Source organism: Centroberyx affinis, unplaced genomic scaffold (assembly GCF_046629955.1).
Source record: "Centroberyx affinis isolate AG114_WGS23_722 - 3 ecotype Tasmania unplaced genomic scaffold, CSIRO-AGI_Caff_v1 ptg009114l_1, whole genome shotgun sequence".
Taxonomy (NCBI): Eukaryota; Metazoa; Chordata; class Actinopteri; order Beryciformes; family Berycidae; genus Centroberyx; species Centroberyx affinis.
Window position 1 is genome coordinate 1 of NW_027284430.1, and position 53,466 is coordinate 53,466.

The 53,466-nt window shown below is 41.2% G+C and overlaps 3 protein-coding genes across 3 annotated transcripts; 2 read left to right on the plus strand and 1 right to left on the minus strand.

Annotated features, from left to right (window-relative positions):
* The first annotated feature begins 729 nt into the window (after positions 1 to 729).
* Positions 730 to 7,381, plus strand: LOC139640334 (E3 ubiquitin-protein ligase TRIM39-like). The gene is made up of 9 exons (XM_071514523.1): positions 730 to 783; positions 1,428 to 1,490; positions 1,797 to 1,880; positions 2,447 to 2,563; positions 3,561 to 3,692; positions 4,343 to 4,427; positions 4,990 to 5,076; positions 6,221 to 6,247; positions 6,834 to 7,381. The coding sequence occupies exons 1-9, from the start codon at positions 730 to 732 to the stop codon at positions 7,379 to 7,381; spliced, it is 1,197 nt and encodes a 398-aa protein (XP_071370624.1).
* Positions 7,382 to 9,658: 2,277 nt separating this feature from the next.
* mpdu1b (mannose-P-dolichol utilization defect 1b) lies at positions 9,659 to 22,934 on the plus strand. Its single transcript, XM_071514522.1, has 7 exons — positions 9,659 to 9,787; positions 11,644 to 11,709; positions 12,215 to 12,347; positions 14,120 to 14,205; positions 16,596 to 16,714; positions 18,672 to 18,782; positions 19,735 to 22,934. Exons 1-7 carry the CDS (start codon positions 9,661 to 9,663, stop codon positions 19,855 to 19,857), a joined length of 765 nt encoding a protein of 254 aa, XP_071370623.1. The 5' UTR covers positions 9,659 to 9,660; the 3' UTR covers positions 19,858 to 22,934.
* A 20,066-nt stretch (positions 22,935 to 43,000) lies between these two features.
* On the minus strand, positions 43,001 to 50,217 carry LOC139640331 (transcription factor Sox-19a-like). The gene is made up of 2 exons (XM_071514521.1): positions 49,170 to 50,217; positions 43,001 to 45,727 (listed from the first exon to the last, which is right to left on the minus strand). The coding sequence occupies exons 1-2, from the start codon at positions 49,829 to 49,831 to the stop codon at positions 45,466 to 45,468; spliced, it is 924 nt and encodes a 307-aa protein (XP_071370622.1). The 5' UTR covers positions 49,832 to 50,217; the 3' UTR covers positions 43,001 to 45,465.
* Positions 50,218 to 53,466: the final 3,249 nt, after the last annotated feature.

A 53,466-nucleotide genomic window follows, 5' to 3' on the forward strand; every position in this document is an offset into this window, starting at 1 on the left:
TACACATATATGTATATGTATATATACACTGTATATATTTATATTTATATGATGTGTATTCTATATACATACTGTATACATACACATATACAAATGCATGCACATACATAGATCATACCATATATACACAAAATATTCTACATAGAAACATACATACATACACACAAATCGCCCTTTAATACATTACATAAAAAACGTGTGTGTATCATATACATGTGTTTACACACACATCCCAATAATAATAATAATAATAATAATAATAATAATAACCTTTATTTGTATAGCACCTTTCATACACAACATGCAGCTCAAAGTGCTTTACATCAATAAAAGGCAGATGAAAGACATATAAAAAGATAAAATTCATATAAAAGAAGAAGCAAAATGCATTGCATTAAAATAATCAAATCAAGTAAAATAGAAAGATAAAAGAACACAACAAATACTCCCACTTTTAGATGCACGTTGTGAGTGAATCCATGTTTTTCTGTAATTTTCTTTTCCCCTGTCCTTCCTGATTCTACTCTTGATCTGATATTTATGTCAGATCTCACTGCCTAATGCAGACGAGAATCATAGATTCTCCTCTTGGTCAAAAACCTCACCATCCACAGATAGATGAGAATCATACAGGGTAAGAAAATAAGAAAATATTCTTACTGACCTTTGACCTGAACTGTGTTGCGTCCAGTTTCCACCATCCATGTCTCAGGAGACGTTGGATCCAGAATGGCGTCTAAGAAACCAGCTTCCTCAGAGACCATGGCTAGAACCAGGAAACAGGTATTCCTACTCTGTCCTTATTGTTACTTATAATTTCCTTATTATGAAGTTGTCTCATCACGTATTTTACTCTTCCACTTAGATGTTGTTCCTTGCTGGTCTAATACTTCTACTTGAGGTGTTTTTCTTCATGTTATACATCTATTTTGGGACGTCACGCCATAGAGGGCTCTGACCTGCAGAGGCCATTTTTCTGTTTGTTCCACCTTTCTCTAGGGGAATTGTGGAGGGAGGGAATTGTGATTCTGTATTCAGATATATATGTAAGATAAGATGGACACAAATAACAATAAGAAACACAAATATTTTTGCCCATCCAGAGCCAAAAGCCCATTAATTTTATTCAGAGATTGCATCAGGCTACCATCTCCCTCTCTAGCCTCTGTCCCTTCCCTTGCCCTTCTCCTTTTTTTGTGTAATTAATAAAATCTTGTATTCCTTCAAATATACAAAGGATAGAGCCTTAGAGAAGAGAAGAATGTGCAGCTCGGTACCATGGAATAAACCATCACTCAATGAAGTCCAGGTGAATTTGGATCTATTTGCAGCAAATGGGCAAACATGATGATCGGTCAGTGTATGAAATTACACAAGTTAGAACATTTCAGTTTTTGTTTAAATGTCGTTTGTTTCTGTTCTTACAGATAAGGGATTTGCAGAGAGCGACAAACAGTTGTATGGCTCTGGGCAAACCCTCCATCGGCAAGGTAAACAAGTGGTTACAAGGTCTAAAAAAAAGAAGGTAGAAGAAGGAAGGAAAGAGTGGACGAAGGAAGGGACGAAGTATGGAAGGAGTTGAGGAAGGAAGGCAGGAAAGAGTAGAGGGAAGAAAGATGGAAGGAGGGAAGGAGGATAGAAGGAGTGGAGGAAGGAAGGACTTTTTGACTTTTGATGTAACACCAAGAAAGAAAGAAAGAAAGAAAGGGAAGAAGGAGGAAGATACTGAAAGACTACCTGATTACATAAATTCTTTCTTTCTTTCTTTCTTTCTTTCTTTCTTTCTTTCTTTCCAGCCTGATCTGAAAGAGATGCAGACGTTGACAGAGTGTCTTGAGTTCCTTAAAAACCTGGCAAAGGAGGTGAAGGACATCAGCCAGGTACACCACACAGGATCCACTTATACTACACTTATGAAGTTATAACCCCCTTGACTTGTTGCACATTTATTTATGCCACAAAATTAGTCAAAAACAATACATTTATCTGTGCTTTTTGGTCTAAAATCTACAAAAAGTACTCTTAGGGTTCTATAATCGTAGTCAAGGGGTAGTCAAGTGCATGGCAGCAGTACGGAAGAGGATTAGGGCCACATGTGAAAAATGTATTTGAGTTCTGAGTTTAAAGTCAGAGTTCACTTTATTGAATCTCAGAATTCTGACTTTAAATTTAAATGTATTACTAGAGGTGATAAGTAAGATGGTGCAAGTCCGTGTAATGAGCATTGTTAGATCTGCTCTTAGAGGTAGGATATAATGGGACCACATGCATTTCAGCAGTAGGCCTTCCTATTTTTGCCCTTTTTGGAACTCTAAAGATCCAGCTCCCAGTTTGGAGAAGGAGCTGCGCTAGCTAACTCGCTGTGTGTTAGGTGGACATACAAACTTCACCTGTGTTTCAGCTGACGTGAGGGTGAGTAATTAACTGTTCCTTTAATTCCTTACAGCTGAAGCAGGACAGTGAGAGATCTGCACCAGAGGGGGACACTGCAAAGCCAAGAAGCCTGGAGAGCAGCAGCAGTCTGATCCTCCGCTGGGCCAAGGAGCTGGACCAGATCAACATGGTCATTAACCTTACATTTTATTCAGTGATTTAACTGTTAAAGTGGTAATCCACAGCATCCTTATTTTGTTTTTTTATTTTTTCTCTCCATCTTTGGTGCTAAGCGCTCATTGCTGTGGTGTTTCTGCATTGCACTTTGCAGAGATCACCTGTCAATCAAAAGGTGTGTCCAGCACTGATGTCTTTTCCTTGGATTTTCTGTTGATGCAGTTTGGGTTTCTGTACAGTGGCTGTGAACCAGTTGTGAACAGCTAATTGCATATAGATAGATAAAATAGATTTCTTTTTTATTTACATGTCACTCATTAAGAGTTATGAGGCACAGCTAAAAATAATACACATAGAGAAAAAAAAAAGTACTAGAATATATATATATATATATATACACACACAAATATACACACACATAAGTACATACATTCGTACAGATACATTGATACACATATACATACATACACACACACACACACACACACACAAAATAGAGGTCATATTACACACACACAAACACAAAGAACATAAAACAATCTTAGTATTGCATTATAAAATACTCATGAATGAATGTCTTCTGTTAAGGATAAGGTGGCGAGCTTTGGCACATTCGTTGATACAATATTTACCAGCTAAAACTACACACAATGTATTTAAATCATCGTACTCATTACAAATTGCATTTCCAAACGTACGACTTGAATTTAATAGACATGGTTCATTTCTGTGCTGTTTTTGACTGGGGACAGAATAATTTAATCTCTGATACATCTGATTGAATGGATCTACAGCCACACCACAACAAGTTTTTCATCTTATTAATGATTAATGGGGCTTTGAATAAACAATAATAACTACAAGACAACGCAAAGACTTTTAGTATCAAGGCCGCTTTCCCTGTGTTTCGCCTGGCTATCAGCCATTATTGTACAGCATATGGGGATTCATTATGGGAATATCAAAGAGTTGTTTTTCTGACATGCTCTGGTTCTCCATTTTGTTGCTAGTTGAAAAAGGAAACCAAGGCAACAGATAAGAAGATGATAAGAAGGAAGGATCCAGGAGGGACGGAGAAAAATCTGGAAAAACAGAATGAACGGCTTCAACAGTGGGCAATAGAGCTGAGGAACATCAAAGAGGTGTGTGTGTGTGTGTGTGTATGTGTGTGTGTGTGTGTGTGTGCGTGTATGTGTATGTGTGTGTGAGAGAGACCAAGAGACAGGAGAGAGAGGATGTGAGGAGGGGGAAAAAACATAAATTCTGTCTATTATTTCTGTTTATTCATGTTTAAGCCCAAGACTAAAAGTGTGTGTGTGTGTGTGTGTGTGTGTGTGTGTGTGTGTGTGTGTGTGTGTGTGTTAACAAGGCTAATGGTCTATCCGATGAGGAGCTGAAGAACCTGCTGTGTCCCAAAGGAAGGAAGGGGTCGAGGTTGACTGCGTTTCTCCCACTGCTGGAGTTTGTGGCTTGGTCGCTGCTCTCACAGGACACTGAGGTGTGCGTGTGTGTGTGTGTGTGTGTGTGTGTGTGTGTGAACACATGCATGAATGTGCACAAACACACTGAAACAGCACTGGTAATATTTTTGGGTTGAAGCTGCAGATAGATTATATTTTGTGCTGATACTCAATATCTTCAAATTTGACCATTTTCTTGCTAAAAAAATTGCCCAGATTTGTATTTTTGTGGGGGTGGAAAAGCTTCTGAAACATTCTTTAAGTGTTAAGACAGGTTATGTCTTCTTTTACGACAGCAGCGGATAATAATGTTTTATGAATGTGAACTACAGGAGGCTATATCCATGCTGTGGCTGCCAACCAAACAGAAGGCCTGGAGGACTGGGACCGGAAGCCCCAAATACATCCCCAATTCAGGTGAGTCAGCTGCTGCTTTTGCTTTTCAAAGTCATTGAAACCGATTTTTCAAACCTCTGAAATACCTTTCCAGGACAAAAATGGGACTCATTTGGGTAAGTTAATGCTTTCTGTGTGGCTAGGTGCACAGGAACACCATATGAACACCAATCTGACGCAAGAATGGAGTTGGAGTTGAGAGATGACGTCTCATATGCAGATATCTGTTTATAGAGATTAGCCGAAATGTCGTCTGGACCTAAAACACCTACAAAAAGTATCGATGTTTGTGTTTTGTGTGGAGAAACGTTTGACTCTCGCGTCTCAAGTTGCTAATCAGACTGTAAACAATGACCGGCGCACGGAAGAGGAAGTCTTGGCCCGGATGTCCGCTGGCTACACCGGAAACCCCAAAACATTGGCCGTTGCCCCCAGAGTCTAATCCTCGTCAGACCGATAGACGATGGGTTCCGAGATTGTATGAACACAGACGTGTCATCAGCGTATCGTGGCATTGGTGTCTCTCGCACTCCTCATGATGGCTGCAACCTGAAAACTCCAGTACTTTAAAGACAAAATTCAGCTCTCCGCATCCCCAGCAAGAAGAAAAACCTCACCAGAATCGACCGGCAGTTCCCCTTCGTCTTCTTTCAACCAATCCTGGACAGAGGTGCGATGAGGTAACGGTGTTGCTGTCCGCATTGTTTCAGATATCATAGCTGATTCATGCCTCACATAGAAGGAAACACGACAGAGTGCGCGCAGTCAAAATGATGTAATAAAATTTGACACAATGTGGACGTTGTCGCAGTTACAGTACATTAACGTGCCTCCGTCCAGGATTGGCTGGACCAGCAGGAACTTGAACCACTGGCTGATTCTGTTGGGGTTTTTTTGTTGGGGATGTGGAGAGCTGAATGAGATGAAACTTAAAGGATAAGGCTGGTGTTTTTTAATGCATTGCTTACCGTCAACAAATCCTATGAAAATAACAAAATCAACAATGCGTTTGCTCTACTCCCGTTACTTCCTCACTTCCCACGTACCGTTTTCAGCCGTCAACCCGGAAGTCATTGACTCCAATTGTAAGCTAAAAACCTTGAAATCCAGCTCACAAAGACATAGTTTCAATTTAAAAAATCGCTAACTGTTACCATGAAAAGTCAGGCTGTTGTAGTTATTACCAAATCAAATTCAAATGGGAACAAATTCTTCATTACGCCGGGGACAATTTTCCTGAGATCGCAAATGTGTTATTAAGTTGTTTGAGGAAAAAGTCGGCCGGCCCGGTGCATCACGATGATGAAATATGCTGCAGAGCAGCAGCATGGCTCTGTGACGGGTTTTTAATAGTTTTTTTAATACAATGGAGTTCTATGGCTGCTGGGACATGGCTGCATTGGGCACCAGCTACATGGACGAGATTTGTTGGCAAAACAAATTCATTGCTGATTTTGTTATTTTCATAGGATTTGTTGACGGTAAGCAATGCATTAAAAACACCAGCCTTATCCTTTAAATGATCCCTGTGAGGAAACTGGTGTTGCAGTAGTAGATAATAGGATACAGCAAAAATAGAATAGAAATAAGAATAGAGCAAATGGAGGGTATTAATCATAACATCACTGATAATTTCAACATATCAAGAACATATTAAGTAGAATGCAATGAATGAATGAAAAGTATAAAAAAAAAACATGAATGACAATGTTGTGAGGATGTGTGCAAAATAATAAGAGTAGAACATACTGGGACAAAGAAAATGTTTGATATAAATAAATGATAATATGATTTAAAATGCTATTGCCTTTCAGTATGGCAGTGGATTCACAGTGCCTCAGGTAAGTTTCTTTTTCATAATTTCATCTTTCAGAACTTATTTCGAAATGACTACTGCTACTATTGCTGCTCCCACTGCTACTGCTACTACTGCTACTACTACTACTACTACTACTACTACTACTATTGCTACTTCTAGTACTACTGCTACTACTACTACTACTACTACTACTGCTACTGCTACCACTACTACTCCTACTACTATTGCTACTGCTAGTACTACTGCTACTGCTACTAGCCTACTACTGCTACTACTACTGCTACTACTACTACTACTACTACTACTACTACTATTGCGACTGCTACTACTACTGCTACTGCTACTACTACTGCTAATACTACTATTGCTACTGCTAGTACTATTGCTACTGCTACTACTACTGCTGCTACTGCTACTACTACTGCTACTGCTAGGCTACTACTACTACTACTACTATTGCTACTACTACTACCACTATTGCTACTCCTACTACTACTGCTACTGCTAGTACTACTGCTACTGCTACTGCTACTAGTACTACTATTACTACTGCTAGTACTACTACTTCTGCTACTACTACTAGTACTAATATTCTACTTGAACCCCAGTCTCTGTGCAGTTGGATCCCAGTACCAGTCATCCCTGGCTGGTCGTCTCTGCTAACCGGCTGCAGGTCCAGGAGGCAGCCGGGCTCCAGCACACCAGCACTATCAGAAGCACCGCCCGGCGTTTCGACGGGTGGCCCTGCGTTCTGGGTGACACCGCCATCACCGGAGGGAGACACTACTGGGAGGTGGAGGTGTCCCGGAATGGTTGCTGGAGGATGGGCGTCATGTCACTATCTGCTCCCAGGAAACAAAAGCCCCCCATGTCGCCCAGCACAGGATACTGGGTGCTGTGGCAGGGCTCCAGCCTGTGGGCCTGCACCGATAAACCCACCGAGCTGCCGGGGGCGGCCGTGCCTCGGCTGGTCGGGGTGTATGTGGACGTCGGCGAGGGTCAAGTGTCCTTTTATGATGTTGACAACAGGGTTCACATTTATACTTTCTCTGACACCTTCCAAGACAGTCTGGTTCCAGTGTTTGGCTGCCTTGATGGAGACACCGTGCTTAAAATCATACCACCAGAGATGTCGGTCACTGCTGCTGATGCATGAATGTGTGAATGTGGCCCTGTAGCTCAGTGGGTAGAAATGGCACTGACATAGTCGGGAGTTAGGGGTTCGATTTTCACTGGGAGCACCCATGCTGAAAAAATGGATGCACTCCTACTATACTACAAGGCTCCTTTGGATGAAAGTGTCCACCATGTAGCATATGAGTAGAGTTAAGATGTGTTGAATTTGAATTACCTCACTCACTTCATCAAACTGATCATTAAATATAATCAGTGGTGGAAAGTAACTAAATATATTTACTCATGTACTGTACTTAAGTACAATTTTGAGGTACTTTACTTCAGTATTTCCATTTTATGCTACTACACTACGTTCTAGAGGGAAATATTGTACTTTTTACTCCATTACATTTATTTCACAGCTATAGTTACTAGTTACTTTTCAGATCAATATTTTATATTTAAAACATTTGATCATCTTTATAAAATAACTATAAAATAGCATTGTTATAGATTAGACTACCCAAAAGTATAGCTAAATTGTTAAGATTAGCTTCACGTTGACAACTTTAAAATGCTGCTTACATGTACATGTATGTCAATAAATCAGTATTAATATTCCAATAATTTATGAAAAATATAACTCTCTAAATGGGGACAGTTTGCATAATGAGCATGTTTACTTTGATACTCTAAGTACATTTTGCTGCCAATTCTTATGTACTTTTACTTAAGTAAGATTTTAAATGCAGGACTTTTACTTGTAATGGAGTATCTTTACATTGTTGTATTGCTACTTTTACTTAAGTAAAAGATCTCAGTACTTCTTCCACCACTGAATATAATGGATCCACCTTCATTTTGGCCATCAATTTGGAGGGCCTCTTGCATTATTGTATCACTCTGTTCTTCCATTATTGCACTTGTTATTTTCTGCACTATTTAATTTTACATTAAATAAACACTTTTCAAACAGTATTTAGGCTATTTTATTTTTCCTTTTTTATCCAGGGAAAATTGACAGCGCTCCATGCTCTTTTCCAGCAACACCCTGCTTCACATTCATACAGTTCCAGACATTCACAATGAGCTGGAGCAGTGGGGGGTTCAGTTATGTAGGGAGGGTGTTACTCCTTCACTTTCCCCAGCCATACAGGGGGTTTGAACCAGCAACCTTTCAGTCACAAGCCTCTACTGATGGCTCTTAATAACTAATGAAATTGTGTACAGATGAATTAGCTGGCTAGTCACGTGGTACCGTTGTTCAACAATTGGTTTTCCCATGTCACCTGTCCAACTTCATCCTATTGTTGATTACAGCCAATCTCTATGAAGCTTATTATATTCTACAGGATGAAGCAAGACTCCTTTATGAGATTCCTATCATCAATGATTGTGAATGCCTCTGTCTTGCAAAATATTTTTTTTTACAAAATGTGATCGATTGAATGAGTGGAACCATATGGAACCCAGATATGTTTTAAATCTGGGTACTACAATAACAATTTCTTATGTACTTAGTTTATTTTCCTTTTCTTTTTTTATATATCCGTTTTTCAAACATTCCTTTTTTTAGTTTTGTGCAGTTTTTTCCATCTTTAAATTTAGGCATTGATGCTTGATTTACATTTGAAGCTCATGACTAGTTTATCTTATTAGGCTACTTTAAAAAAAAAAAAAAAAAAAAGAAGAAGAAGATGATATTATGGTCAATCAGCCTGACATAATAATGATGTACAGGCATAAATCAAATGTGACAATAAATAAAAAGTATCAATAAAAAAAACAACAACAACAACAATAGAACGTGATACAGGATCCCTTGGTAAAGGGTACTACAAATTAATAGCCAAAACACTATCTCAGTGGTTCTCAACGTGGGGTCCTGGGACCATCAGGGGTCCTTGAGTGGGTTCCAGGGGGTCCCCAGCAAATTGATGAATTGTTAAAATTCACCATTATTTCATTTACAAGAAGTTAACACAATTAGAGAATGTAGGAGAATGGCTGTTTTGATCATAGTTTCTCTGTTATCCCTCTACCTACAATACAGATAGTCACGGGATTCTGGACAAAATCATATCTAACAATAAACATAGTCTCAGATTTGGATCAGAGAGACAAAATCTCATCACATGGGGGGTCCGTGGCCCTAATGTGGACTACATTTGGGGTCCTTGATATGAAAAAGGCTGAGAATCACTGCTCTAGCTGCTCTAGCCTATCGTGACGTCCGGACCCTTTGTCGTAACAAGCGGGTCGGTGGGAACGTTTTATTTGTTACACACTTGAAACTCAACGTCACAGCCCATCTCCACAATGGCGGCTGAAACAGTTTTGGAAAAAGGCTCCTCTTTTATGGATCCACTTAAAGGGCTTTTACTGGCTTATTTCATGCCAGAATCGTGTTACGACGAATTCTTTCTCAATTTCAACTTCCTGGATGGTAAGCGACCCACTTTTTATTCGCGTTAAAGAGTCAGCTCGCTGGCTGGAGCTGGACGGACAGTGACTTTAACGTCAGAGCTCTTGTCTGAGTATATACCGCAGATAAAACCTTATGTAAATAAATCTTACGCAGAATTCAAAAAGCCCGATACGAGCCGTTATCTCTTGTGCTGGAGTGTTCACGCCAAACTCCATGCAAAATGTGGCGGTTTTATTTTACCTTTGCTTATCGGCAAACGTGCATAGCTGGAAGAATATAGCCTAGCTTGAGACCTTTTACGAACTGTTAGGAGCCACTTTTCATATGCATAGATTCATTACACACAACGCCGCTTACGTTATTTACGTAAAAATTTCAACTAAACTACAGCTTGTTTGTTATTCAAACAGTCTTCTTCTACGCAAATAACCCCGTGGTGGGTGTGGGGGGAATGGATAACTTTAGAGCTGCTCAAAGTGTAACGTTATGCAAATAAGCAGACTTAAAAGTAGAGAAGTGTGAGTGGACTGGCTGTGCTTGACTCTTGGTCTCTATTAACGAACGCCAGAGGGCTGAGGTTGAAATGTACTAACTGTTAGTTGTCATAACTGTCGGCTAACAGATTAGCTAGCTTTAGCTTTATCTGCAAAAGGGAAACTGGAGGTTAAGAGTGAGCAGTCGTAGTAAATGTATAATGGCAGTTAACAGGCACGCGCACACAATTCATTCATGTCCACCATTAGTTGTATGTGGTAGATAAGCTGTAGCTGTTCTCCATACAACTGAATATAGAAGACTGTTTTGAATGAATGACGGTTGTTGTGACAGCCGTGGAGGGCGGGGCTAGACACAGGGCACTATCTGATTGGCTAACCCATTCATTGACTAGAATGCATTGAATAGTCAAAGGTTCCAATAATAAGATGAAATGATGCCTCTCCACTTTAAGAATGGTAAAATAAGTAGCATTAGAGACGATGTTGACCTTTTTTATTCAATTAGGGCTGCAACTAACAATTATCATCATTGTCGATTAATCTGTGGATTATTTTCTCGATTAATCGATTAGTTGTTTGGTCTATAAAATGTCAGAAAATGGTGAAAAATGTGGATCAGTGTTTCCCAAAGCCCAAGATGACGTCCTCAAATGTCTTGTTTTGTCCACAACCCAAAGATATTCAGTTTACTGTCACAGAGGAGTAAAGAAACCAGAAAATATTCACATTTAAGAAGCTGAATTTTTCTTAAAAAATGAACCTAACTAATCTAAAACTAACCCTAACTCAAACCGATTAATCGATTATCAAAATAGTTGGCAATTAATTTAATAGTTGACAACTAATCGATTAATCGTTGCAGCTCTATATTCAATATAAAATATGTTCTTCGTTCCCCTCTGATATGATGGAGGTCCCTCCCTGACCAGATAACATAAGAGGAACTTTGTTGTCCCAAGGGGAAATTTGTCTGGGACATTAAGTGCGGCTGCTGAGGACAAACAAACACATCACATGAAAACACTTAAATAGTGGAAAAGCTACAGTAGGTTAGAAAAAGAAATAAAATAATACCAATAATAAAAAACATTGTTAGCCTGCCTTAAAGAGCTGCTAACCCTAAAATAATTTAATTAGTTTGGGTTTCATTGGAGAGTGTTAGTGTTCCATTTTAGTGTCTAAATGCTGAATACAATTCTTCGGGAAGCACTGAAAACAAAAATCTCTAATCCTACTGAAATTGGAAAAATGTAAACATAATGAATATCGGCACAAAATAACAGCTATCCGTTTCAACATAAAATATTCTAACTTTGTATAGCCCTGATATAATCCATGACATCTGATTAATTAATGATTGCTTGCATCTGCCCGCAGTGCCATGTCTGAAGATCGTGCTGAGCAAAGGCCTGGGGATCGGCATCATCCTGGGATCTGTGATGGGTAAATACCTCCCCTCCTCTTCTGTCTTTATCTATCTGCTGTGACTGATGCCATTAGACTAGGGCTGCAACTAACGATTATTTTCATTGTCGATTATTTTCTCGATTAATCGATTAGTTGTTTGGTCTATAAAATGTCAGAAAATGGTGAAAAATGTGGATCAGTGTTTCCCAAAGCCCAAGATGACGTCCTCAAATGTCTTGTTTTGTCCACAACCCAAAGATATTCAGTTTACTGTCATAGAGGAGTAAAGAAACCAGAAAATATTCACATTTAAGAAGCTGGAATCAGAGAATTTTCACTTATTTTTCTTAAAAAATTACTCAAACCGATTAATCGATTTTCAAAATAGTTGGCGATTAATTTAATAGTTGACAACTAATCGATTAATCGTTGCAGCTCTACATTAGACAGCTGAATTGGAATTATGTGCCCAGAATTTGTGTGTGATTATTGAAATTGGATCTGTATTGAATTGTATCTGTACTTCATTGTTCTTTGACAGTGAAGCTACCTCAGATCTTGAAGCTGATGGGAGCTAAGAATGCCGTGGGGCTGAGCTTCAACTCTGTGCTGCTGGAGCTGTTGGCCATTACAGGAACTATGGCCTACAGTATAGCCAACAACTTCCCCTTCAGGTTGGGACATACACTTCTCGCTCAGATACAGAGGATGTAAAAAGTATTCAACCCCTTTTAATTTTTGCAGACTTCCTTGCGCTACAAAATTGGTTCAAAATACATTTATTTTTGGATTTTTGATTGTAAACGGTACTTTGCATAGATTTTAGACCAAAGTGGATTGGAAATTAGGGCTGAACAATTTTGCGATATGATTTGTGATATTAGAGGGAATGATCATTTTTACATCATTATTCTCATTTTCATTGAAAAACGTATTAAAATTACTATGGTGTGATTTTTGCGGGGATCTGTACCAAACAAAGATGTTTTCTAAAGTCTGTAGAATATGATGTGTAGGCCAGGACATCTCTGCAGCACCACAATATTTACTTTAAAATGGTATTTTGACACATTTCACCTTTAACAAATATTGTGCCTCCTGCGATTTGAAAATTGCAGTAGGCCATATTGCGATTTCGATAAAATTTCGATTCATTGTTCAGCCCTATTGGAAATCCAAGAAACTAAAATGTGAAAGTACAAAGTTTCAGTAATAATCCAATAAAAGTCGCTTGCAAACGTATTCCATTTTTTCCAAATCAGAGAAGAGAAAGTGGACTTTGCGTATTGTATCTTCTATAATTTTACTATCCAAGTAAGTGCAGAAACTGCACCGAAAACAATTTAGAAAAATCTGCCCTCTGTTTTATAATTTTGAAAAGGCAATGAATTCAAAATATTCACCCACATATATTATTCATTCTTCATCTTTAGGTAGTAATAAGACTGCTAATATATTGATTTGTAGAACACTTTATCGCCAAATTATAAAGACTACCAGATGCCATTGAATTCATGGTGAGAAATATCCCAGAACACGAGCTTCAGATAATGTAAACAGTACTACTTCTTCTGTTATTACTTCCGTATTAAGAAAGCACGTTACTGCCGCCTGGTGTTTGGGTGGAGTACTGCACCATCACCGACGCAGAACCGTAAATGCTTGGACCGCCGGAGGCACCTGTGCCGTTGCTCCGGAGGCAGTTCAAGGGAGAAGTCTGCTTCAGGCTTTATCCCAGGGATCTTTTTTTTTTTTATTCAAATTTTCAACACCATGAAATACAGCCTTTTACATTCATATAATATAAAATACAACATAAAATTGCTGCATTAACACAAAACAAAACAAACAAGAATGCTCCTCCTGTTTTAAGTAATCTAAACAAAATGGAGTATATTAATTGCAATAGATACAAAATATAACAAGTATTTAGAAGAAGAAAAAAAAAAAATAAAATAAAATTCTACAAGCTCAGAAACTGCATTATCCACAAAAATTAGTCATTCTCTTGGTCGTCTGTTAAATCTAAGTCCTTAACATAATTAATGAAGGGCATCCATATATTCTCAAATATACACTGTTTAGCCTTTAATATGTAAGTTATCCTTTCTAATGGAAGGCTTTATCCCAGGGATTTAATGGGATTTTAGGGTGTAGGGTGGAATAGCAGCGTCACTTATGGAGTTAATGCATTTGATTCCAGTTCCCTCTTCTCTCTTCCATCACTATATATAAAAGTACAGTGTGAACTTTCTCGTCTCTAATTTTATGATTGAAGTCAATGGAAAAAATTGGATACGATACGATAGAACGTTGTCAGATTTCTCTGAAATTTGTTATGCATCATAGCAGTCGTACTTTTAATAAAAAGGACAGGATAGAATGGGGACAGGATGGAATTATTGCCGTGTCAAAATGTTTACTAACGGTGTGTGTTCTGCCTCAGTGCGTGGGGCGAGGCTTTGTTCCTCATGTTGCAGACGGTGACCATCGGCTTCCTCATCCAGCACTACGGAGGGAGAACTGGCCGAGGTAAGCCTTTGTTCACACTCAGCCCAGTAACATCAGTAAAATGGTGTTCATCTGTCCACTGACCCGTGAACAGCCTATCGCATTATATTTTACTGCTTGGGACAAATGTGATATCCTACCATCTCAGAGGATAAGCTCATCTTTTTTTATTCACTTATCAATTTCGCGTCAGTATCCAGGGCCCTCGTTTATCAACAGTGAGTACGTACAAATGTGTGTGTAAGCCATGCATACGACTGTTTCCAAGCAAAGAGTCGGATTTATCGATTTGTACAGCTGGATTTTTGATCGCAGAAACTTTTCAGCGATCTAAAACATCAGCGGTAAACTTCAGGTTTCGGTGTCCGTCCCTCAGAGTCAAAGAGCGAGGGCTTCTTTCTAGACTCGCCATTTTGTACCGACGTTCAACAATCATACAGGGACGCAGTCACGCAGACTCATAGGACAACAGTTTTTCATTTTAATTTTCATGTTTATTTTAGTGGAGAAACTGGTCTGATATGCCAGTGACATGTGACACGCTGGTATGAAGTTATCTCTGTGTGAACTGTGCTACACCTTGTTCAGACCTCCACTAAAGGTAAAGAGGGTGGAACATTTTCTGAAACATAGTACTCAGAGGTGGAAAGTAACTAAGTACATTTACTTGAATACTGTACTTAAGTACAATTTTGAGGTACTTGTACTTTACTTGAGTATTACCATTTTATGCTACTTTATACTTCTACTCCACTACATTTCAGAGGGAAATATTGTACTTTTTACTCCACTACCTTTAGTTGATAACTTAAGTTACTAGTTACTTTGCAGATTCAGATTATTAATACAAAATACAGTATAATCAACTAATACATTGTGATGTATTATTATAGATTACTGTAAGCTACCCAGCAGTATATAAAGTAGTGGAAATCAGCCCCACCTTTTCCAGCTGCAACATTAAAGTGATGCTTACACATTAATGCATCAGTAATTATAATTCAATAATATAATATATACTGTATTATTCTGAAATGGGCCATTCTGCATAATGAGTACTTTTACTTTTGTTGCTTTAAGTAAATTTTGATGCTAATACTTTTGTACTTTTACTTAAATAACATATTGAATGCAGGACTTTTACTTGTAACAGAGTATTTTTATACTGTGGTGTTTCTACTTTTACTTAAGTAAAAGATCTGAGTATTTCTTCCACTGATAGTACTTGATCATATTGGTCGTACTACAGAACAGCTATTACATTAGCTGAAAATATCAGTTGGTACTTCTTTAATTTGGAGCAGTGAATATCAGGTATTTCAGGGAGGTTCCCTCTTCAGTTAGAATAAACCCTGAGGGAGTTTCCACACCTAGTTGGTTCAGAGCAAGTAGTTCAATCTCTGGAGTCGTTTCCTCCTTAGTTGGCTTATCAGTCAGTTTCAAAACCAAGCCTGGAGCTTTGTTTGGAGAGAGCAGGTGATCCCATCCAACTACAGGAAGCACTGTGCATTAAAGTGTGGGTTTACCACCAGAGTCTATTATTTCAGAAAGGTGTTGAATAGAAAATTAAAATGTTAACAATTGTTTAAAGGTACATGAAGTAAGGTTTTCCCTGCCCCATAGCACAATAAAACATAATATATCTGTGAGGGCTGATAGGGTTGTTGATACACTCCCAGCCTCTCACCCCTCCCACCCTTCACCCCACACCCCCAGCAGTTTAAACTGCTGAGCGATGGTACAACAGGTACAATTCCCACAGACGAGTTTGACGATGCTCTGTGTTGGTTTTCCTGGAAGAAAGTCCTTTCCCTGCACCAAATTTGACCAATGAACGGAATGACTGAAATGCCCCCATGCTTTGGTTGATAAAATATGGTTTGCACTAGAGCTGCAACGATTAATCGATTAGTTGTCAACTATTAAATTCATCGCCAACTATTTTGATAATCAATTAATCGGTTTGAGTACTCAGTTTGAGTACTTTTTTAAGAAAAATAAGTCAAAATTCTCTGATTCCAGCTTCTTAAATGTGAATATTTTCTGGTTTCTTTACTCCTCTATGACAGTAAACTGAATATCTTTGGGTTGTGGACAAAACAAGACATTTGAGGACGTCATCTTGGGCTTTGGGAAACACTGATCCACATTTTTCACCATTTTCTGACATTTTATAGACCAAACAACTAATCGATTAATCGAGAAAATAATCCACAGATTAATCGACAGTGAAAATAATCGTTAGTTGCAGCCCTAGTTTGCATGAAATTCTGCGGTGTGAAACATAACCAAACCGGTGCCCCAGTGCTACAAAGGAACGCCTCGTCCCCTGAATATGGACCAAAGCAAACAAACTACAGGTCTGAAAATGTTCCTGGATAACCTTTGACCCTTTGTGTCTCCTCTCTCAGGTCTTCTTCTCACGTTTATGTATTTTGGCCTGCTGGCTGTCGCGCTGTCTCCCGTCACTCCCATGTCAGTGGTCACCACCATGCAGGCCTCCAATATGCCAGCCATCATCATCGGCAGGGTAGGTTGGTTTTAACTCTCTCGAAATGCCAGTTAGAGCTGTTAGGTAGACCGATACATGGGGGCTGATATTGTTGTTTTTCTTAAAAATGGGATCCAGTCCAGTCAGTGTTGTGCACCTCTGATATGATGCAGTTTGATTACATATTTATTGTAGAATTGATCACACTGGTTGTCTGTGGGAAGCCCTACACCTGAGATGATTCTGATGAGACGTTTTGATCATCATTTGGATAGCTGAAGTCTTTGGGGGTCTGTTTTTGTTTTTGTTTGTTTGTTTTGTGTTTTTGTCTTGTATATTGTTTTTTATGGCATTTTAAAATGTATGCATGGTTGTATGTAAGTGTATGGTTGTATTTTGTAAATGCGTATGTATGAGTATGAATGTATGGGTGCATGTGTGTATATAGATATGTATAGTTTTACATTTTTATGAGGTACAATCATGTATAGATATATTTCTATTTTTATTAATGTAAATTCTGCTTCTATTCAGTTGTTAACTGTGAGCATGAATACTAATAAACTCAAACTCACATTCCACACAAGTATACATTTTATTCATTTACACTGCCAATACAATAGCCAGTTCAGTTTCCATAGCCAAACTGTAGTATCACCATACCCTCAGAAATAAATAATAGCTTCACACACATACTAATTCAAAATACTCTGATACGATAGCTTTCTGTGTTTTGCTGTCTCAACATTGAGGCCATGCCATTATAGTATATATATATATAGTGTTGAAGGTATACTAACCAGTTCACCCACTGGCACTGCATTCCCTTAGATTCTATGTGTCTTGCAGTCAGTGGTGGAAGAAGTACTCTGATCCTTTACTTAAGTAAAAGTACCAATACAGCAATGTAAAAATACTCCATTACAAGTAAAAGTCCTGCATGAAAAATTCCTACTTAAGTAAAAGTACATAAGTATTAGCAGCAAAATGTAGTTAAAGTATTAAAGTAAAAGTAGTGGTTTGGTCCCTCTGACTGATATTTTATTATATATGACATCATTAGATTATTAATACTGAAGCATCAGTGTGTAAGCAGCATGTTACTGTTGTAGCTGCTGGAGGTGGAGCTAGTTTGAACTACTTTATATACAGTTAGCTAGTTAAGTCCAATGGTTCCCAACCTAGGGGTCGGGCCCCTCCAAAGGGTCACTGGATAAATCTGAGGGGTCGTGAGATGATTAATGGGAGAGGAAAGAAGAAAAAACAAAGTTCTGATACACAAATCTGTTTTCCGTTTTTGGACTTTTTCTCTAATCTTTGATTTTTGCTGAAATATTGGATCATTTGAACATTTACTGAAATGAAACCATGTGAGGTTTACAGGGAAAAATCACTATTTGGTGGAGCTGTTAACAACTCATAGACATCTGAAATGTGACCCGACTACACACTGCTTTTTGTAAGACGTCAAAAGCCAAAAAGGTTGGAAACCACTGGTTTCATCTTTAACAATGTGTTGTATTTTAAAAGCTTGTTATATTATCCATTGTGTCAAATCTCCATCTGAAAAGTAAGTAAAGCTGTCAAATAAATGTAGTGGAGTAGAAAGTACAATATTTCCCTCTGAAATGTAGTGGAGTGGAAGTATAAAGTAGCATCAAATGGAAATACTCAAGTAAAGTACAAGTATCTCAAAATTGTACTTAAGTACAGTACTTGAGTAAATGTACTTAGTTACTTTCCACCTCTGCTTGCAGTGTTCTGTCAGATGAGCCGGGCTGCTACTTCTAACACAACATGCTCTTTGCTGGACACTTTTGTCCAAACCACTTAGGGGCATTAAACATGACACAACAGATCATTTCAACACTAGTGGCAGACTGTCCGTTGAGCTACACAGGACTTGTGAAAGAGAATTACACATTCTATTTCAGGTGGAAATTAACAAACACACACACACATTGTAAAAGACTAACTGTGTGTCCGGTTGTCTCAGCTGATCCAGGCGGCCACTAACTTCCATAACGGACACACCGGTCAGCTGTCTGCTGTTTCTGTCTTCCTGCTGTTTGCAGGATCCCTTGCTCGGATCTTCACCTCAGTACAGGTAGGAGGGAATTTGTGTGTGTGTGTGTGTGTGGTTCACCTCTGATACGATGCAGTTTTTAATTGATTACATATGTATTGTATATTGTATATCGTATCGATCAATACTACACTGGTTGTCAATGGGATGTCTTCTTCCTCTTCCTCCCTAAAAAAAAAAAAAACTCCAACCAGACTTAGTGGATATGTTTCAAATCTCTCCTACTACTAGGGAAACAAAAATGACACCAATCAGCCAGATGGTGGTGCTATAACAAGCAACTTTACTTTTTGGCCAGTAGCTCCTGAGCTGTAAGGTCAAGAAATCAATTTTTGCTTGGCTCAAGTCAAGCGAAAAGAATCCAGAATCAAGAATCAAAAATCCATTGCACATATGGATTTTAATTTCCGTCATGATAGTTTTGAATTTTACGCAAAACTTATTTTTCATTGTTTCTCCTGCAAAGTCGATCCAACCTCAGTAAAATTTTGCACACAGCATGAATGGACTTCCTAGATTTCTAGACCCAGAGTTTTAGAACAAAGGACTCCCGCACACTGTCTACTTCACTTGCAATTAGAAAAGATTTATTGGGAACGTTTCGGTACACAGACAGTCCTCCTAATGAAGTCCTCCTGATGGAGTCCTTTGTTCTACTACAGTCGGCCCATGGTCTTCTCCAACACACCTGTCGATCTACAGGTGTGCAAAAGTTTTGCTCCTTGATAGACCCAGAGTTTTGAAAATCCAAACCGTTTGGCCGTGGTGCACAAATGAAGTTGAGGGCAAAGACACTCAAACAGGAAGTGAGGCATAATTCCTAAACGCTTGATGCTAGAACAACCCAACTTCAGATATACTGTATATCTGGGATGTGTGACAGACCACGTTTGGTTACGCTCCACAGCACCACCTTCCGGCCAACCTTGCAATACCAACTATTTTTAAAAGAAATCGTTGTCATCCTCCACAGGAAACTGGAGACTCCCTGATGGCCCTCACCTACGTCATCTCTTCTTCCTGTAATGGCATCATCGCTCTCCAGATCCTCTACTACTGGAACAGCTCCTCAGAACAGAAAAAGAAGAGCGAGTAGTCAGAGGACGGTGGCAAAAAAAACAAAATATCGGGCAACATTTTTTTTCCCAAATCCACTGTTGGGCAGTAGCGAGTCAGCAAGGTCTCTTCAAAACTTGAAAGAACAAATTTATACATAAAACGCAACAACACACCCAGATACAGACACTCACTCGACTTTGAAGCAAAGATGTGAAGTCAGTATGCCAAGCAGATCTGGATCTATAAATGCTTGACCTATCACCTTGGTTTCAATATGGGTTCAGTCCTGGAATAAGTTCCCTTAGGAATATTTGGCTTTATGAATGACATATAGCGTAGTTTTGAAGTGGTGCTTTAGCTCAGGAAAGGGCAGGTTGTGGGTTCGGACTCCCATTGTTGCTTCAATCGACTGTGCAATACTGTTTTAGCATTCCACTTCATCTAATTCCCATCCATTACAGTACGGCTTTGTACATACTGGCATGTTTAAAAGTTTGGAAGAGGGTTGTGACTCTTTCTATCGATTCCCCCACATCCAGGGCCTGTGATGGTGTTTAGGCATAAAATCACCTGGGAGCAAGTTGTAGAAATGGTTTGAAAATGGAGGTTTTAGCTTTGGACGCATTAAAAAGTAGTAGTTGGCAGACAGTTATAGACTCTTGCACATTTTACACGATCATTTCCAAACTTGCTTAGCAGCTGGATTCATTCTGTTTCAGTTAACTATGAAATTACCATGTGCTTTTTTTTTTGGAAACGTGAAATTTTAAACTGTCAGCGTTGAAAGAAAAGACCCGTATTGGATGGCAATTCTCAGGTCATACCTCATCGACAACAATGCTGTGCGGTTTTATTGTCGTTGGTGGCGTTGTGAAGATTCATATTCTGAATAGGGCTGGGCGATATGGTTGAAATCGATATCATGATAATCATAAGGATTTTTCTCGATATCAATATATATCACGATATGGTTCATGTATGCAAAATCATGTTAAATAATCAAATTAATGTTCATCTCATTGAACCGAATGGTAATGTTAGGTGTGATGTCAAATAAAACAGAAATATTCAAATAATATTCCTACCATACCTCATTTTATCAGAGTTTTTAAGTAAAATTTGCTTGTCATCATCAATTTAGACAGCAGAAATGTGTGTCACGATATCAAAATATCTTCATATCATCACGATATGATTCCACTGAAAGACGATAAACGATAATATTGAATTATCGCCCAGCCCTAATTCTGAATGTTTCATGGATTTCACATGAGGTGCAAAGTTCCACTAACAACAATGTTTCCGCAAAAAACCTGAGGAAGTTTGCAAGTGTGTATATGTCATTCTGTCAGCTTGTCTATGTTTAGGTTAACATTCTACATGTGGATGGGAAGTAGCAGAACATGACCAAATAGAACCAATGTATTTAAAAGAGCTAGGTGTCATCATCAGCACCAATATAACATTGTACAATTATTTGCGATACCTTAGTATAATTACCATAAACAAATGAGACAATGGTGGAGACGATTGGTATCCTCAATCTCATATTAGTGCCAGTGTTTATCCAAATTTATGGTAGTTGGATTCAGACATTAATCACTGGGTGCTGTAGGGCACATTTGGAGGAGAACTATTCCTCTTTGACACGCATTTCCCATAAGCCCCATTGCTGTCCCCCCCCCCAGTGAAGAGGATTTTTCAATTCTCCTTTCTCTACTTCCACCGTCTGCCATTACCAGAAACTCTGAAAATTTCACCTCTGTTTCCCCTGGAAGAACAGCACCCTCTTCCTTTTTGTGCCCTAAAGCAATCCAGCAGATTTCCCTCCAAATCCGACCCGGTGACTCACAATGTAAAATGCAAGTGCGATAGAGCAGTGGTTCTCAACGTGGGGTCCGGGGACCACCAGGGGTCCTTGAGGAGGTTCCAGGCGGTCCCCCAGCAAATTGATGAATTGTTAAACTTCACTTACAATAATAATATTTCGGTCATATGGGGGTCTGTGGCCCTAATGTGGACTACATTAGAGGTCCTTGATATGAAAAAGGTTGAGAATCACTGCGATAGAAGATGCCAATCTTCTCAGCGATGGCTTCGTTTGTTTACAGTAATTATACTAGTGTCTCCACACGAATGTGATCATGTTTTATTGAGCTTAAAATGATGCACAGAGCACTTTTAAAGATGATTGAGGACCACACAGAAGCAACCCATTGATCCAGTTATCCGAGTTATCCTTGGAGTTCAGTCATCTAGAGTGAGAACTCGTCGCACAAAGTGTTCGATCCCACGCCTCCATTCAGAGACCAGAAACCACGGCACCATTCTGTCCATTCTGACAGCCAGTGTGCTCAGGGAAAACAAGAAAAAATATCTTCTATTATCCCTAGGATTGCACTTTTCAGATACACCTATAGAAGATTACCACAAAGTGAATTAGCTTCAAGGATTAAGCAACTCTGATTTTGTAGTGTTAAAATCACAAAAACAGACTCTAGAAACGTCTGTTTGTGAAAGCTTTGTAATATCAGAGAACTGATATTGAATGAATCGCATGGCTATATTTTCCAAAACACGTTTGCACCTTCTAGCCTTTTTTGTGTTTCTTAATGAGTGAAAAGCTGGAATTTTCTTTTTAAAATGATCACACATACTGTAATGATGAAGTCATAATATGAAACACGAGATATTAAAGGGGAAGCAAAGGTACTAGAGCACTCGGTCTTGTTGAGATGCAGTTTGCACGTCTGTATTGCATGGGAGCGCTATGGTTCATAAAGCACTCTAACAGATGATGGGATCATATCACCTCATAAACCAGGGTTGGGCTCAATTCACTTATAAGTGTTTTCCTACATGAGAAAAATTTTAAAGCTTTTATTTTGTCCAATCTATCAGGAAATAGATGAAAAGGTCAGTCATAATTTGCAGTGTCATATATTTTGGAATTGATTGAATTAAGAGTGACTTGATTTTTTCAATTAAAAAAAGGGGCAATAAAAGTGTTTTGCTGGTACATGGAAACAAATAGTGGGAGTGATTCTTTCGACACTGAAGTTATCAGTGATGTAGAGCAATGATTCTCAACGGGGGGTTCGGGGACCACCAAGGGGTCGTTGAGGGAGTTCCAGGGGGTCCCCAGCAAATTGATGAATTGTTAAACTTCAGCATTATTTCATTTACAAGAAGTGAACACAATTAGAGAATATAGAAGAATGACTGTTTTGGTCATAGTTTCTCTGTTATCTCTCTACCTACAATACAGATAGTCATGGGATTCTGGACAAAATCATATCTGACAATAAAAATATTCTCAGATTTGGGTTTGAGAGACAAATTGTTATCAAATGGGGGTCCGGGGCCCAAATGTGGACTAAATTAGGGGTCCTTGACATGAGAACGGTTGAGAATCACTGATGTGGAGAATAAAAAGGGTAAATCCTGATGCTTTCTTATCTTCTTATAACTTACATCAGTTAGATACTACTTTCTATTATGTGTGTAGCTATAAATATGATTCATATAGATTTATGTCAGTTTAAAGGAGTGGGTAAAGGTGGGTTTACCCTCCACTACATCCCTGAGTGTGATTCATACTGAATCCATCTAGATGGAGACAAACTTTCACCAACTTCACCTTTAAAAAAAAAAAACCTGTTGTGTCTCTCCCAAAGCAAACATGGTTTTCCTCACTTACCCAAATGCTTAAACTTACCAGAAACTAGAATTTCATTATACGTTTAAAAAAAAAAATTACAATGTAGAGACATTTTGACAAGTTCCTTCAATTTGTTTTCTTTCATCATTTCTCTTGCAGCAAAACTAGTTTTGTTTTTACTTTTCTCTCAGAGCTGTCATCTGCTTTTCCTTCTGTTCTCATGCCCTTTTTACCATAACGTTATTTTTCACGACGTCTGTCTATCAAACGGCCCTTTTCTTTTGTCTCTTTTCTTTTCATTCCTTCCTCCCTCTTTTCCTGAATAGATCCGTCCCCTTCCCCCCTTCTCTTCCTCTCTCTCCCTCCCTCTCTCCATTCGTGACAGTAGGTACTCGACCAATCCCCCCCCCCCCCATCCCTTCCAGTCCCACAGCAACCAAAATGAGCCACTGCAGCTTGAAAATTGTACTTTGTTTTATTTGTTCCAACTACAAATGTGATTCCATTGGTTTAAAAGAAATCCCTGGTTGAAAGCGCTCTCTCTATTTTCCAGAGTAATTTGATAAATCCCTAAAATAAGATTTTACTTGCTGTTTTTTCCCCTTTATTTTGGTAGTAGACTAACTTGCCTTTGAGGCATTGTAACTACCCACCATAACTCAGTTTACCACCTTTTAGGCAGAGAAATCTTCTCTGCCTAAATATAAAGTTTACATAAATTGCATCAAAATTATGTGAATTGTTTTAGGATGGGAAATACGTAGGAATAAATGCTTTCTTAAAGTATAAATGATTTTTGTCTAGAATGGTGGTTGTTTGCCTTATGATGATCGCTGACTGAAGGTCATAGTTTATCCACCTTTTAATTAATTTTTTTCACAGAATAAAGTAGACCTTGCCATTTCTCTAGGTCAGTGGTTCTCAACGTGGGGTCCGGGGACCACCAGGGGTCCTTAAGGGGGTTCCAGGGGGGTCCCCAGCAAAGTGATGAATTATTAAACACAATTAGAGAATGTAGAAGAATGACTGTTTTGATCATAGTTTCTCTGTTGTCTCTTTACCTACAATACAGATAGTCATGGGATTCTGGACAAAATCATATCTAACAATAAAAATATTCTCAGATTTGGGTCCAAGAGACAAAATCTCATCAAATGGGGGTCCGTGTCTCTAATGTGGACTAAATTAGGGGTCCATGATATGAAAAAGGTTGAGAATCACTGCTCTAGGTGATGCACTGATGTTGATGTTGATTACCAGGAACAACATTGTGAAGTTTACCCACCTTTTGATTTACCACCACATCACTGATTGTAAAGTTGCCTCCTTAGCTCCTAACAAGCTGCTATCCCCCAACAGCTAAGGGACTCCCACCTCACCTCAACCACGTCCTCTTCAGAAAGGCTGAAGGGATGACAGACAGTGAGAGGGGATTAAAGACAGAGGAGGAGTTAAAATACAAAGAACATGGGTGATTAGAGAAAAAAGTGTACAGTGGCCCTGCAGTTGTCACCGATCTCCTATTAACCCAGTATGGCTCCATCATGGAGGTCCACTTTCCAATTGTCCAATTGTCTGGTAGTTAAAGTCTAAATCTATAACAACCTGGGTAGAAAAAGAGAGCTAGCTGAAAAAGCTTGTTGTGGTGTGGCTGTAGATCCATTCAGTAACGTTCTAAGTAAAAGTGATAGATTTGTTGGTAACACTTTACAATAAGGTTCACTAAGTTAAGGGTTAGTTAATGCTTAATAAGCATTAACTAACCCTTAATTAACAGTTAACTAATGTGTCTGGTAATCATTTACTAATGGTGTTCATGTTAACTAAGGTATTAATTTATACATTATTTAATAGTCATCTTTATAAACTATTGAATAATCTATAAATTAATCCCTTAGTTAACATGAACACCATTAGTAAATTACACATTAGTTAACTGTTAATTAAGGGTTAGTTAATGCTTATTAAGCATTAACTAACTAGTTACTTCTTATTAAGCATTAACTAAGCTAACTAAGCATTAACTAATCCTTATTAAGCATTAACTAACCCTTAATTTACTGACCCTTATTGTAAAGTGTTACTGCCGTCTCTTATGCTAGCTTCTACTAGGAAGCACAGTAGCTATTAGCTAGTGTGCTGATAAATATCTAGTGTGCAAATAAGATGTGTTGACAAGACAGTGATGGTTAGTTACAGAAATGAAGCATGTCTATTCAATTCTGTTGAGATGGCCAAGTTGTATATTTAGCGATACAATCAGCTTTTCACAACCATTCATGTCGACCACCAATATGGCCGCCAGAAGGTGTGTTACATCACCTGAAAAAAGAAGTGTGTAAATGTATTTGAGCTACATCATTTTTCCCTCCTTTCCTACAGCTCTTTCTCGACCGTCCTCACAGCTGTTCGCCAGAGTCCAGAGAAGGGGAAGGACAGAATTTCATCAAAAAGAAAAGAAAGGGGAACTCCTCATCTAAAGAGAGAGAGAGAGAGAGGGGGGGGGGGGCAGTGCAGCAGGCAGGGCTGGTATCTGATTGTGCAGGAGAGATGGTAGAGATTGGTAGGTTTGTTAGGCCGGATCACCTGCCGCTTTTCATCTTGGGAGGTCCGAGGCCCGACGCTCAGGCAGGAGATGTTATTTTGCAAGAGTCCGCAAAGTAACACCACGGATGCAGTTTGATCGATTCCATATTTACTACTGTACAATTGATCAAGCATCGTTCAACGGCTCAACCCCCTATCGGTGTGTGTCATTTTCACGGGGATCTGCAGGAACAGCATCGCAAACACGCTACATTTCTAGATGGGCCCCCGATAAACAGCACGGGAGAGAGAGAGGAAATATTCGCCACACTTAACGTGAACCTCGGTGACGAAGCCTCCGACCGGCAGATGAAAGGCCTGCCGGGTGCCTTCATCTTATCTAGAGCGCAGGTATTCATGACCCCCCCCACCCAAGAGATAGGCGTGTTCAGTGTGGGTTCTGGAGATAGACCGCGGAGATGGGGAAATGCAGCTTGTTGATCGTCCTGATAAAAACGGCCCACACATAAGACAGATTAAAAGGTGCGATGAACACTTAAAGGCAGGATTTGTACCGCCCCGCAAAGGCAAAGAGCAGCTACTGTGAGAGTAGTGAAATTGAGAAAACAGGGTATTAATGAGTCTTAAAATATATTATCCAAATTTTAGGCCTAAAAAAGTATTAAAAAGTCCTTAGTACCGTTATTAAAGGTTTATTTGAGCTGCATGTCCACTGTTAAATTTATCCAGCACAGGGTTAGTAGTACAATATGCACTCTATCTGTTTAACTGAACACAGTTGGGCTTCATGTCAATTATTAATGTCCTTTTTATATGCTGCTGTATCAACTTCCATTAGCTTGCTCAATCAGAAGTAGTCTGGTTTTGCCAGCTTTGTTTCTTTACTTTCTCTTTTAACTATATATTCAATTCCAGGTAGCATTAAAATGTCTTAAAGTTTCTGAAATCTGCAGATACCATGGAAAAATGACTTAAAGGTTTTTCTGGTAACACTTTACAATAAGGGTCACTAAGTTAAGGGTTAGTTAATGCTTGATAAGCATTAACTAACCCTTAATTAACAGTTAACTAATGTGTCTGGTAATCATTTACTAATGGTGTTCATGTTAACTAAGGTATTAATTTATACATTAATAGTCATCTTTATAAACTATTAATGTATAAATTAATAACTTAGTTAACATGAACACCATTAGTAAATTACACATTAGTTAACTGTTAATTAAGGGTTAGTTAATGCTTATTAAGCATTAACTAACCCTTAAAGGGTAACTTCGGTATTTTTCAACCTGGACCCTATTTTCCCAACTGCGGATGTCTAAGAAACTAATGGGGACAACAATTTTTGAAATTGGTCCAGTATTGAGCGAGATCGCTTCAGCCGGCAGCCGCGAAACAGGCTGCAATGTAATCCGACGGGGCAAATGCGCACCGTCAATGTACGTCCACTAAAAGTGCTTGTTTTTGCCACTGACTGGCTCAGATTGTTATTATAAGTGTCTGACAACAGTATGGAAAGGACCCTATACAGAAATGAAACGTACTTCCTTACCTTTAGCTTGATCCCGTCTGTGTGTAACCAAGTCTCGCCCAAGTCCCGCGAGAGCTTAGTTGTTGCAGGAAGTCACCTGTGGAAATGTGAGTGAGAGTTGGAGAGAGGAGTGCCACCGGGAGGAGTTTGTTGTGTTGGAGTACAGAGATCGTAGCTTAGCGTTATCTAAAAGATCTAAATAAAAAAAAAAAAAAACAATGGTTCGCGTTTGCGCATTTCCGAATTGTGCCAACAAAATGTCGCGCAACACTTTGCGCAGCTTTCACAGACTGCCTTTGTTGGATAGTGACATGCTGAAGTTGTGGCTAGTTGTGCTACAAATGGATGTCAACACTCCTGTCCATACGCTGCGCCTTGCAGACCATCGGGTCTGCAGTGACCATTTTGACCGGGATGACTACAGCCAGCCATAGAGGAGACGAAATCCTATCCCAAAGCACTTTTTCCTAAAGAAAAATGCTGTCCCGAGAGTGGAGAGACCTGCTGCAGACAGAGTGGAGGTAATGTTATTAGCCAAAGTTATTGTGTTGTCCTGGCATCAGTACACACGGCAAAAACAATCACTAAACTAGAAAGGCACTCGGAGAGCGCAGACCTCTATTATTATTGCTATTATTGTTTGTTCGTGAGTCGGATCCAGATCCGCTCCAAAATGTAATGGGTTCTTCCTTGGCCCATGCTACACCCTTCCACCAAGTTTCATGAAAATCGGGCCAGTATTTTTTCCGTAATCCTGCTGACAGACAAACAAACAAACGGCACCGAAAACATAACCTCCTTGGCGGAGCTAGCCAGTAGTATGTGTAAAATAGCCTATCAACTGAGTCATGATTGATTATAAAATATGTATATAGATTCATTTCCCCTTTTCAGCAGTTGACATTCATAATAATACAATAAGTGATATCAACAAGCTGAAATTATCTGTGTAATATTGTTGCCAAAGTGTGTGTGCGTGGTGTAAAAATGTCATATTTATGCTTATCTATTATACGACCTATAAGACTACTTTTATGCCTACATTTGTATATCCTATACATTAGCAGATAGGCTATCATAGAGATACTTACTGGCAATGAATGATGATGGTAGCTCTTCAATGAGTAGGAGCTCTTCATCCGTATACTCTGGCTCAAATAAATACGGGCCGCCATCGAATTCAAAGGCCTCTTCCACGTTGTCGAAATCAGGTAAATATTCAGCCATGACTTAGAAAATCTTTTAGATAACGCTAAGCTACGATCTCTGTACTCCAACACAACAAACTCCTCCCGGTGGCACTCCTCTCTCCAACTCTCACTCACGTTTCCACAGGTGACTTCCTGCAACAACTAAGCTCTCGCGGGACTTGGGCGAGACTTGGTTACACACAGACGGGATCAAGCTAAAGGTAAGGAAAGTACGTTTCATTTCTGTATAGGGTCCTTTCCATATTGTGTCAGACACTTATAATAACAATCTGAGCCAGTCAGTGGCAAAAACAAGCACTTTTAGTGGACGTACATTGACGGTGCGCATTTGCCCCGTCGGATTACATTGCAGCCTGTTTCGCGGCTGCCGGCTGAAGCGATCTCGCTCAATACTGGACCAATTTCAAAAATTGTTGTCCCCATTAGTTTCTTAGACCCCCGCAGTTGGGAAAATAGGGTCCAGGTTGAAAAATACCGAAGTTACCCTTTAACTTAGTGACCCTTATTGTAAAGTGTTACCGTTTTTCTCCTGTCCCACCAAAAGTATTGTTGGTATTGTTGTTGGATAATATATAGGTTAGTTGTTGAAGGCCAATACTGACAACAATGTTTCTTGGATTGAAGCTCATTAAAGTAATTTGTGCCGATATTCAATATGTTTAAAGGTGCTATGCATATTATCTTTAAACATCAATATATCATTGTCAAAATAATTGTGACACCTTGGTATAATGACTGTAAACCAGTGAAACCGGCCTTTCACTCCTTCCACCATCTGCCATTACCAGAAACTCTGAAAGCTTTAGCTCTGTTTCCTCTGGAAGAACAGCGCCCTCTTCCTGTTTTGTGCCATAAAGCAATCCAGCAGATTTCCCTCCAGATCCAACTTGGTTGAGAAACGATGATGGCAGTGATGGCCTTATTTGTGTTTCAGTAATTATACTAATGGCTCAAAATTAATGTGGTAATGATTTATTGTTGTTGTGCTACACATAGCACCTTAAACCACTTTAACATCTAACATGTATGGATATTTTCATGCCAAAAAGTACATACAATTTATTCAGTGTTTCCCCAGAACTTATTCTTGTCAGGGTGGAAAAGTCTCTGAAACAACAATTAGATCATGGTACACTAAAACTCTCCGTTGAAAGCCAGGATTGTAAAAACAATAATACTAAAATTTAAACATATTCATACTTGATTTTTAATAAAGGGGCCAATATTGGTCCAAGTCTGTCTCTAGTTTTCAATAGGGCTGAACAATTAATCTAAATTTTATCGAAATCGCAATATGGCCTACTGCAATTTTCAAATCGCAGGAGGCGCAATATTTGTTAAAGGTGAAATATGTCAAAATACCATTTTAAATGAAATATTGTGGTGCTGCAGAGATGTCCTGGCCTACACATCATATTCTACAGACTTAAGAAAACATCTTTGTTTGGTACAGATCCCCACAAAAATCACACCAGTCATTTTAATACGTTTTTCAATTAAAATGAGAATAATGATGTAAAAATGATCATTCCCTCTAGTATCACAAATCATATCGCAATTGCAATATCAGTCAAAATAATCGCAATCAGATATTTTTTCAAAATCGTTCAGCCCTAGTTTTCAATGCTGTTTTTTTCTACAGCAGGGTGTTTCTGTGCATTCCCATGAAAGTGGGAAACACACACCTGTAGTCACAAGGTTCCTTCCTTAGGCACACAAACACAGAAAACAAACACAGACTTCACCTGTTCGGTCTGGCGCAACCCGGCCACCTCTCTTTACCCCGGGGTGTGTCTCACACCCGCCCGCCCGCCCCCATCCACTCTCTCCTCACTTCATTAGAGCTACCTGTCAGTCAGTCTCTCATGGCTTAGCAAACACTTCCCTCTATTAGTGGCATTAGGCCTTTATCTGCTGACAGCCCAGCTGGCCGTCGTGGTGGTCCGTCTGATTCACAGAGGGATGAAACTCATCTGGGAAGACTTCTCTTTCTTTTCTTGCCTTTCTTGCCTCATTTGGAAAAAAAACTATATTTATTTCATGATTGTTTTCAAAGGCCTACATTATTTTTTTTTGTTGTGATGTCGTTTAGATAAAGGTTCGACCAACATGGGTTTTTGGAGGCCAATACACAAAGCTACCAATGACATATTCATGTCAAAAATTCCAAGTAATCAATGATTTTATTCTTTTTAGGGTGGAAAAACCTTTGAAACAGCATTTAGACAACGGGACACTAAAACTCCCCATTGAAGGATACATTAAGGTTTTTCCTGCCCCATAGCATAAAATGACCATAATATATCTGTGGGGGTTGATAAGGTTGTTGATCAATCAATCAATGACTCATCAATTACCTGGCCAGGTCAAATCACTGACAAATTTTCAAGGATGGAATCAAGAAATTTGAACTTGCAGGGTTGATGCATCACGGCGGATATGGAAAAGATTTTCTTGATGTTGCTGTGATTTTGATGCGTGAATTGGTAAATAAATGTGGCAAAGGTCGGCTAAGCCCTTTTTCTCTGACATGTCACTGAGAATCAAAGCTGCATTTTCTATAAACTAACAAATGGGAATTTAAATAAACAGTTTTCTTATTAGTCATTGCTATTTTATACCTATAAGATGAGTAGACAGAGGCCTCAGTGCTAGGTTTCAGTACTATGGCTTGAACCCCTAATGCTAATAATAGACTACAGAGGTACAAAGCATTAGTATTTGGGATAGTGATTTAAAGGTAAAGGTTTTTTGCTGCAGTCCATCCATACTGAAATATGGATTTCTGATTAAAAGATGAACATGAAAAGAACAGTCTGTCAGCTTTTGATTATTGATTGGCTTCATGTTTCACCATGTTGAAAGAATGACATAAGATTAATTTAATTTTATAGTCCTGATACTGTTGTGCTGCTGATTTATATTTAGGTTGCATCTACCAGTTACAGTTTAATATGAATTAGCTTGACATGACCTTTCTGTCCCTTGGTTTGAAGTTCACTTAGATTCTGTCTTTTGCCCTGTGTACGCTTGACAACTGTAGAGAAACTAAATTTATGCTTAATAGCAATCCAACAGTAGGGGAGACCGGGGATTATTGTAACACTTTTTGCATTTCTGTCCATATCTCTTTGCTCATTTGAGATACATTTTTCAAAATCTGGTGTAAACTATTTACATCTGTCTGTTACACCAGTGATTCTCAACCTTTTTCATATCAAGGACCCCTAATTTAGTCCACATTAGAGCCACGGACCCCCATTTGATGAGATTTTGTCTCTGGGACCCAAATCTGAGAATATTTGTATTGCTAGATATGATTTTGTCCAGAATTCCATGACTATCTGTATTGTAGGTAGAGAGATAACAGAGAAACTATGATCAAAACAGTCATTCCCCTACATTCTCTAATTGTGTTAACTTCTTGTAAATTAAATAATGGTGAAGTTTAACAATTCATCAATTTGCTGGGGACCCCCTGGATCTCCCTCAAGGACCCCTGGTGGTCCCCAGACCCCACATTGAGAACCACTGAACTATCCCATGCCACAGCTATACCCAGTCTCCCCTAAATTTGGTATTGTTTTTTGTTTTTACTATTTCTGTTTTATTAGATATTGAGACTGTGGTTGGGTTTCAATGGAGTTTTAATGTTTTGTGATGGTCTAAAATGCTGTTTCAGAGGCTAAGAATTACTATCTGGGGAATACAATACTATGTTAATAATAGGTGGAGTCATGTTACCGCTGCACTGGCCGGCTGGATGACCTGCTGCAACTAAGACAAATGAATGTACGGGCGTCTAATCGAACGCAACCTCATTCCTGCCTACTGTACAAGTGTGAAGCTGCAGCGAGGAACTCTGTGTGTGTGTGTGTGTGTGTGTGTCTTCAGCCTAGATGTGGGATGGCAGTGGAGGGTGGCCGCTCTGACAGCTACTGTTGAGAGATGAGGGAGCTCCCCTCCCTACCGCCGAGACACTAAACCGTCACTTCAGAGTTTTTCCATCATCCTGTGGCTTGGCCTCCCAGGATGCCTCACTGCAACTACAGTCCGCATATTGTAGCCCTAAGCCTCAAAGTTGAATCATTGGTTTCTCATGGTTTTGAAAAATTACAATTACAATTACAGTTTCCCATTTGGCAGACGCTTTTATCCAAAGCGACGTACACATGAGATTTTAATACAACACAGCAAGGATCTAGTCAGGAGAGAATGAGAGTAAGTGCCATAAAGTTCTGGTCCAACAGGACATAGGTGCTATGAGGCAATGCATAGAGGCAGATAAAGATTTTTTTTTTTTTTTTTTTTGGATTACACAGTCCATCAGGTGAGAAGGTGTTCGCTAAAGAGGTGGGTCTTCAGCCTTTTCTTAAGTATTGAGAGGGACTCTGTGGATCGAATGGAGTTTGGTAACTCGTTCCACCACCGGGGAACCACAGAAGAGAAGAGTCTGGCTAGAGTCTTAGGGCCTTGTTGTGGTGGCAGCACCAGGCGCCGCTCCTTGGCAGAGCGTAGTGAGCGGGAGGGAGCATAGACCTGAATGAGGGAGTTCAGGTCGGTCGCAGCCGTTTTGGTTGCTGCTTTGTCGGCGAGCATCAAGGCCTTGAACTTGATGCGGGCAGCAACTGGGAGCCAGTGGAGGGAGATGAACAGCGGAGTGACATGTGCTCTTTTGGGGCTGGTTGAAGACCAGACGCGCCGCCACGTTCTGGATCATCTGCAGAGGTTTGATCATACATGCCGGGAGCCCTGCCAGTAAGGAGTTGCAGCAGTCAAGGCGTGATATTATAAGAGCCTGTACTAGGTGTTGTGCTGCATGTTCAGACAGGTAGGGTCTAATCTTCCTGATGTTGTATAGAGCAAATCGGCATGACCGAGCAACAGAAGCCACATGCTCCTTAAAGGTTAGTTGGTCATCAGTCATGACACCCAAGTTTCTGGCAGACTTTGCGGGAATGAGCTGAGCTGATTCAGGCTGGATACTGATCTGTTGTTGTACAGAGGGACTGGCTGGGATGACAAGGAGCTCAGTCTTTGACAGGTTAAGCTGAAGGTGGCGTTCCTTCATCCATGCAGAGATATCGGCGAGGCATGACGATATCAGCATATAAGAGGTATGAGAAGCCATGTGAGCGGATGACTGCACCAAGTGAGGTGGTGTATATTGAAAAGAGAAGGGGTCCAAGCACTGACCCTTGAGGTTCCCCTGTGGACAAGCAGTGCGATTTAGACACTTCCCCTCTCCAAGACACTCTGAAGGATCTCCCTGAGAGGTAGGACTCAAACCAGAAGAGAGGAGATCCTGAGAAGCCAAGCTCAGTGAGTGTGGAGAGGAGGATTTGGTGGTTAACTGTGTCAAAGGCAGCCGATAGGTCAAGCAACATTAGAACAGAGGACTGACCGGCAGCTCTAGCTGATCGCAGCGTTTCCACTACAGACAAGAGTGCAGTCTCTGTAGAGTGTCCGCGTTTGAAGCCAGACTGGTTAGGATCATACAGGTTGTTCTCAGAAAGGAATTCAGAGACTTGATTAAAGACTGTGTGCTCAAGTATCTTGGAAAGGAAGGTGAGGAGTGAAACCGTCCTGTAATCTTCAACCTGAGATGGGTTGAGTGTAGGTTTCTTTAGCAGCGGGGCAATCTCGGAACCCATCGTCTATCGGTCTGACAACGATTAGACTCTGGGGGCGACGGCCAATATTTCGGGGTTTCCGGTGTAGCCAACGGACATCCGGGCCAAGACTTCCTCTTCCGTGCTCCGGTCATTGTTTACAGTCCGATTAGCAACTTGAGACGTAAGAATGGAGTTGGAGTTGAGAGACGACGTCTCATATGCAGATATCTGTTTATAGAGATTAGCCGAAATGTCGTCTGGACCTAAAACACCTACAAAAAGTATCGATGTTTGTGTATTGTGTGGAGAAATGTTCGACTCTTGCGTCTCAAGTTGCTAATCGGACTGTAAACAATGACCGGTGCACGGAAGAGGAAGTCTTGGCCCGGATGTCCGCTGGCTACACCGGAAACCCCCAAATATTGGCTGTCGCCCCAGAGTCTAATCCTCGTCAGACCGATAGACAATGGGTTCCGAGATTGGCAGTGGGTGAAATGGCCTGCAGGAGGTTGGAGGGTTTGGGGTCCAACAGACAGGTAGTGGGACGAGAGTCCAGCAGAAGCTTGGAGACTTGCTCCTCAGTGAGATGGGAAAATGAGAGGAGTGAGGCCCTGTTAGCTAAATACATTGAAGAGTTTTGATCTTTAATAATCTGGGCACCTGGGTTTGTTATAATTATATGATGTTATGTGTCAGATCGCTGGGTGTGTGTGAATTAACTCCGACCTACATACACACTACATGATATTCTAATGAGACGGAGGGAGAAGCTTCATGTTAAATCATTTTAACATGAATACATTTGGAGGGAAATCTGCTGGATTGCTTTATGGCACAAAACAGGAAGAGGGCTAAAAGCTTTCAGAGTTTCTGGCAGCAGATGGTGGAAGGAGGGAAAAGGCCGATGGAAAAATCACTTTCAACATGGTGATCCTCTTAAGGGAGGGGGAGGGGCTTGTGGGAAATGAGGTTTTAGTTTGAAGAAACACTGGCACTAACAATACCATTGGTGTGAGATAGAGATGGCCAATCATCTCCATCATGATCTCATTTGTTTGCAGTTGATTTAACAATGATATACTGTATTTTCCTCTAATATTTATTTACCTCAACTGCAGAGGGTACCAGGCCTTTATTGGAAGCAGGCTTATATTAGAGACAGGCTTTTATTTATAATTCCCTCTGTTTGATAAGTATATTTGCTCATATTTTAGTACGAAGCCTCCTTGTTTTCTGATCTGCTTCTGTTGGGGTTCGTTAGGGAGCCATTTTTTTGTTACTGCGACGCATTACCGATAATTATGGTAATCGACGACGGCACGCTCCAGAGACTTCCGCCGGCCGAGCCGTCTTGTGGCATACTGCCATCTTGTGGCACTTGTACGTTACTACAAACTACAGTTAAATTATATAACAGGCACCAGGAGTTTACCGGTATCCACCGCTGGTTTTTCCTTTGTTTTTTTCCCCGGCCTGTATTTGGGGCCGGCCTTTATTTGTTTGTGTCGACCACGGCCCCGGCCATTATCGGAGGCCCGGCTTTTAATTGACTACCGGCCACTATTAGAGGAAATATGGTATTGATGTTTAAAAATGCTACACGTGGCACCTTTAAATTGTCTAGCATAGTAATGAGTTATTATGAATAATTTGGTGAAACCTGGAGTTTGTGTTTCACTGAAGTGTCCCATGCTAACAAAAGAACTGAGAACCACTGGTCCAGGAGTAACAAAGTACATTTAGTCTTGGTTCTGCAACTGAGGAGCCTTCTTGTGTACGGAGTATTTTTTGAAGTCCACCTCACTCCATTTTAAATTGCTCTCCATAAGCATTGCATCCGAAACTGAACAATGGCTGTGTGAAGCCTGAGGGGAAACGATGAGTAGGTTTGGGAAAGTCAGTGAATGTCATCAAAGAAAAAAACACTAACAAATCCCTAAATTATTGTTATATGATTAAATCATGCATTACTTTGTTTATGCACTTTATTATGTAAAGTCTTTTTCAATTAAAAAAAAATCTTGAACTCTTTGAACTCTCTGTCCTCTTGGTATTACATGGGAAAGATTTAAGATGTCGTTTTTTTTTGTTTGTTTTTTTCTTTAAAAAAACTTTTACTCAAGTTTTACACCAGTAATACTCAAGTAAAATTTCAGCAAAGTAACAGTACTTTTACTTGAGTAGGAGATCCTAGTATACTATCGTCCCACTTCTAGTTATTATTATGCAGACTTTCCCACTGAGTTCTACTGTTGTCAGACAAAACAATGATCCTTATCGTACATTTATCATCAGGCATCCCGGCTGTCTCTCAGTGCTTGTATGTGTGTGTGTGTGTGTGTGTGTGCGCGTGTGTTCGTTTGTGTGTGTTTTCATGCATCCCCACCCCACCCCTCCCCTCCCCACCCCTCCCACTAAGCCCTCCCATTCCCACCCAGGTATTGCGTGCCATCAGTGGTTCAGCTGCAGAGTGTGACGGTGAGTCAAAAATGCGGCAGATCCGGTGTTCAGCTTGACGTTCAGTCCAACCGTGGCGGCGCGCTGCCAAAACAGCAGCCGCCCACTCGCTCACCTGGCTGCCAGCAAACAACACTGCCGCTCGCCCAACCACCTGTGGAGGAGGGAGCGGCTGCACGGTCCCCTGTGTGTGTGTGTGTGTGTGTGTGTGTGTGTGTGTGTGTGTGTGTGTGAGAGAGAGAGAGAGAGTGTGTGTTCTTGTAATTCTATACCTATGAGGACCAAGTGTCCTCACAAAGATAAAGAGATGAGGAAAATTAGATTCAGGATTAGAGCTCATATTACCCTTTTTTTTTATTACCGTTGTCTTTGGGAAGCCCTTAACCAGAACTGATTTCAATGACACATTTTGATCAGATTCCACACAAGTAGGCATGAATGTGTTTCATTTCTTATTCCTTTCTTATTATTTCTCTCCATTCTTATTCTCATTCTTATTTTCATTCTTAGTAGCAGCAGTAGTAGTAGTAGTGGTAGTAGTAATAGTAGTAGTAGTAGTAGTAGTGGTACCACTAGTAGTAGTAGTAGTAGTAGTAGTGGTACCACTAGTAGTAATAGTAGTAGTAGTAGTAGTAATAGTAGTAGTAGTAGAAGAATAAGTAGTAGTAGTAGTAGTAGTGTTACCACTAGTAGTAGTAGTTGTAGTAGTAGTAGTAGTAATAGTAGTAGTGGTAGCAGTAGTAGTAATAGTAGAAGAAGAAGTAGTAGTAGTAGTAGTAGTGTTACCACTAGTAGTAGTAGAAGAAGAAGAAGAAGAAGAAGAAGAAGAAGTAGTAGTAGTAGTAGTAGCAATAGTTGTAGTAGTGGTAGTAGTATCAACCTATTTATAAAAACTTTTTCATTTTACCTCTGCGTTTTGGGTAATTAGCAAATTCTGGTATAAATAAAAATGAAGGAAAATCAAAAGCTTCCCTGGGAGGATTAGCCTATATCTTTGGTTACCGTGTCCCTACTCAAAGTAGGCTATATTCTGTGAAGACAAGGGGAGACACAACACCCCGCTGTACTGAACAGACTCAGAGGACAGGGAGTCTTCCTCCACTCTCAAGTCAAACCAGATCCGCCTGCAAAGTCTATCAGCAGATCAGACCCGAAAAACTGGCCTCACTAATGCTAAATTAAAAATCTAATTAATTAGACTATTCCTGGAGCACCCACAAAGCCTATGAACAAGCAACTCTCTCTCTCTCTCTCTCTCTTTCTCTCTCTCTCTCTCTCTCTCTCTGTCTCTCTCTCTCTCTCTCTCTCTCTGCTCTGTGTGTGTTTGACCAGCAGTGGCAGACTGACTATGGAACAGAAAACTCCGCCTCCTTCTCCTCTGAGTTCAATGAGTTGTCAGTTGAATGGGCCTATATGTTTTCTCCACAATTAGACGTACTATTAAAAACATCTGAATAAAACTGAAAAAAAAAAAAAAATTATTTGTGTCCAACTCATTATTGGTGCTTTGCTGAATATGGTATTCGGATTCAGGATTCACATCCCTAGTATAGAGACATATGGACTGAAAAGGGTTAGGGTGGAGACTCAGGGGGCCCCATGCTTGCCTTTGCCTAGGGCCCCCAAACCACTACGTTCACCCCTGGTGGTGAGCGAATGGATTCATGGAAGATCCTCATAAATAGAGCAACACAAACATGTTTGTGTGTTTGTGTGTACATGGGTCATGCATGGGTGTGTAAGCGCTTTTGAAGTAGCTATACCTATTCTGATCTGCAAACCTCTACTAGTACTTCTACTGTGTATTCTCATGTGTTTGCGTGTGTGCGTGTGCATGTGTGTGTGTGTGTGTGTGTGTGTGTGTGTGGCAGGGTGTTTGCCCTGCTATGCGTGCAGGATAGGAGTGGTGTCTAGGCTCCCGGAGGAATGCAGCAGGTACATAAATACCCAGGCAGCGTTTCCATGACTGCGTTTGAAGTGGTGGTTTCCTGGAGCAGCGTTCACGAACTCATTCCTGTCTCCTTTTTTTTTTTGTGTTGATATAATTCCTAATCTCTTACTTTACCGCTCGGAGTGTTCATTGAGAAAAGAAGACAACAGCGGCAGCCGGGTGAATTAGAGCCCGGCCTGCCAGTCAGCGAGCGTGAACCCGCCAATGTGAGTCGCTGCAAAAAAAAAAAACATGGGAGTTTATGACTAAATTGTGTGTCAGCAAAGTAAATGCCAGCTCGCGCATAAAAACCCTGTTGGTAACCGCCACCTGATTCACCCCCCCCCCACCCCCACCCCTCCGCACCCCCCCTCCCCACACACACACACACACACACACACACACAGACCCTCTGTGTTGAGCCTGGGCTGACCACAGCTCCTTGTAGAGACTTTAAAGTCACCCTCAGCAGATCCATGGCAACCACTTGTTGAAGCCTCACTGCTCGTTGCTAAGAGATGGGATGTATTGGACCAGAAAATCCTACCCCCGACCCCCCCCCCCCCGCCCCCACCTCCCTCCCTACCCCCCGCATCCCCCACCCCTCTCTCCACCCCCCCCACCCCCCAACACCACCCACCCATCGACCTCAGCAAATACAGCCCCCCCCCCCCATAAATGCGCCGACTTCCGCCCGGTTTTTACGTGCCGAGAAACTTTCTTTCGGTTCTTTTGCCAGATGCAAACCGTCATGAACCACGCTCCTCACCCCCCCCCAAAAAAAATGGGTTCTATACAGGACCAGAAAATAGTTTTTCAGGCTTATACTATAGCAGAGCTCTTTACATTGATGTACAGAAAGGTTCTCTATTGCAGTGATTCTCAACCTTTTTCATATCAAGGACCCCTAATTTAGTCCACATTTGGGCCAGGGACCCCAGTTTGATGAGATTTTGTCTCACGAACCCAAATCTGAGAATATTTTTATTGTTAGATATGATTTTGTCCAGAATTCCATGACTATCTGTATTGTAGGTAGAGAGATAACAGAGAAACTATGATCAAAACAGTCATTCTTCTACATTCTCTAATTGTGTTAACTCCTTGTAAATTAAATAATGCTGAAGTTTAATAATTCATCAATTTGCCTGGGACCCCCTGAAACCCCCTCAAAGGACCCCTGGGGGTCCCCGGACCCCACTTTGAGAACCACTGCTCTATTGCACCATTCTCAAATGGTTCTACATAGAACCTTTATGGTGCTGTAAATTTACGAATGTAAATGCTCCGAACCATAAGTACTAAAGGAACCTTTTAAGAAATACACTAGGTTCTTTATTGAGAAAAATGTAAATTTTAATTTCATTGTAACAAATCAAAGAGTTCTTTGTGTTATTACAGTTCTATATAGATCCACTGTCCTAACCATAGAACCGGTGAAGAACTCTAGTTTTTTGTCCATAGGTTGTAATCAATATTTAAGAGATCCATTAAACATTAATATATGCCAGCGTTCCTGCATCTAATATTATTTGCCACCAAAACTTCACATCTGTTGATATCCACTGAATTTCTGACAAGATATTATTTGGTCAATGTGAGACACAGGGACTGACTAGATATTATTATTTGGTCAGTGTGATAAATTATTAGTTGTAGGTCACCAAACTATCAGCTCTCGGGTATGTTATCTAAAATTTGTTCTCAAAGTGGGGTCTGGGAACCTCTGGGGCTCTTTGAGGGGGTTCCAGCGGTCCTTGTGAGGGTTTCAGGGGTCCTTTGGTGTTGTTAAGGGGGTTCCAGGAGTCATTGAGAGGGTTCTGCAGGTCCTTGAGGGGGTTCCAGGAGTCCTTGAAGGGTTTGCAGGTCCTTGAGGGGGTTCCAGGAGTCCTTGAAGGGTTTGGAGGGGTCCTTTAGAGGGTTCCAGGTGTTCTTAAGGGGGTTCCAGGAGTCACTGAGAGGGTTCCGCAGGTCCTTGAGGGGGTTCCAGGAATCCTTGAAGGGTTTGCAGGGGTCCTTTAGAGGGTTCCAGGTGTCCTTAAGGGGGTTCCAGGAGTCCTTGAAGGGTTTGGAGGGGTCCTTGAGAATGTTCCAGGAGTCTTTGAGGGAGTTCCCGGGTTCCTTGAGGGGGTTCCAAGAGTCTTCCAGCGGGTTCCAGGGATCCTTGAGGAGGGGGGGTTCCCAGCAAAATGAGGAATAGTTAAATTTCACTATAATTTAATTCACTAGAAATTATCCCAATTAGAGAATGCATAAAAACAACTGTCATAATTCTAGGTTTCATTCTCACTACTTTTATCTCCCCACAGTGTAGACAGTTCTACAATTCAATATTAAATCAACAAGTAATATTTTCCATATGGATCTAATTAAATGCGGGTCTAGTGTGGGGATCTTTACATGAAAATGTTTGAGAAGTTAGACAGTAAAGCTACTGGTGGGTTTTACCCCCCTGCGTCCTCCATCTTCCTCCTCCTCCTCTTCATCCTGGTGCCCTCATCCCCCCCCCCCACCCCCCCTCATCCTTTCGCTCCCATCCCCTCCCCTCACTGGCCGATTAGCCGGTGCAGGGCTCTCTCCCATTTCCATGAGAAAGGCGGCGGTCGGTGAAAGGGTTAAGCCTGAGGACGAAGCCCCAGAAAGCAGCGCTAATTTTCTGCCCGGCGGGGGAGCGGGCGGGGGGGAGCGGGGCGAGGGAACAAAGCGGCCCGGGGGAGGAGCGGAGGACTCCGGCTTTACTATCTGCACCTGCGGCCTGAAAAGCCGCGGACAATGCGCCTCCGAAACGGCCAATTACGAACGGGCCAGCCACCCGCTTTCTCTCCGGAGAGAGAGGAGGGGTGGAGAGGAGAGAAAAGGACGAGGAGGGGGATGGGGGAAAGTGAATTTAAAAAGAGGGTAAAGAGAAGAAAGTAAATGATCGACCTTTAAATCATTCTAGGCGCTATAGACTACACCCCCCCCCTCCCCCTCCCTCCATCCAACCCCCACCCATCACCTCCTCCCACCCCGGTTGGACACCCATGTTCTCTAGCAAAAGTTTAGTTTTGTCCGCCTCCAGAGTTTTCTTCTGGGCGCCCTCAGGCATAACGGGTCCGCCTGTGGAGCCGCTGTGAAAGTGAACGGGTTGGTTTTGATTGCCCCTATGCCATGCTTGTTATTTTCTATAATGATGTGGATGGGTGAGGTCATGGTTGCGGCAACAGCTGAGCGACAGCAGAACTCATGTGGCAACACGGACGGAGATAACCAATCTGTAGAAGTCACCTGAAATGGATAGGAGGTGATTAGGCTGGGCACACACACGGACCTGGAGATAGAGAAAAGCTAGTTATCTATTTCCTAAATTATTATTATTATTATTATTAGAATTATCATTGTAGAAGTGGCAGTTTTAGTAGTAGTAGCGCTAGAAGTACTTATAATGTACTTTACATGCAACTTATAAAGGGATCATTCCCTATTCTTCCACTTAAAAAATTCTTATATACAATTTTATATAATTTTGTTTTATGTTTAATGCGACCAAGAGGAGCAACCTACCAAGTCAACTCCTTGTATGTACAAACCGGGCCAATAAAACTGATTCTGAAAGTCTCTAAAGTCATAAATCAGTTGACTACAAATTCTCCTTTTCCAATGCAAGTGAGTTGTTTTTAGTAGTGGATTGCTAAGGAACTTCTAAGCAATTTACCACAATGTAAATGTTCCCCCAGATTTTACAAATTGAAAATTTAGGCTACAAATAAAGTTCCCTTCAAATGTATTGCACCCCTCACTGTTCACACAGTGGGTTGGAAATTAGTTTGTCAAGCTAGAAAATGAGGTAAATGACCCCATAGCCTTTTCACTTTTAGGTGTTGTTGTTATAAACTTCCAATATGTCAGATTGTATTATAAACTTGTCAGAGCACGAACACGCATATGTTATTGCAGTAAATACAGCCTGAAAACCAATGACTGTGGAGTTAAAGAGCCAGTTGAATCAGCTTCTCCACTAAATGTGTGTAATCTGTCCATTATGTAAAGATGTTCATTGATCTTCATTCATAAAAGGACCTGAAGTGCCCCCCGGGAAAAATAAGGCTTTTCCTTTTCCATTCTTCTCGCCTCTATAGGATCTCCATCATAAATAATGCCTTTGGAACTGAAAATACCCACACATTTAAGATCATTCATGAAAAACAAATCTATTTTCATTTTGACTTTTTATTAATATTTTGTTTGTCATCAATGCCATAACAAAATGACAGGTTTTTTTTTTTTAATCAAAAAGAATTAAGACCCTTAGTATAAGAGCCTAAAAGGAATTTTATACATTATGTACATGAATGCTGCAGAACTTCATATCTTACACTATTTACAAGCATGAGTATTAACATACTAAAAAATAGAAATACAAGTCAGTATAAAAGTTAATTTTCAAACACTTGGATTGCAATGTAAACATTCACGCATTTCTTTAATATAACTTAAAAGGTGAAAGACCTTTTTCAAAAGTAATCTGGTGACTTCCCCTTTTCCAATGCAAGCAAGTTCTTGTTAGTAATGGATTGCTCAAATCTAAAGCAACTGTCAAAATGACAATCTACTACATGCTAAATATTCACCCAGTCTTTGCAGATTGAAAATATACAAATAAAGTTCCCTTTAAGTCCATAGCAGCACTGGTAACTATTCTGACAGCGGGCTGGAAAGAGGAAAAACAGGAAAAACAGGGAACTGACCCACAGAGTTCAGAAAAACCTTGAAGCTTTGACATTTTGCTAAATTATTCTTCATGAATAAAGATTAACATTTGAAAGAAAATCAGAATTTAGAAACAAGATAGGTTCGTGGTAGGTTTAATATGAAACTTCTTGATACATTCTTTTCATTGATGGTAAAGTGAAATGGCTTAATTTAACAAAAAAAAAGCAATGGATAGGTCCTAAAAAAAAAAACATTGTTGGGGAAAAAAAGCATACATTTTGTAATTTTGTGATTTAATCATTCAAGTGTACTTTGAAAAAAAAAACCAACTTGTTTTTATTTTCTGTTTGGAGTAAAACCATTGAATGGAAATGCAGCATTTCACATCAAATTTCATTCAGTTAATGATAAATCCTAAGAAGAATGCAGCACCTGCCTACAGCAAGTGACAATGAATAAAAAGAGCAACTCGGGACGCTGCCAGAACAATGCAACTCAACTAAAGGAACATTTACAAACAAAACAAAACAAAAAAAAAAAAAGTCAAACAAACGGCAATCCAATCTAAAACTAATTACACAACATAATTAAACTCATACTGGCAGCAAAAATGACTTTACTTTAACTGTCACATTCCTTTTAGACTTGAGAATTTAAATCCAGTGATCTGGTCTGAGTGTGGAGAATGGCTACCACTGAGCACAAGTACATTAGATTTATGGTTCGGTATTTTTGTAAACTATTAAGACCCGTGCTGGTTTTTGCATTCTAAATAATATCACGGATCTTAGAATAGAGTTTGTATCATTTTTTTTTTTATTTCTATTGGATGCAGTGACGATTGTCCAACAGGCGTTTACCATGTCATCCAACAGGATTGAGAGCAATAATAAAAAAAAAAATAAAAAAATAAAAAAAAAAGAGCATTTACTCAACCGAGCCCAAGGCACAAAGAGTTCATTCTTATAAAAAAATATCTCTTGCTATTCAAAGTTGTGCATTTCCCTCCCACTTTTCCACCCCCCCCCCTCATTTCGCCCCACCGGCTGCTCTCCGGCTCCTTTGAGAGGGTAGACGACCAAATAACCAATAACCGGAGCACTTGCAGGTCATGTGATTTGTATATCACCGGCCTGGAGATTTTGATTGGTCACCTGGCTGCCAGTGTTTTTGTTGGTGCTCTAGGTGTCTCTCTGAAGTGTTGGGGTTTTTTTTTTTTTTTTTTTTGGGGGGGTGGTGGGCGAAGCGGCTCGAGGGCGAAGCGGCGGAAGACTGGAAAAACCCCCGGTGAGGAAGTGTTAACGGGACGAAACCCGGGGAGGAAGTGTAACTGGTATACGGCGGAACATTCAGGAACCCCAGTGTCACAAGTGGCAATGTGAGGTATCAAGAGGGAGGGGGGGGGGGGGGGGGGGAGTCTGTGATTGGACGTTATTATGGGTCAAGTTCTAAAAAATAAAATAAAAAGACAAAAAGGCTAAATTCATAATATGTACATAATAAACAGACGCCATTGTCCGTTTACAGCAGTCCTTCGTGGAGAGGAGTCCACTAAGAGACGGGGGGGGGGGGGGGGGGATCAGCTGTGTGTGTGTGTGTGTGTTGGATGGGTATTTAGCTGGGACAGATGTGTGTAAAGTCCTAAAATGAAGAGGTAGAAAAACAGCCTTTTTATCTAAAAAAAAAAAAGAAAGAAAAAAAAAAAGTCACGGCTTGTGTGTGCCAATAGAAGCGTCTGATGACAGGTGTCTATGTGGAATGGATGAGACTGTATGCAAGTGTGTGTGTGTGTGTGTGTGTGTGTGTGTGTGTGTGCGTCCTCGCGTCTCGTGTCCCCACGCTAACCGTCAGGTCTACAGTCACCCAGACCGGACTCCATCCCCAGCCCAGCCAGTTGTGCATCGTGAGTGTTACTGGTCGTCCCGCACCGTTCAGTCTTTAAATCCCATCGTTTCCCAGTTTGATACAAGCCCCCTTTTCTCTCTCCCCCACTCCCCAAGCCTAGATGTGCGTGAGCGGGACGGTCCCGGTGAGGTAGTGCTGCTGGACGCTGCCGTAGCCCCGCTGCGCCGCCGCGGGGTCGCCGGCGTCGCCCCCCGGTCCCGGGATGTACATGCTGATCATGTCCCTGAGGTCGCCCTGCAGAGGCCCCCGGTGGTGGCTGGGCGTCCCCGTCGGAGGCGAGTGGGACACCGGCTCCGGCTTCACCATGGACATGGTGACGGGGCTCGGCTGCTGGGGGCTGCTGCTGTACGACATGGGGCTGTGGGAGGAGGACAGGAGAACGAGAAGTCAGAGTCCATCTGGGAGCAGAAACACACCATGGACCATTCTTTTTTATGGACCTACTTTCCCCTCAACCTGCCTGCTACCATGTCTACTTCTGCTTCAGTTAGCCGAGTGGTTAGCTACATTTCCCAGAATGACCTTGCACCCCTTACTTAAACCGCAACACGTATTGTAGCTGCATTGCATTCTTGGTCTATTGAGATCACTGTTGGTGGAGATATTGACATCTCTGCCTCTTCTACGATGGATTTCTCCCTGTATGATTGTTGAACATCTGTGCAAAATGGCAGCTCTATAGAGTCTGCAGGTCTTCCAACCAAACACTACAGCAGCTGATCTCACCGTTAAGCTCCTCCTCTCTGGGTGAAGGTGTGTTAATCAGTGAAGTCAGCTGCTGTAGTGTTTGGCAGGAATAAAAAAAACCTGCAGGCTCTTCGGTCGTGATGACACAGGACTTGAAAACGACTGTTACATAGAACCCTTTATGTTGCAGTAAACAACTTCTCTATGGCACCGTGCTCATAAGGAACCTTTTAAGAATGACAAACGTCCCAAATCAGTAGCGTTAAAAATGATCGAACTGAGACCGAGCATAGTAATTGTCAATTGGACTATACTTCAGCTCAATGATGGGAAAACAGTGAGTGTGATTGAGGGCGTATGCCTGTAAGAGAACTGATTAAGGGCCGTTAACTTCATCTTGTAAGACGGCAGGACCATGACCATCAGATGGTGTGCAATCTGAGGTTAAGCACTTCCATGCTGCACAACACAAAGCAAAGCAGATTTTCAAGTAAAACCTTGTCTTGTCACACCAAAATCATCCCTGAGTGTGTTCAGTGTTACAGTTGTACATTCAAGTTAATCCAAGCAGCAACCTGGCTGTTTGTTTCTGTTAGAGGAAGTTGAGGCTTGTTTAGGAATGGGAAGAAGCTAATTCTGCATGAACGCGCCTTCCTCAACTTAAACCGCCTCGCTCCATTTTAACATTGGGCAATGAGTCAATATGTCAGTGAGTCAAAGAGCGCTCTGGTCTTCAAACCAGAAAGCAGATTATTCATAATGAGCGCGGTACACCTGCATGTTGAGACAAACAAAGCGGGGATCAGGGAGACTGATCACTGCATATTTGACTGATCTACAGATCAACACTGGCCTAGTTTACACTGCCACCTGCAAACTCGGTTCCCACCCCCCCACCACCATTTTAGACGGCCCATCTTTTCATTGCCGTCGAAACAGGAATAACATGGTTTTGGCGTGTTTAGACAGAAAATGAAAAGACGAGGGAGTTCTCCGCAGGGTTTCTCAAGAGCATCAAATGCAACTTAAGCGAGTGATGTTGATGCCAAGATGGTTTTCTTTTGGAAAACTCACACCATGGTTATATTGGCTCAACAACATTGGGTTTAAGGTGGTAACTGAAAAGCCTGAAGAGCCCCTGCTGCAGCAAGTGGCAGGACATTATGATCATTATCATTAGTATTATGAAACCTGTTGTTTAGAAGCATGGTCTCGGACCCCATTCACTCAATTCGCCGGAGTGGGACGGGACAGGCCCGAACAAGTCAGGCCACCAACGTGACTTGAACGCGAAGCCTTTTGAAATCTAAATAAACATGGACTCGGTGGAAAAAAATGTTGAGGTCAGAATGTCTTTGAAAGTGGTCATAATCTTAAAAATTTGTTTGGAGTCGTTGGTCCATGACGTCACTCTGGCCTGTTTTCACTGGGATGCTCTGGGGGGCGCTGGGTACACCAAGCACTGAGGAATCATGGGTAATGCGGGACAGTGGGTAGACGAAGTACTGGAGGACGGCGGAGAGACAAATACTCAGGGGATGGTGGGTAGACGAAGTACTGGGGGACTTTGGGTACACGAAATACTGGGGGACAGGAGCAGGGGGGGCCGGGGTGGACAAAGTACTGGGGGACGGCGGGTATGCGTACTGGGGGATGATGGGTACGTGCACTGGGGGGTTGTGGGTAGAGGACCACACACAAAGCAGTCCTGGCTGCTGCAGTGAAGTCATCCTGATCAACATGCTAGGCAGGATCCAGGAGCAGAGCGGAGCGTTCCGCCCATAACAAGCAGCCTGTTGTTCCTAGAAATGCAAAGTTTCTAAGTGACTGGAAAAGGATGCAATTCCCGACAATGATAATTTTATATATTTACATGTTTAAGAGGCTCATTTTGAAGTGTTCTCTCACCAAGTCCATACATTCGTGAGTGTATTTACATAATACTAGGCCTATTCTCACCAAGGTAATTTTAGATCAAGTCCATTTTAGACCATAGGGTATTAAGCCTGTTCCTTTCATGTCTATTAAATTTCTGTCTAGTTTCCAAGTCACTCTCTTGGCCATATTCCTAAGGAATTCAATATTGGCAGTACTCAAAAGGTTACTCAAAGATTCTTAAAAGAAACCAAAGGCACTAAATCAACAGATCAATCAGTGAAGACAGAAAGAAAATCTTATCTGTTGGCTAGGTTAGGAGTGTTCTGTGAGAATTTGGAGTTCGGCATCCATCTTAATTTCTGACAAGCAAGCAAATCCAGTTTAGCGACAAACAAGTCGGATTATCAGATTCAGGACTAAATATTTACTCTCAATCAGTCTTAGCTCAGGAGAGTTTGTTCTCAAGTTGATTAATTGAAGAGTATTCCCATAAGAGTCTGCTAAAAAAGTTTGGCAGTCTATTTTTTAAAAGAAGAAACATTTATTTGCAGGTTAATTTAAGCATATACAATTATTTAAAAGTACTAACTAACAGACAAATACGGACCTGTTGCAGGGGTCAAAATTAGGAAGTGCAAAAAAAAAAAAATCAGTGTAAGCTGTGCCTTTTTTTTTTTTAACATAATTGAGGAAATAATTATGTGATTGTTGTGTGCGGAATAGGCATGTAGGCAAGTGTAATTATGGCCTTGTGGTTCTACTTTTTAAACCAGTTTCAACAACAGGCTTTGTGGAGGGAAAGTTATTAGGCTATTAATAATTCGTTCATCGCTTAGGCTTACAAAAGTATCACCATTACATTCAAATGAAATACTTTTGAGTTTCCAGTGGGCCAAGATGTTGGGGATAGCGCAAAGAACCCGCAAAAAGTGAATCGTAAACAGACAAATTATTGGATTAGCTTCAATGAATGATTTATTTCCAGTGTCCTCATTTTGCAAGCTAGTGACATTTGGTAAGAGCGGAATTTTTTTTTCCAGTCCAGATACGTTAATAACCTCCCCGAACTGCCCTTACTTGTATAACTCGATGACAAACATCTTCCTCCCATGACCGTGCGAATTATTGAACATGCTGCCAAAGGGCAATGTGTTCCAGAACACGCCTAGGCTTAACAATAATTATATTTGTACAGTAGTTCCCTTGACAGAGTTACCTGTCAGACTGAAGCTCACCTGTACGAGTTGGCTCCGTTCATGTAGGTCTGTGCCGCCGTCATTGCAGGGGGGTACTGAAGGGCCGACAGGTCATAGCGGTGTAGCTGCTGCGTGTAGCCGAGCGCCTCGCCCTGCATGCCGGCGTACCCCCCGGTGGGGCCCCAGCCGTAGCTCTCCATCCTGGGACTCCCACCTTGGCCCTGCGCCGCCGCAGCCAGCAGGTTCCCGGCTGAGAGCGGGTACTTGCCCACCTGAGTGTCCTTCTTCAGCAGGGGTTTGGTCTTGCGGCGCGGCTTGTACTTGTAGTCCGGGTACTCCTTCATGTGGACCGCTCGGAGCCGCTTGGCCTCGTCGATGAAGGGCCGCTTCTCGGCGTCGGTCAGGAGCTTCCACTCCGCTCCCAGCCGCTTGCTGATCTCGGAGTTGTGCATTTTGGGGTTTTCTTGGGCCATCTTGCGCCTCTGGCCGCGGGACCAGACCATGAAAGCGTTCATGGGCCGCTTGACTTTATCCATGGGGTCGCCTCCGGGCGGACATGCCGTTTTGGAGCTCGGGTGAGAGTTGCCGTTGCTGCCCATGCTCCCGGTCATGTTGCCGGTGACCGGTGACATTCCCTGGGAGGTCTGGTGCGACGGGGGCTGTCCGGTCGGCTTCAACTCGTGTTCCATCATGCTATACATCTTCGATTTATTTCTTTGCCTGCGACAAGTTACAAAACAATTTAACTAGTACTCAAGCACAGAGTCACAGCCTTTGTCGCCGTCCACCTGGCGACTTGTGGCCAGGTTTCCCTACAGGTTGAACAGGGAGCACCAGGTGATCCAAATCAGCTAATTAGTAAGGACACACCCGGGAGACAAACCCAACGCAACAGGCGAGCTCGGTGCTACTTTTCAAATTAAAAGTCTGAGTGAGCAGTCATTACTTCGAACGAGATACTGAAATATACGGATTTAGAAAAGTTATCAAAATGAAACGAAGACAAACGGAACAGCGAGTTCTCCTCCGTCCTTGGTAAAGAGTTGGGAAAAGTAGAAAACCACTTGTTGTGCCACGGCCGGGTGACTCAGACTGAACTGATCTGCCTGTTAAACAAAAAAGTTCCCCCTTGTCTCTCGTGCAGTTGTAGCCGGCTGTGGACCAATGGGATCGCGCGGATCGTCAGCATGTGCGCGTGCATTTGCATCTGAAAAGGCGCGGGCTCAGAAGGTGCGCGAGACACTTGTTGATGGCGGAGAGACACACACAGAGAGAGAGAGAGAGGAGGAATCTCAATGAGAAAAGTAGCCTAATAATCAAATAAATAGATTTCAAAGTGGGAATTTTATACTTCTCTGCCACCCATAAGCTATTAAGCTACAAAGTCCCAGTATCTAATGTCATTTACCGAAACTTCCAAACCTATAATGTCTGAATGATGACTGACAAGATATTATGGGATACATTTTAGAAGAAGGTCGCCAAAGTAACAGCTGAGAGCGAAATATGATAAAAAAATATAATCTAGAATTATGAATATAAGCCTAAATGATTTCTCTTTATATGACGGTTGATTGCCTGACCGTTTTTATTTCAAGCTAGCCTGCATCCCAGGTAAGAACGACCGTTAATTCAAATATTATAGTGATAGCTTGGACGTAGCCTAGTAGGACTCATTTCAAATGCACAACAACGGTAATTATTTTTTTCGGTTGTTGTGTCTGCTGTTAGAGCCAAGTGCTTTCCAGACGTCTGACCCTCTTTTCAGATGATTGTCCTGAAGACGTGTTTCTATACACGGGCATTGATTCGGCTACAATGGCGCACAGAATTACTTTAGAGCCGCGGGAGAATAAGGAAGAGCTCTGTTGGTTTGGCCAAATAGACCTTTTATTATGCTGCCTTCAAGGTCTTTGTTAACAGCAGCGTTTCCCAAAACTACAAGGACCATGCTGCTCCCCAGTCTTCCCCCAGCTCTTTCCGACTCACCTCATAGTAAAGCCTACATCAGTGATTCTCAACCTTTTTTCATATCAAGGATCCCCTTATTTAGTCCACATTAGAGCCCCCATTTGATGAGATTTTGTCTCTCTGACCCCAATCTGAGAATATTTTTTATTGTTAGATATGATTTTGTCCAGAAGTCCATGACTGTCTGTATTGTAGGTAGAGAGATAACAGAGAAACTATATGACCAAAATAGTCATTTTTCTACATTCTCTAATTGTGTTAACTTCTTGTAAATGAGAATAATGAAGTTTAACAATTCATCAATTTGCTGGGGACCACCTAGAATCCCCTCAGGGACCCCTGGTGGTCCCCGGACCTCACGTTGAGAACCACTGGCCTACATCATATTAAGTGGTATCAAACCGATGTAAGTCATATGAAGACAGGGTCAATTAAGGAATAATAAAAAAAAAAATAAAAAAAAAAACACAATCACATTTTAGAGTAGGCTATAGTATCATTGTTGTTCAATCATACTAAGTGGAAATGTACGAATTAAAAGTATGAAAAATGTGAATTACAGTATTATGAAGGTCTGTGCAAAATAACAGCAGAAGCACGTATTGAGATAAAAAAGGTTGTAGCAGAAAAAGTGAGTTATGACAATGTCAATATGCCACGATCTGCAAGCAGATTGCAGTTTTATGTCCACAAATTTTTTCTCAGAGGCAGAGCTGCTCCGGAGGCAGAAATAATCTCATTGGTGTGTTCAGGTGCTGGTGGGAAAGTCCGAGATCCGGGACTTCGAAGTCGGCGTTGCATTCACGTGCTGTTTTTGTCGGAAAATCAAACCGGGAAGACAAACGCTAAATGAACATGGACCACCTTGCAGCTTAATTAACAAGGTAATATGTGATGAACTATGAGTATGAGTATGTGTTTTCTTACTGTTGACTCTTACTGGTAGCTTTAGTTCAGTATCTTTCTTCAACATGTCATTATATTTGGGGAAGGACATAGAATTCCTCTTGCTTATTGCTGTGCCAAATGTTGAATTATAAGGTGTGGTGGGTGGGGCACACTGCTGCGATTAATGTGTCATGTGTGTTGATATGTTAATAGGCACAGGGGGCCAATTATAGCATATATTTTTTTTATGTTTTATTAGCTTCATTATAGGGTTCTGGTTGTGTGTAAAGTGCCTATCGATCTATGTATAGATGTAAATATTGATCTGTCTATGAACCAAGGAGACAGAGGAGACAGAGCACAGGTGAGAATTTCGCTCTCTTTCACACACACACACACACACACACACACACAGTCACACACACACACACACACACACACACAGTCACAGTCACCACACACAGGTGAGACAGGTGAGTTCCTCCCAACACCTGACTGACAGATGCATTACATTGTTTTTCACACAGGAAGTGTGTGTGTGTGTGTGTGTGTGTGTGAGAGAGAGATAAAGGAAAGAGTGGTTGTTGTGCACAACAGTGTGTTTTTCTGAGACTAAGTGAGAATGAAAGTGCGGTGTGTGTTGTGCTGGTGTGTGTGTGTGTGTGTGTGTGTGTGAGTGTGTAAGAGTGTGTGTGTGTCCATGCAACATCTTAAGACATTCAAGTGTGTGCATGAGTGTGTTTTTCTGAGTGTAAGTGAGAATGAACGTGTGATTTGTTTTGTGCAGGTTTGTATGTGTGTGTGTGTGTGTGTGTGTGCGCTTACTGCAGGTGTGTGTGTGTGTGTGTGTGTGTGTGTGTGTGTGACAGTAACGCCCTGACGCCAATCAAACTGGGGATTGTGGGGCTCCAGTCTCCCGTTTCCGTCTCCACGGCAACCTCCTCTGGAATCCCTTCCAAACCCCCCCACCTCCCCCACCCCCCGCCCCCCTCCTCCTTCTCCTTCCTCCTCCTCTCCATTCCCCCGGCTTTTCTCTTTCAAAAACAACTCACCAACCTCTGACACACACACACACACACACACCCTCTCTCTCTCTCTCTCTCCACTTCTTCATCTGTTTTCTGGGTGTCTTTCTTCTTCTATGGGTTCAGATGTGAGAGAAAAAAAAACAAAAAAAAACAACCCATCACGGCAGCGGAGTTTTCCGAGTTTTCCTCCTCTCTCTCTCTCTACACACACACACACACACACACACACTCTGTCCGCTTTCTCTTTGTCTGTTTTGTGTGTGTGTGTGTGTGTGTGTGTGTCGAAAAAAAAGCCAACATGGCGTGGCAAGAGAGTTTTCCCCAGTTTTTCCTCCTCTCTCTCTCTCTCTCTCTCCATCATCACCCGGCTCTTCTTCTCCTCACACTCTTCTTTGTGGCTGTAAAATCCCGCTTTTCACGCGGCCCCCGAAGTTGAAGTCGGACGGCAG

What these genes read in the sequence shown, in the direction of transcription:
- LOC139640334 (XM_071514523.1), top strand. Translation starts at nt 730, where the DNA reads ATGGCGTCTAAGAAACCAGCTTCCTCAGAGACCATGGCTAGAACCAGG. An exon ending in TGGCTAGAACCAGGAAACAG is followed by an intron (nt 784 to 1,427) that starts GTATTCCTACTC and finishes CTGTTCTTACAG; the next exon opens with ATAAGGGATTTGCAGAGAGC. An exon ending in AGCTGAGGAACATCAAAGAG is followed by an intron (nt 3,693 to 4,342) that starts GTGTGTGTGTGT and finishes TGTGAACTACAG; the next exon opens with GAGGCTATATCCATGCTGTG.
- mpdu1b (XM_071514522.1), top strand. Translation starts at nt 9,661, where the DNA reads ATGGCGGCTGAAACAGTTTTGGAAAAAGGCTCCTCTTTTATGGATCCA. An exon ending in GCCAACAACTTCCCCTTCAG is followed by an intron (nt 12,348 to 14,119) that starts GTTGGGACATAC and finishes GTTCTGCCTCAG; the next exon opens with TGCGTGGGGCGAGGCTTTGT. An exon ending in CGGAGGGAGAACTGGCCGAG is followed by an intron (nt 14,206 to 16,595) that starts GTAAGCCTTTGT and finishes CTCCTCTCTCAG; the next exon opens with GTCTTCTTCTCACGTTTATG.
- LOC139640331 (XM_071514521.1), bottom strand. Translation starts at nt 49,831, where the DNA reads ATGTATAGCATGATGGAACACGAGTTGAAGCCGACCGGACAGCCCCCG. An exon ending in AACGGAGCCAACTCGTACAG is followed by an intron (nt 45,728 to 49,169) that starts GTGAGCTTCAGT and finishes CTCCTCCCACAG; the next exon opens with CCCCATGTCGTACAGCAGCA.